This window comes from Aythya fuligula, chromosome 19, assembly GCF_009819795.1.
Source record: "Aythya fuligula isolate bAytFul2 chromosome 19, bAytFul2.pri, whole genome shotgun sequence".
Classification (NCBI taxonomy): Eukaryota; Metazoa; Chordata; class Aves; order Anseriformes; family Anatidae; genus Aythya; species Aythya fuligula.
Window position 1 is genome coordinate 1,494,545 of NC_045577.1, and position 72,089 is coordinate 1,566,633.

The 72,089-nt window shown below is 40.6% G+C and overlaps 2 protein-coding genes across 8 annotated transcripts in view; one reads left to right on the forward strand and one right to left on the reverse strand.

Moving 5' to 3' along the window:
- Window positions 1–3,912: 3,912 nt before the first annotated feature.
- LHX2 (LIM homeobox 2) lies at window positions 3,913–23,694 on the reverse strand. Of its 2 annotated transcripts, XM_032200181.1 has the most exons (7): window positions 23,679–23,694; window positions 21,463–21,584; window positions 18,496–18,698; window positions 17,699–18,077; window positions 14,048–14,052; window positions 11,033–11,231; window positions 3,913–4,200 (listed from the first exon to the last, which is right to left on the reverse strand). In XM_032200181.1, the coding sequence occupies exons 2-7, from the start codon at window positions 21,580–21,582 to the stop codon at window positions 3,913–3,915; spliced, it is 1,194 nt and encodes a 397-aa protein (XP_032056072.1). In that variant the 5' UTR covers window positions 21,583–21,584; window positions 23,679–23,694. The 2 variants fall into 2 exon arrangements, with proteins under 2 accessions (XP_032056072.1, XP_032056070.1); XM_032200179.1 differs by lacking the exons at window positions 14,048–14,052; window positions 23,679–23,694 and having other exon boundaries at window positions 11,033–11,238; window positions 17,695–18,077; window positions 21,463–21,693.
- A 25,544-nt stretch (window positions 23,695–49,238) lies between these two features.
- The window catches only part of DENND1A (DENN domain containing 1A), a 190,604-nt gene continuing 167,753 nt past the window's right edge, over window positions 49,239–72,089 (forward strand). For all 6 annotated transcript variants that reach the window (XM_032200166.1, XM_032200169.1, XM_032200167.1 and 3 more), the window contains exons 1-2: window positions 49,239–49,296; window positions 56,211–56,281. In XM_032200166.1, the coding sequence (XP_032056057.1) occupies window positions 49,280–49,296; window positions 56,211–56,281 (88 nt within the window). In that variant the 5' untranslated portion in view covers window positions 49,239–49,279. The remainder of the gene's footprint in view (window positions 49,297–56,210; window positions 56,282–72,089) is intronic.

Consider the following 72,089-nt stretch of genomic DNA (forward strand, 5'->3'; position numbering starts at 1 on the left):
AGGTGAATTGGACATGTTGCACATGCATTTCACTCTGTAGCCTTTTCAAATGCAGGTCAAAGTGGTCTGGAAAATGCATAGACTTTCATTTCACAGATCATTATTTTACTACAGATATTAGCACTCTCATAGTGCTAACTACACTTCCAAAGAACTATCTTTTATGTATTAGCTATGGATGAAATAATTGCTACCAGGAATGATTTAAATGGTTAGAGCCTCCCTAATAGGAGGGATAAATGGTAACTCAGCTACTTTCAATGCAAATCTCTCCTTCCAAGGACTATTAAGTCACTGTGAAGACCATAAGCATGTACACTTGGAGCTTCTTTTAGTTGGATGGCTTTGCTACCATCATGCCTAAATCTCAACTCCAGTTCATACTTTGTTTGGTGTTTTTTTTTTTTTTGTTCTTTTTCTTTTGATAAAAGGAGATTATTACTACAGGTGTCTAAATTTTGATCTTTACCTTCTAAAGAAAAAAAAAAAAAAAAAAAAGGCAGTTATAATAAAGTGCTCTAAATGTGTTCTTAACAGTTAGTAAGAAACGTAAGAAAAGATAATTTGGAAATCGGAATATCCTAGAGGCCCTTTCTCCATCCACAATGTTTTTTATAAATTCACTTTTGCTTCCAGAGCAAGCATTCAGCTTCTTTGTTAGTATAACGATCCTTGGTCTTCTCTCCCCAAACTTAGACAATATGAGCTAAGAAATATGTTTTATGAAATGTAAGTATTAACAGTATCAATGGATTTTAAGTTGTGATTACGTACCGCTTACAGTAACACTATCTCTCATAACAAAGTACATGTATGTCTATTCAGTATCCTGAAAATCAAATGTTCTCTCTTTGTTTGACAAGAACAATCCAGTTTGCTGCCAAGTGACTTGGAAGTTTTTCTAATGCATAATCCCCTTTTATATTCTTTATTGTTTATGAACTCAGAGACAAAATATCTGCATTATCTTAAATAAACTAGGTAAAATGTATTTCAAAAAGTTTCTTGAGTCAAAAAGTAGCAAATCATTGTATGTATTTTCCATATTTGTATAGGTTTCATTATATTCTCATTCTAAGTTACTCTTAAGTCTCTTTCATATTAAAAAATGAACTACACACCTATCATGCAAAATGTAAAGAAGTATGTTCAACTAGTTCAAATTAGATATACAGTAAAAATACACTTCCAAAGAAATATCATTTCCATTTTTGTTCATGTTTTTAACAGAATTTCAGACTAATACATCAAATGTGGAACTGTACAAGTATGTGAAGAAACATTAGGATTGCAGTAGTAAAAAAATGTACAGCATTCAAAACCAACAAGCTCTAAACAACCAAACAATACCACAGGATTGAAACAATCATGGGGACAACATAGGTCATTGGAGCCAGTGAGTGAATCCTAATGTACCTACATAAAGACCCTACATAGAATATTGTCTCTTATTTATATGCAAAATCCCTGATTTGATTAAACCAGACAATTATCTAATTGTCTCTTATAGGTTTCAGATAATATTAACACTAGAGTATTCCCCTTCATAAATTTCAGTTATTTGAAAAGGCAATATTAAGAGTTGTTTTGAAAGGTATTTCCATCCACGTGGATTCAGGTAGTTAAAATACAAGATCACAAATAAGAACCATCCGCTACATTTGCTGTAACACTTCAAGATTCTGATTTTTAAAACTGCTTACAGGTTAATACACAGGGTTTCTAATTATAGGCTGTATCCTTTTAACATTGGACCAACATTGCCTTTTAAATCAAGAAGAGATACAGCAAAGCATGTCAAAAAAATAAAATCTCCAAGGTAGCTGACAATGAGCAAAACATTACATACAGCAGAATCTGTGTCTGAATGTCTGTGAAAGGCAGATACATACTCTTACAGTCCACTAACCAGTACAATTGACTTATTAGACATTTATAATACGAGGAAAAAATGTCTTGGATGTATCTGTAAAGGCTATTAATTAAACCTGAACTAGTTTTTTCAAATGCTTCATCATCGTGAATAAACGTAAAGAACTATGCTAGTCTATTGGTTTTGGAGACCAGAGCGTAATCTCTTTCACAGATCTAAGCTAGTTATGATTTTTCATACTATCTTGCTTTTCAGATAACTCACCTGTATTTTTTTAAGCAGAAGTGTGGAAAAAAAGGTTAATAAATGACCTAATTATGTCAGCATTTCTATCCCACAGTCCTCATTCTCTGAGATCTCTCACTGAGCTCAAAAGAAATTTGGCTTGCATGAGAATGGCAAATTTTCAGTTGAGAAAGCTGAATAAATATAGCGCTTTTAAAACCAAAACATTGTTACCAAAAAGTCTGGCCTAATAAATTATCTTCAGTGCTCTGAAAAGGGCAAAGAACGCAAATCTTGGCACATATCTTGCTGTTTATTTGGAAAATCTTTAAGCAATTTTGATCCAATGGGAATGACAGATTAGCTTTAGAGAGCTAGCCACATACAACCTAGAGTTTGACTGAAAAAAAAATGATTGTAACAGGTTTGAAAAGGAACAACCATATGCATGTTATGTACCACTCAAATCTATAAAACTACTGGGCAAACAGCATAGTGTATACTCGTTCTTATACATATTTAAACTTTGCTGAGGTATTTCTTTAATTACAGGAAAAGCATCTTTAAAAACAATAGGAAAAAGAACTCAAAAGATGAATTATATTTTGCACTTTTTTTTTTTTTTTTTCTGGAGAAGGAATTCAGTTATATTGAAAGATCCATAATAGTTAAAGGAATATCCACTTTTTTAGTATTGATAATATTCTTTCTTGGTTTTCTATTCCCTCAAAGCATTACAAAAAATGTAAGGCTGTGACTCTGTAAGACATAATTTTGCCTCATTTTTGCCCACCAATATTGTAAAATAACCTGAAATACTTCTGTCTTCTTCCTAGGGAAAGTATTACCCAGTGTCCACCTCTGTAGTAAACCATTTCTGGCCACACGGCTGTCGGATACCTAGCTTGTCTCCTCCATGAAATAGGACAAGCTATCTCTTGCACAAAAGCAAGATTGTTTTCGTAAATGCTGGCTGAAGTCGTTTCTTTCACACAACACAATTAAGTATATTTTGCCTGTTTTAACTTTAACATTATCTGATAATTTCTATCTGCAACTAACAGTTTTTTTTTTTCTCTATACTGAATATACCTAGACGGTTGTACGGGGTGGACTTCTCACCCATACAGACTTCAGGAACAAGAGAAATTGTATACATCATATTTAGAGTTTATCCTAGGCAGATACCGTGTTTGAAGTGCAATTTTCTAATCCTTTTAAATACAATCAGCCTATCTTGATTGTGAAGCTCATGTTAAATGTAACTGCAGCCATTACCAAGTAGTTTCCATAAGTGGTTTTATTACTGGTTAGATTTTACAAATTCTGGTATTCGAACAGACTTTGACCTTAAAATTCTAAAACAACAAAGCAACCAATGAAAGGCTTAGGACTATTCAAAGTAACAAACTCTTGACATTTTTGCCCTGGTCATAAATATACAGAGAGAAAAAGAGAAGTGGACATGGAATCCAAAGTATGTAGATAAAACAGTATATAAGGCACATGGCAGTCTTTGAAAATACAGAAGCTTTAGCCAACTTAAATTAATTGCTGTTTCCCTTGCTCAGTCCACAAAACTGTACAGTTACACAAATGTTGTGTTGCAATAGATCTTCCAAGTTATTCTTCAGTCCACACTCCATAATACCAGAACACTACATTTCCTTCTTTTTTTTTTCTTTTTTTTTTTTTTTTTTTTTAGGAGAGATCCTAATTGTGGTTAGTCAGTTGCTCAAAGCCTCTATTAAAATACACTTGGAATTTCAACTAAGAATAATTTCTTTTTTAAAGAAATTATTAAGAAAGAGTCATCAGAAAAGGTTTGTAAGAGTTGTCTGTGAAGGACTTCGAGATTCATGAACCTCAAGACTTCCGGGCACTGACGTCAAGACAGATGTCACAGTAGGCATGGTAGGATTAGTCAAGTCCGTTAAAGTAGTGGGAGTGCTGGATGGACTCATGGAGGCATTGGATATTTCTGATGCAGGACCTGATGGGGTCCCTGCTTGGAGTGTTGAATCTGAAGTCTTATCCACCCCTGTGTTTTCTTGACGTAAGAGGTTCCGTCTGAATTTGGCTCGAGCATTTTGAAACCAAACCTGAAATAGTTTAATATAACAGGGTAGCATTTAAAGAGCTGCAGTGTTTAGAAAAGCAAAAGCAAACTCACAAATTCATCAAAGCTTGAACTGGTGAAGATGTTTTATGGTAACATGTTAAAAAAGTAGCCCCAGTCATGAAAAGTGTCCTCTGCATGCCTGTGAAGCATTCCTCTTTCCCTCTCCTGCAATTCTCTGTGTAAACAGTCTGCTTGGGACAGGAGGGGAGTCATTCAGTGCAGGCTGTGTATAAAGATGCCTACAAATTTGGCGGCCCCTGAGAATCCTCGACTGCCCTCACTCCCAGAAGTACTTGTCAGGACGAGATATAAATCAAGCATCTGATGAACATATACTAGCAAGTTTCAGCACCCTGGTATCTCAGGTCCATCTCCCACTGTGTGCAGAAGGCGACACAGCATAGCACCCTGCCTTCCTGCGGGCTCAGAGGGCTCCCTTGGGAACTTTCTCATGTCTTGTCTCAGCAGTGCTCTCACTTTTCAAAAAAGACTGTCCCTCTTTCTTACTCTTCTTTCTCAAATGATTCAGCTCCTATGCCAGTCTCATTTTACATTTTTTCAGTCCTGGAATGACGTTGGAAAAAGAGGCTCAAATGGTATTAAAAGCCCATACTGCATTAAAAAATGTAATTTCAGAAGAAATGATAGCTGCATACCGCAATAATGTTTCCATGATTTCTACTTCTTGCATTATTTATTATCTAACTAGTCAATAACTAATCATAGGACAAAAGCTATGACTACTGCTTTTTCAGTTAAATTTCAGTTTAGGTCCAAGCTAAAAATATTCTCTACTGTTTACAGGATTTGTTTAAAGATACAATATTTTTCTGACCTATTTGAAAATAGATATAATAAAATTTATTTGTGAAACTTGTATGAACTGTAGGTACAGAATATTACTCTGATTAAATTTGAAAATGCCATTAATACCCTGTGTTCAACCTGCTATATGGTGATGCCAGCTCATTTTGCTGATACAACTAGCTGAAATTTCACTGTGCTTTCTTATCAGAAGGCCTTCTGACATTGTTACGTTCTTTACAATTGACTCAGTCCTGATCCAACTGCTCTCACGTTGACCTGTTATAAGGGATAGGACCGAGTCTTTCCATTCCAGGTGCAATGAACTTCATCATCTCTGTATCTGTCAGAGAAAGGAGCTGAGTCAAAGTACCTGCCCAGCCTCAGTCCATCAGATTTCTCCTCTGTGGCCCATACAGGGAAAATGAGTGTGCAGAGCTCACGAGGCTGCTGTGTGGTCACAGCATCCTTTACAGAAATCCTGACCTCTAGCTCTGAACCTGCACAGCCCCTGCCGCAGGATCCACTTCAGGCCAGGCTGCCGGCGGCGGAGTGGCACGGAAATGCGATGCAGTCCTGTGAAGTCTCCTCTTTCCCCTCAACTTGCCAGCTGCAGTTAGAATTGGTGAAGATGTCTCAAACCATTTTTCCTCTGACTGGCTTTCTTCTCATCTATGGATGGTCCAGCCCCGAGTTCCCCCTATTGAGCACTCCTCCTTTTCCTCTGGAAAGCTTTCTCTCCCAGCCAAGGGTCTGTAAGCACACACACTCTCTCTTACACTCTCTCCTGGGAATGCCACAAGGAAATGATCCTCAGGCACAAATTCTAGCAGTGGCCATGGGAGCTGCATTCATTACTCACATCCCTACAGGTCCTTGTTTCAGTTTATGTTGGTGCTCCCCTATTAAAACATTTTGTTTAAAGGGTATATATTGGTTTCATATACACAAAGAAAACAGAAACCTTCTCCTAAACTAGCACTGCAAAAATATATTAATTATTTTATAACACAGTCCATTATAATGGTAAACCTGTGATGTGATCAAAACTGAAAAAAAAAAAAAAACTATTGTGGTATTTTTGCCTGAAACATTTAAAGCCAGTGTCTTCCCCTCGCATGACTGTTCATCCAGAGCCCTGCAAGAAGGGAGTGGTGGAAGTGTCTGTGCATGCTTCTGAGCAAGGTGAGGAGCCTCGTGTGCCAGGCGTGCTGGTGAAGCAAATTAGTTTGTTCTGGGCATTCGAGCTACAAAGTCTCAAGTGCCAATTAGTAGGAATGGTAGAAAACAGCAATTTTAACACTTTTGGGATTAGTTTACCTTTCAGTAAGAGATAATTATATTTGTCCCACAAAGGAAGAAATTTGGCTTCAATTTTTTAATATATACCTTCTAGAAATTGTAAAAAGAATCATATATATGAAGTTTAAGTTTAGAGACTGCCACTGTTGACATGTTCCATAGTTACAGCATAATTAAAACAGACAAAACCTCAAGTTCAGTTGAGATATTGTCAAGGTTAATCAGCTGATGGCTACAGAGCTCTCTAAAGTTGTCCACTAGTAAATATTTGTAATATTACTGAAAAGGCATCTAAATATTTGTTGACTGAAATTCAGAAAATGCCATGTTTTATGGTAGAAATGAATAACAAAATAATTATTGCAATAGTGATATTCTGGTATGCACTGAAGATATGACAGTATTTAGCAAAGACTTAATGTTGAAGAGTAATGAAAGAATTAAAACTATTGTTTTCTGAGTTGCAGGAATGCCAACTTGATTTGCTACTGCCCTGCGTCGTCGCGAATAGCTGTGCAAACGAGCGTGCAAGAGCCAGGGCAGCTGTCCCGTGCATAATGGCGGTAGTGCTCTATGTGCACACTGGCAATTCGGGCCCTGCACCTGTAACAGTATTACATTCAAGTAAAGAAATAATAACCCAAATATACATAACTGAAAGAATTGTTCCAGAAGGACTTATCTCACATCAATTACACAATTAGGAATCTGGTCTTCAGCACTGAGGAATAAAGAAATTCATTGGGAAGTACATAGTGTTTTTCTGTCCAACTGTATCATTATAGGGCTGAGCTGTTTCAAACCAAATGGGGAAAATATGGACCAAAACTCCCACTGAGAAATAAAAGCAGCCATGAGACCCACTGACACTACCACATTCAGGGGAGCCGAGCCGCCTGCCTGGAGCTGGGCAGCTCAGCAGCTAGGCAGGGTCATTCTGCAGTTAAAATATTATCCTATCTCTTCAGAGATCTGCACAGCTAATTCATCTCTCTCTGTCTCCATTTTCTGACTGTAAAATAGGAATAAAATAACATCTCCATAAGATAGGGAAGTATTGAAAGTAAATATTCTAAATGTTGTAAAGAATTGAGATACCATCATGAATGAGGCCTTGTTATCTAAGATAATTTTATTTTTTGTTTGTAACACCTCCATTGTTGCAACTGTTGTATACTGTCTTTGTGAATAGCTTACACTAGAAACAAATTTTTAAACACAATTTTGCTAATTCACACATCTACCTGGAGACATTACTTACTAACTTTACTTACTAACAACAGGAGAAACAAAAATGTAAAGGATGTTCCACCACACAGCAAACCGTGTTTACTCACTGCAGGCACATTCTGAGTATTCTGTTTTGATTATTAAACATACAGTTGAAAGAGAACTATAGGATATTTCATGAACGAAGGTTTGGTAAATAGTCTTCAGTATGCTATCCTAAAGCAAATCTTTGCCAAAGGGTAGTGCAGGATACTCACACGACTGAGAAAATTTTTGTGCTTGTTGACTGCTGGAAACCGAATTAGCAAAGTCTAAATGCACGCAGGAAAACCTTTGTAGGATTTTCATATCAACATTACTGGGGAGTGATTCAAGAAAGGATAAGCAGTGTACAAGACACCCACTGAAAAACAATAGCTCATGTTCCTAAACTGCTTTTGCCATGGATAATCATTTTCCACACTCTTGGTTAGAGAAGAGGTACATAGCAATAGCTAGCAAACCGTATATTCTTAGGGCTACCTCTACTTCCACCTTCACTTTCTAAACTCACAAAAAAGAAAGATCGATTCCCCAAAGCGTAACATTTACACCAATTAGTTAGCTCACAATTAGCTGGTCACTTTAATTATGAATGATAGCTTACAATAATGGACTTGTCCTCCCCAGCTGCAGTACAAGGTGTATATCAAATTGCACATATAAAGCTAAATGGAAATGGAAAAATATAAAGATAGGGAGTAAAAAAATAAATAGGCTTACTGTAACTCTGATGTCATTACTTAAGGAAAATATTCTGCATTACAAAGCCACTGAAGGAAATGTAATTTTTGAAGCAGTATGTTACATTTCCCTGTCATTCCACTTCTGGACATGGGTAGCTGATGACTAGTTGTATATAAAGCCAAAACAGAAGTCAGGTCTTCCAAGTCCAGTATCACAGATCATTATGAAGATGGCCAAACTCCCTGCTCATCTACAAGCCACTCTCATGACATGTTATATGGGACTGCCTTTATAGCAGTGGCACTATAGCCATTTCCTAAAACACTAGGAACTCCTCTGCATGTTTAGAAAGCCCACTGGTTTCAGAATAAAGGATTTTGTCTTTCTCCTCAACTGCTACCTTATATTTTCTATTCCACTATATTCTGTTCATGATAGATAAAGAATCATTATCTTTCGTCAGCTGAACTGAGACCTGAACACACAAAAATACAAGCGCTTACAGACATGCCTAGTAACAAGATAGGGAAAGCAGAAAATTTCTTACTGCTGGAATGTGTGCATATACATCTGGGAGTCCATACGCCTTCAGCATGTGAGACAGCCTAATACTAACGATGCTTGTTTAGATCAATAGTGTCAGTGAATTACTTCATGTTCAATAAATGACACAGATGGAATGCCAACCTTTCTGGCACAAAAGAATTAACAAGTGACACTATCTCAGTAACCAACATCATGAAGAGTTTTCCCCAGCAAGAAGCAACCTCGAAACTTGCATGGGTGAACTTCAGCGTTCGAAAAATTCCCTCTGCAGTTTCAGAAGCACACATTATTTTCTCTCACAGGTTAGAAATAAACCAACTGGGCACAAAGGTTCTACAATCCAAAAAGCAAGTTTGTTTCTTAAAGCCCAAATTAATTTTCAGTGGAGTAGACAATGCTCGTAACAGACAGAAAAACTCAAGCAATACTATGCAAAGTATCACTCTGAGTCATTTTCTTGAAGTGCCTCCAACAGCACCATCCTCTGTGTGCAATCCTCAACACCAACTATTACCTTGCGCCACTCTTCAGCTAAAGGAGCCCAGAGATAAAGAAGCATTTAACTGTGGAAGTAAAAGAAGTGAAACGCCAATTACCAAAACCATGAAAAAAGTTTTGTAGAATTGTAAAGGATTGCCACAAAAAAGAGAAAGCACTGTGCACCTTAAAACTAGAGGATGCAGTGTACTTAACGTGGAAACAGAAGTGATCAAGAAACTGAAAGAGAGGCTGAAGAGAGACATGGAATCCAGCTTTAGGGAGAAGAAATACATTATAAAAGGAAGGAACAGAGAAAAAGACTTGGAAAAAATTTGGAAGGACAAGCTCATTGGATGAAAAGAGAACAGATATGGAAGTCAAAGTTGGTGCAGGCTGAGAAAAAAAAAAAAAAAAACAGAAGGAAGACGAAGAGAGAGGTGTTTTCTACGCACCAATCTAATTTCTTCATGCACTATGTGAAATTTCTCAGATAATTCAGGTGTGAGTGCACTGGTAACAGAGTAGATATCACTAAAGTGTGTAAACTCTGATTAGAAAATGAGGAAGTGCTGAAATAATGATAGTTAAATGCAGAAAATCCTTTCTTCCACACTCATAGATAAAAGGGAGCTGCTATGAGAGGCACTGTGTCAAGTGCTAGGATGTGCACCAGTTATAGAGGAGGAATCTGTGCCACTGCAAATCAGCTTCACAAAAACAAAATCCAGCTATGATGGACGTGGCCAAGAGAAGGAATTACATACAGCTTTTCATTAGCAGTTTTACTAGGAAGCCTACAAACCTTTATTCCTTCTTCAGTTATGTGTAAACACTACAAGATCCACAATTCTCCAGTGAATTCATTTTTTTTCAATGTTTTTGTTTACTGCCCTCCACTTGCCTATGAGTTTATGAGAGCTGTCCACATTGCTTTCCCAGGTGCCTGAGCCCTAGCTTTCTCGACGAAGCCCACAAACCAGTTTTTTCTACTATTAAAGATCCATTTAAAGATCTCAGTAATAGATTTTGGAATGTCATGCCTCCTATATGCCCACATTTATCTCTAGTTATAGTTACTGAATAAGTGCCATTAAAATTCACTTCCTGAATCTGAACTATAAATTAGAATGGAGCTAAGCCGACTAATATTCTTACCTTTCCTTGCCATAATAATTCAAATGGAGTGTATACCCTTGAAGCAAGAAAAATCAAGCTTTCAGAGAAAAGGTACTTTCAAAATGCAGTCGCCTTTCATTCTAAGTTACTTTACTATGACTAAAAATATAAATTTAAATTTTCAAAGATTATGTCCACTTACATTGCGAAATAAAAGACATCCTCCCTGTCCGGATAAAATAATAAATTACTGCTGATTACTCACAAAGAAAACCATTCCTTGCAATTTCTAAATTAAGAGCTCTCTATTTACATTAACTAATTTTTTTTTTTTCTTGCAGCAGATCAGAAGCTAAAACATGCACCAGAATTGACTAACTTCAGGAAAACAAATAGCACCCCATGCCTTCACAACTGTCATTAAAAATTAAAACCCAAGTGATCTGCTTTTGGGAAGCTGAAATGAAATAACTTTTCTCATACTTTCTAGAATGTAACTGATGTCTCACAGAAGGTATGAATGATTATGAAAAGCTTGAAGATTAGTAAGATCCACAGCATTTCAAATACAAAATTGATGTTTTGGTACAAAAGACTGTTTTTCTTACCTGAAGAACTCTTTTGGTCAGGCCGGTTTTCTGAGCTAGCTGTTTCAAGTCCTTGGCATCAGGATTGTGGTTAATAGCAAAGTATGACTTCATTGTCCGCAACTGGTGGTGTTTGAATGATGTCCTCATGCGCTTTGTTTTCTGATTGCTGGGGTATTGCTGGTCTCTATCCAGGTGGTCACCATCGTTTTCATTGCAGCTTAAAGCTTAAGGCAACAAGAGGAAAAGGCGTGTAAACCTATTGCTCTGTGACCAACATTGTTTGCAGTTCATCTGAGAGCAGCAATTAAAATAACATACCATGGCACGTATTGTACTGGTACAAATCCTACTTGCCTTCCCCTCCATTTCTGCATCTTCTATTTTTCCCTTACAATAACCAGTCTGCAAGGACCCTCACCTGCCTCTTTATGGCTTTTAAAATGTCAGGTCTGTTTCCTTTTTTCTTTCCTCCATCTCCGCACAGCCTTTCCTCCACTTTCTGCTTGTAGGACAGTAGCTGTCCTCAACTCTGTAAAGTGTTTTAACGTACTTTGTATCACTATAAATTGTGTTGTAATGTACAAAGAAAGCTGTACAATAGAGCCCACTTAAATCTCGATGGAACAGACCAGTTAAAATTATAATTATTTCCTCCATCAAACTAAACCCTGTAGAGTACAAGAGAGACCATTAAATGAAACACTATAAAAGAAATAAAGTTTGTGGGTACCAGACAGCAAATTATGACTATAATTTGACTAGCTCAAGAAATAAAGCTGTTAATACAATATATCAGCAGCACACCAAATGAAAAAAAAAATACACTTATTTTTTATTATTTATATTTACATTTCATTTTTAAGCATTTGAAAATAGTACTTTGAATGACTGATTCTGTTATATTCTTTTGAAATCGCTGAATGAGACTGACTGACACATTTGCATAAATCAACTGCAAAGCCTGCAAAAGACGTCTGTGACCAAGGAAAATTGTAATAATTATCAAATTATATTAAATGTTGAATGCCAAACAAAATAGTCTCAAAGACCAAAAGTAGTTTTTAATTTACATGTGCATAAAGTAAACCATAGAAAACTCTTAAAATAACATTAAGGACCAAGCTTAAATTCACTAAAAATAATATCATGGATATAACTGAAATTAGCTCTAATAAGCTGCCGTTAATTTATTTTTTCTGCTCCAGTATCTGAAACTCCTTTTTAATTTCCTGTAAGATATTGATTAAAAGTAATGAAAAATCACTGCTATCTCTGTTCTACATTGCATGCAGAAACAAAACAAAACAAAACGACAAATGTATTTTAAAATGTGAGTTATTGGTGAATTTCATAAGCACATAAACAGATTTGTTTTCAGTTATCCATTACCACTGATTCATTTCAACTGAGTACATCTCATGGACATGTATCTCTTTGTAATCATACTTTAAATTCATACTGTCTAGGAGAGTTTTTCAGCCCTGTTGAATACATTCAATTTCTGAAAGGCATGCATTAAAACCACTACTTAAAAAATAAAATAAAACAAAATGCACGTACTCATGTGGAAATATGCATACAGATACACTAAAAAGCAGTTTTGCAGCATGTGCAGTGGCTGCTTTGCAAATTTCACCTTTTCAAAAACTTTAAAAGATGTGGCACAACATAGAGCAAGGCCTGCAAAACTTCAGCTGTGAGACCAAAAGCAGGCTTGTTTAATAGATCGGTAAAAAGTGTCTGAAGCCTCAAACATCTTGGTGAGTTTCTGTACCCCTACAATTCAAAAAACAGCCAGTATAAATGTGCTGGACATATAAATGTGTGCGCATGTATGTGCATGTGTATACATTTCTATAAATCCTTTGCAGACCTAACTTTCTTGTGCCAAATTCCAGTAATAAGAAGCATTTCTGCTTGTTGTCATGATGTTTGGAAAGACTGGAAGCACCTCAATTTAAAAGGTGTAAGACACACAAAAGGAGACAGTAAAAATGCAGCATTAATGGAGCTGGACAGAATGTAGCAAAGTCTTTTTCTGGTTTAAGAACTGAGATCTAGTTGCCAAACTGGGGTGACCCCACAAGCTCCAGTCTCCTCCAGAGCTACAGTTCTCCCTCTAAATAATACTGGGAAGAATAACTGAAACTGTATTTCTTATAGCAAAAGGTATTATGGAAATGTAAAACAACACAGTACTTGGTCTTAAAACATACAGAACTGTAGACATTAGAAATGGAAAAGACCTCTGTGTGTTGTCTTAAATGCTCTCAAACCCTCCCAGAAATAACAGGGCAAAGAGTTAGGAGGAAGTGCATCAAAATAGCCGTCAGAAGGGCTGAGACCTGTTCATGTTAACATGCAGCAAAACAAACCCTAGGGCAGCAAGTAGCTGGATTTTAACCTGTTCTACAGAGAATGAGATACAATCAGGATCCAAGGAAATAAAACTAATTCTAAATCCTCCCAGAAGGGAAGGAGGGGATCTGCTTTTCATCAACTGGACAATAAACAATTTGCTCTTTCAGTTTCTTATAATTTTACCCCCAATCTTCTAAATAAAAATAATATTGAGATGACAGTGAATGTGTACCATTCAAGACCAGCAAACCATTGTCCTTTTCTAGGAAGAAAGTTACAAAACAGACTTTGAAAGTGCATGAGGGTGTCTGCTCTTCCTTGTCTTGCCCAAGTGCTTTGAGCACCCGCAGCATCCCCCAGCCTGACCTAACCCTCCTTGCTAGCGCCACTTCCCCTCTCCTGTTTGTTTCTGGTACTTGGCACCATCTCCAGAATTTGGTTGTACCAATCTGGTATTACGTGCACCTCCTGCCCAGCCTGAGGTGTCCATGGGCACTGCAGGCACAGAGACAGAAGTGTGGAGACCTTCGGAGTGAAGGAGTTTCTGCAAGGGCCACCCTGGTGTAAGACTGGCACCGTACGTGCCCCTCGCTCGGTGCTGTGGTTTCCAGGCACTTCCCCCTGGTCCTTCGTGGTGTCCCTGCACATCTCCTAGAGGAATTGCTCAACCACCCAGACTTAGGATTTCCATGCAGTTGCAGCATCTAGGACTCCTGCTGGGAGTTCAGAAATACAACTGGTAACATTCCAGTCAGAGGAGCCTTAAATTAACTAACGCTTCATTCCTATGTTGTGATAAAGCAAATTCTGAAGTGGTGCCAAGTATCTTTCCTGACCCTAGGCCATCTCTGAGGCCCTGCTGCCTTTCCCCCGGTCCCCACACCCAGGCCATCGCCCTGCCGTCCATCCGCTGCTCTCCCCAGAGGTGACCCCTCGCAGCCCCCCCGGCACCACGACACAAGCGTCCCTTCGGCCTCGAGAGGAAGCCCACAGAGAGCATCGCCAGGAGCTGCCTCTCGCTCCCTCACATTCAAACATTGTGCTTCGGTGCCGGTGACCAAAATATCCTCTGCAGAATAACGTGTAAAACCGTCTCTAAAAACAGCAACGCGAGCACGAAGCGGGATGCGCCGTTATCCTTGTGCAAAGCCTGCAGGCAGGAGGGAGCCGGGGGCACTGCCCCGCGCCCGGCCCGCGGATCCCCCACGTCGGGGCCGCGGCACCGGAGGGGCTGGGGGCGAGGAGTTTCCTCCGGGGGGGGAACTTTTGTTCTTAGCGGCTCGCGTTTGACACGTTACATTACCCCAAAAGAAAGCAAACTAATCCCGGCCCGGGAAGCACGCTGAGACACGAGGCGCGTTCGGCGCTCTCCGCCCGCAGCGCCCCTGGGTGCGGGGTCGGCCCCGCTCCCACCCGCGGCCGCCTGCAGGGGGCCGGGGGGGGCCGGCCGGGAGCGCAGAGCGGAGCCCGGAGCCGCAGGGGGGGGGGCTCGGCACCGGGACCGAGCTGCGGCCGGGGGCAGGAGGGGGCGCGGCGGACACCCGGACCCCGCTCCCAACCGGGATTGGGGGGGGACCTTCCGGCCCGCCACCCCCGCTGCTGGGGACGGGGGCAGCCCGTCCATCCGTCCGTCCGTCCGTCCGTCTGTCCGCACAAAGGGGCCGCAGCGGGGCTCTGCGGGGTCCCCTCCTCGGAGCCGGCGCAGCCCTGCCCCGGCCGGGAGCTGGGGGCTGCGGCTCGGAGCAGGGCCGGGAGCGGTGCCCCCCCGGGAGCTTCCCGTCCCGGGGGGAGAGGGAGAAGGGAGCTCGCCGGAGCTTCCCCGGGTTTCTCAGGAGAAAACTCCTGGCAAAGCTGCTCGTGGGGCCAGCCCCCACCCGGCCCCGCTGCCGGACCCGGGGCGGCGGGGCCGGGACCGGGAGCAGGAGCGGGACCGGAGCAGCGCCCCGCAGCGGCCCGGCCCCAGAGAGCCGCAGCCCGGCCGGGCCCCGCCGCCCGTGCGGGAGGGAGCGCCCTATAACGCCCCTATAGCGCCCCTATAACGCCTCCGCCGCCTGCCCGGCCCCGGGCGTGGGGAGCTCCCGCTGCCCCGAGCCTGCTCTGCACTTCTAGCGTTTGCAAGGAGATTTTCCTGTCTTCTTATCAAAGGCAGACTGGATAGATAGGAATAAAGTACAGCGGGCTGTGGGAGGTTTGGGGTCTAATCCGCAAAGGGAGTATTCAGAATTCTTTACAGGTGCTTCTGTGTTCAGCAAGCTTTCAGCCATTGATTTACTGACCTAAAAAAAAAACAACATCAAAATCCAGTCCAACAAGTGAAAGAAGAAATTACGATCACAGGAACACACTTTAAGAAAAAACAAAGAGAGAGAGGGAAAAAAATCTTTTTGAAGTTTCGGCATCCTTCTAAGCTATTTTCCACTTGTCAGGCTCTATCCACATCCAAAACCCATCATCCCTGTGCAAACGGAGTCTCGTTTAGGCAGAAAAAAGAGCCAGTCCAATTCATGTCGCAGATGAGTGTTTGCTGCTATTTACAAAATAATTCCTGTCCCTGCTCTGGCCGCATCTCCGGGTCCCCCTTTTCCCACCACCTCTGGTGAAGATTTATTTACACGAAGCTTGCTACACAAAGTGCCAGCCCCGAGTACCCTCAGAGGACAACATCGTGCATTTCTCGGGAAGAAACGAAAAGTTCCATTAAAAATAGAGAGAAACTATCACACTTCTAAACGGCTTCCTTTTAGAAGACAGAAATTAGAAAGCTTTGCAAGAATTTGCTCGTTTGTGAGATTTAAAATCAACAGACAACCCGGTCTGATTTCCAGGATCAATTACACTTATTACCATATAAATTAATCGATTATCGGTTTAGCAAATATTAAGCAGACAAATAGTTTAAGCGAAGAAGCCAAAAGCTCCTCGCGGAAGATCTCTGCAGCATCATTTACAGGGTCTAGCCCCAAATTCCAAGAGCAAACTCGGAGGGCAATTATTTTGGAAACGAATTCTTCAAAAAGCGGCTAAGGACGGCGTGGTTAGGAAGTCGGGGAGCACCAAGACTTTCTGGGGCTGTGCTCCCACCCGGGGCAGATGCCGCTGCCTCGCTTTACAGGTCCTTTGAATGGGAACATCTGCCCCGCACGGGGAGGCGGCGGAAGGCCGCCTGGATCGCAGCCCCCCGGAGAGGAAGCGTTTTTAAGCGGGGGAGCCGCTGCCGCCTGCGTGTGCGGGAGCTCGCAGGGACAACGCCAGGCGCACCTTTCAGCAGCCTTCACCCCTGGGACGGCCCCGGGTTTTTGCGCCGTTCCCATATCGCTGCTGAAGGCAGCGGTGGGTGGCAGCCCCGTCCCGAGGTGCGCTTGCCTTCTCCTGGCTGTTTTCAGCGCCACCCGCTCGCTTCGGGCGCCGCCGTCCCTGCCCCAGGCGGCAGCAGCCTCACCCTGCGGCCTCCCCGCGCCCCCCTGAGCCCCCCGGAGTCCCCCGAGCCCCCCGGCCCAGGCCGGGAGCTGCCCCGGCTCCCACCCCGACAGCGCCGCGGCCGGCCCCGGGCAGCCCGAGGGGGCAGCCCGACGGCGGGGGCACGGCCCCGGGGCCCCCCCCCGGGCGGCGCTCCCCAGGGACAGCGGGCCCCGCACGGGGCGGCCTTCGGGGCCCCGGGAAGGCAGGAGACCGCCCCGGTTCCTTTCCCTGCAAAGTTCCGGAGCCGCCGTGGGGAGGCCGGACGAGGAAACTCCTCGGGGAGCGGGCAGCTGAGGGCAGAGCCCGGGGCACGGCTCCCCCCCGGCAGGGCCGGTGCCGGCGATGGGCAGCGAGCGGCGGCGCTCAGCCCAGCCGGCCCCGTCCCAGCAGCGCAGCCCCAGCCCCAGCCCCAGCCGCAGCCACCTGCCCCCCGCTGCCCCCCGGGGACGGCCGCTTTTCGGCCCCCTGCCCCCCGAGCCGGAGGTGCGGGAGCTGGAGAGAAGGGCAGAACGCTTCGCCCATCAGCAGCCTCGGAGGGTGTAGCTACTAAAGAAAATTCACAGCTCTCTGAAGTGCTAACTTCCAATCTCTGGTTTCCAGATTTTATTTCAGGCTCCACTCCCCCCTCTCCCCCTCCTTAACCAGATGACCTCGCTTCAAAACATTTTATTTCCAGCTGAAGTGAAAAATGCTAACATATTAGCTTCTGTAATTGCAGTTTGACAGCACTTGATCTCAATAATTATGCTGCAGCTAAACTATTATTAACGGTTTAAGCTAAAATAAACGGAAATCCCCCTTTGGAAGTGAACAAAAACAAACCGTCGGAATTGTTCTTGGGGGAAGATGGGGTCTCTTACCTGCGTTGTACGCTGCCAGGTCTGCCCCAGGCCCCGGGCTCTTCCTTTTCCTGGGTCTCCCCTTCTGGACAGTCCCCACGCCGTTGTAATAAGGCAGTCCCAAAGTACTGGCAGAGCCCGCTCCCAGTGCTGGGCCCTTCCCAGCGGCTACATCCGAGTGATTGAAATGCACCTGGTACTCCCCCTGGATGAGAGTCTCGAAATGGAGGCGGCAGTACACCAGATTGTCCTTCATGCCAAAGTGGTCGCCGGTGGTCAGCATCTTGTTGCAGGTGGTGCAAGTGAAGCAGTTTAAGTGATATACCAAATCCCTGGCCCTCATGACCATTTCGGAGGCAGAAATCCCCAGGTGACACCTCGCGCATCTCTGCACCGAAAACCTCCTGCAAAACACAAGGGCCCGAGGAGACGGTGAGGGGCGCTGGGCGGCCCGCGGAGGGGGGCTGCGGGCCGGAACACGACGCCGGGCCGCTGCCGGGAGGGCGGCAGGACCTGGGGGACTCGGCCCCGCTCCCCCCGCGGCCGCCGGACCCCGGGCTGCGGCAGGGAGCCGCAGGGAGCCCCAGGGAGCCGCGCAGACCCCCGACCCCCGCCCCGTCCGCAGCCCCCCGGCGGGACCCGCGTGGGGCCGGGCGGCCGCTCCCGGGGCCGGGCTGCTCCGCTCCGCTCCGGGCCGTCCGCTGAGGGGCCTCGGGCTCCCACAGCAGCCCGGGGGATGCGCCCGGCCCCGGCCGGGAGGCTCCGCGATCCCGCGGTCCCCCCTCATCCCCCCCCGGCTCTCCGGGCGGCTTTGGGCTGTACCTGTAGTAATCCTCCTTGCAGTAAATGCTGCCGTCCTTGCTGAAGCAGGTGAGCTCGGACTCCAGGTTGAGCTTGCACTCGCAGCACTTGAGGCAGCGCATGTGCCACTGCTTGTCCACGGCCAGCAGGTAGTAGCGGTCCGAGATCTTCCCCCCGCAGCCGGCGCACAGGGCAGCGCGGTCACTGCTGATGGACGGCATGCTCTGCTGGGAGAACAACCGCGGGCCGTTAGCGAGAGCCAGCGGCTGCTGCACGGCTCAGCCCCCCCGGCCAGCCCGGCTCCAGCCCGGCTCCTGCCCTGCCCGGCCCCGCTCCGCGGCCGGGGGGCTCCGAGGCGGCCGGCCCCGGGGAGGGTGGGGGACGGGCCGAAAGCGGCCGGGGCTGGGGGGGTGGGGGGGCCGGCTGAGAGCCAGGCTTTCTCGCTCCGTTTTTTTCCTTTTGTGAATTTGCCGGTCCCAGATCAAGAAAAGATGCTCCTCGCTAAACAGGCGCAATCGTCAGAGCGGGGAAAATCGCAGACAGTTAATTCTAAAATTTCCCGTTACGGATACACGGAGAGCGCCTGCATAGTTAATGCCCCGTGAGTGCGGGTCTGGGTGTGTATTTTCCTAGCTATAAAATTCCGAGTGAATTACGATCAAACCCCCCAGCAGCCGCACGGGCGCAGCTCTCTGCGAGCCGCTCCCCAACAAACCGCGTCCCAGCCTGCCCCGACCCAGGGCACCGCAGGGATCGGGAAACAACTGCCGAGAAGACGAGCACCACTGGGGCTGAGGCGCAGAAGGCTTTGTCAGAAAAACGAAATAGCGGGGAAAAAAAGAGAGGAAAAACAACAGAGTGCTTTAGATTATGCTGGGATAAACTTGGAAGCAATAAAACTAAATGTAACCCCTATATAATTTAATAGTTTAGTGTCAAATCACAATCCAATCGAAACCCCCTGCAAAAAAACAAATACATACATTTTCTGTCAACTCCTACCAAAAAAAAAAAAAAAAAGAAAGAAAGAAAGAAAGAAAGAAAATAAAAAGAAAATAAAGAGAAAAAGACTATCGGAAACCGTTTAAGCGCGCTCGTGTATTTTACCCAACACCCTCAACCTAAATCCAAGCCCAAAGTCAGGACAAGAGGCTCGGAGTGGAGCAGTGTTTGTGGCAGACCTGGCACTGCGCTGCTGTCCACTTCGTCCCAAACTTGTCAGCATGGCACTGCTCGAGGCCAGCCCTCACGTTGGTGCTGGGGCCAGAGCTGCCGTCCTGCAGACGTGCCGGAGCCGCAGAGCTCCCACTCGGGGCGGGGGGAAGCCGCGTGTTTACTTTTACCTCCTCTAGAGCCTTAAGTCCTTGCGCAAAGCAAGGAGAGGGAAGACAGCTAACGGGAAGAACTGAAAGAAAATGAAGCTGTGTTTCCAGCACATGCTGACGGATTACTTTCATCCAGCACTTGCAGAGATCACCAACCCCCAGCACTACGAGCACTACTGTTTGCACGACAGCATTTCCACTACCAGCAGTACGTACAAATAAAATTATGGCACTAGAGCGGTATGGGAGCCACACAAGTCCACTGGTAGCTTAGGTCTTTAAGGCATTAACTGAACTCTGATTAGGGATCGTTTTATAACCAAAGTAGTTCTTTATAAATCCACTTTAAACAAAACACGATTTTTTCTGCTTTACCAGTAACAAAAATATTCTGATATCCAGAAATGGCATTTAAGGATCTAGTATCCTATCCCACTGCTCATTCTATACACGTGTGCATGCAAATAATTTCTATGTAGATATATAAAGGTATCATGACACAGAATTACTCCAGGAAAGATAACTTGATGTTGTTTAATTTTACACAGAAATATTAACTTTTCCAAAGAAAACCCAAACTGCTTTGATTAGAAATCACATTCAGCCCTTCTAGCTGAAAGGCTTATTTTCAGCCAGTATTTCAGGATTAAATAATCTCACTGTCACTTTTAAGTAAATTTCTCCATAGCATTTAGAGAAGTAACACCTATTGTTGAAGTTTTAAAAACCAAGCACAGATATCTTTCTTGCACATGCCCATATCAGCTTAAAAGACAGCATTACCAAAATATGGGATCATTTCTGCCCAGAATTATCGTTTCTTAACCAAAAAAAAACAAACCAAACCAAACCAAAAATAGTACACAGAAAATGTTGATTCAGTTAATACACTTCAGAAATCTCTTCCACTTCGCTGGCTTAACTCTGCTTTGAAAGATTCAACTTTTTATTATCTAAATGTATTAAAATACAAGTACTGCGCGTTAGCAGACATAAGATAAAAGTGGTAAAGTTACAAAAATTTGCATCCGTCTGTCTCCCTGAAACACATCCTCTAAATCCGTTTGCCTTGTTTGCAAATCCAGTGTTCACGTATCTTTCTATTACGAAAAAAATCATAATTTAAAGATGCTCGAGTTTTAGTTTTCCTTTTATTATTATTATTTTTTTTTTTTTTTACTTAGTGCTATAACAACTACCTCAGCGTGGACATCCCACCTGAAAAACAACACCGAATCGGATTCTTTGTTGTTTGTGTTTCCATTCCGCAGAGAAAAATCTCGCTGTGCCAGAGCGTTATCTGTATAAAAGCATACTTTGCCTCTCCCTAAAAACTTTAGAAGGCCGGCCGGGCTGGGGGAAGGGAAGGCGTTCTTGGACGCTACCAAAAGGCTGGTCTAGCTTTCTGTTTTCTCGCAAGAGCAGCACCGCTCCTTTCACCCAAGCGTTACTATTACTATGCATATTATTAATAATTAACAGTTTCATGCCTTTCCCCGTGGTTTTACTCGACCTTTTGCGGGTGTCTTTATTCTTATTTTTCTTCCGATTTAGTATTTTGCATACGTTTCCCCCCGACCTGCTATTTTAAAGGAAAAGCTGTATTTTTGAGGGGTTCGTTACGTTTAGGGGGTTGAATGACTCCCACTCCTTCGCCTCCTACCGTTTCGGTCTCTCCCCTGTCTATAGCCGAGCTGATGGCCGGTGCTTCGCTTTTGGTTCTGCGATCCATCTCGTCGATGACCCCGTGCATCTCCGAGCCGGACAGGCTGTGGAAAAGCATCGCTGAGGAAGCGGAGGAGGAGGCCCCGAGTTGCTGCTGCTGCTGCTGACAGTTGTCGGGGTCCCTGCAGGAGCCCAGAACTTGCATTAAGCGGAGCCCTCCCCCATGCATCTAGCACGGCCGCCCCGTCTCTCCTCGGGCTCGGGGCTCTCCCCCCGGCGGAGCTCTCCGGAGCGCGGCGCAGGCTCGGGTCCGGGGTCCCGCGGGGTCGGGGAGCAGCAGAGGCGGGCGGAGGGGACGAGGGAGCGGGGACCGGCGGCGCTGGGAGCTCCGGGCTGGGCTCTAGGCTGCTGCGCGGCCCCGGCGCATCCCTCTGGGAGGCTTCTTCAGTGCGGGGCTCATCGCCCCAGGTGCGGTCCCAGGCTTTACGCTCCGGCCCAGCCGGCGGAAGGCTGGGCAGGCTTACGGTGGGGAGGGATTAATAAATAATAGGAATGCATTTAAAAAAAAAAAATAAAATTAAACCATCTTCGGCGAGAAACGATAAAAAAAAAAAATAAGAAGGACGAGCCCCTACATCGCAGTGTGCGGGGTGTGCAGGAGGCGGGCGGGGAGGGGAGGCTGCAGCGGGCGGAGGGCAGGCTGGCGCTGCGGGGCCGGGCCGGGTGCCCCCCGCACGCACTCACGGTCCGGAGGGCTGGCAGCGGCGAAGGCTGAGGGGCAAAGTTTGCTCCGTCCCCCGCTCCTCCCCCAGCCCGCCGGAGCTCATTGGGAAAGGAGAAAGCCGGGGGGAAGGAGGGAGAGACTTGGACGGGCACCAGGTGGGACGGGCACTCGGCGGCCCCCCTCGCTCCTTAAGGCGGCGCGGCCCCGGGGCGGCTGCCGGCGGGTGTGGGGGGGGGTTGCAGTGGGGTAGGGGGGGGGTGGAGCGGGGGTGGGAGCCGGGCGCGGGGCTGCGCGGAGCGGTGCGGGACGGCGCGGGGCGGTGCGGGGCTGCGCGGTGGCGGCGAGCCCGCGTCTGCAGCCCGGGCGCCGCGCGAGGCTCCGCGCCTTTTCTAGAGGCGCGCTGACATCACGTCCTGCCCCGCCGCCATTGGCTGCCGCCGCGCCCCGCGGCCGCCGGCATGTGCTCGGCCGCGGCCCCGCCGCCGCCGCCGCCGCCGCCCCCCGGCCCCGCACGGCCCCGGCACGCGGGGACGGCCCCGGGCCGAGCCGCCCGCCCAGCAGCACCGCAGCTGGCCCGGGAGTCACGCCTGGACCCTCACGCTGCGGGTCAGCGACCTCGAGCCGCGTGTTGCTGGAGCTGTGCGGTGCCCACCCCCCGAAGTGCAGCCTTCCCCCAACGTGCAGCCTTCCCCAAATCTCGGCACGCTTTGAGAGCCGCCCGCGGAGCGCTGCTCGCTTCGCACCCTGGGCTCCGCCATGGCCGGCTGTGGAGCAGCACCGCGTGGCCCCTGCTCGGGCAGTTCGCTGCACGCAGCCTCCTCTGGGGCTGGCGGCCCCCGATCTGTTGGTGCCAGGCCCGTGCTGGGTCACGCAGTTGGTTACAGACGCTTTGGAAGGGAGAAAGGTCGCGGATTCTTAGGCTCCGTCTGACATCGCGGACTATCTAAAGGATGCCGTGGTGTTTTATGGAATTAAAAAGCGATATTTAATAGGGCTGCGTTGCCCAAGTGGCCGGAACCAATAATACCAATAGCCTGCTAAAAAGGCATGGCACGACCTCGGGTTCACAGGCTATCTCTGATTATCTACTTAATGGATATACAAACACGAGAAGACATCCAACCCTGGCTACCAAAACACAAGGAGAGTAACAGAATGTAAACACAAAGCTGCTAATGTACACACTGACACATGAATGACATTTACATTGTTCAGAATAAAATCCAGGGTATCCTTGAATAATGAGCAACAGAAAAAATGCTACAGCAAAGTAATCTTCACAATCAATGGCGGACTCATTTGAAACGAGTTTTTTCATTAAAAAAAAATGGTGCAGCTAATAATAAAGTCTTTTAACCTGTATTTTGTTATAGGTGACAGGTGAACAAATCACAGGTCTTGAGTTTCTCTACCCTGCCTCTCTTGGTAACGTCATCTCCAGTACCATCTGCTACCTACCAGACAAACAGACCAACCACATAATGAGGTACCAGCTTCCACCCAGCTACCGTGACTAAATCAGAACAAAAGCTTCAACGCCTCCTTCAACAAAGGAACACAAGTCTAAGCTGTCTTTGCTAATTGCTGGGTTTCAGGTTGTCTGTTACAGATTTTAAGTGAGCTACAAACTTCCATCAGATACTTAGAGCTGTTGGATAAAGGTACTAAGAATAAAAGATAAATGGAAGCAAAAGGTAAGAAAGAAGAGAAGAAAGCTTAGAAAATAAGTAACTACTTATGGTAATTTAAAGGCTGTGGAATAATATAAACATGAAAGACCAGGGGGCAGAGTGATTGATATCTCATATGTTTTTGATGCCCCTACGGTTATTAGACTGCAATATATGGGAACATACAATAAACTATGAATTAAAATGTAATTGTAGCTTCAGGCATCTTCTTCATTGTCTGCTGTGGTGTTATGTCTTCATGCACCGTGATTGACAAGGTGTAATTAATCATCTTACTCAGTTGTAAATATGGGCACCCTTCACAGTAGGCATCAGGAAGTGTGTACCAGCAAAGGAAGCAATAGTTGACGCTGATATACCATTAAATCAAAATCAGAACGCTTATATGTTCAGAAATGTGTGTTTGGTGTGATGCTGTTATCATTTATTTCTAAAATACTGTACCAACAGATTTACTTGATTTGCAAGTTAACTACAACATTAACTGGTTTTATTTATTTTGTCTCTTCTTCATTTTTATAGGCAATGATGTTGTTCTCCTAAAATGTGAGACAGTTTGCTTCTTGTCAGCAAGTGGAGCTCAGCTCAGCTCTTCATCTCCCTGAGCTGCTGGAGACAGACTAGCATGCTTCAGATTTACTCGCTCGATAGACTGACTTGAAATGATTCTGGGAAATGATTGCTCCATTCATATATCACTTTTTGCGCTTCTTATATACCAAGTGAGACACTTTGGGTGATTTTAAAGTGAAAGAAAATAATAAAACAAGCTTATTAAGAAACACCATTCAGTTTAAAAATAGGACATTTCTTGTCACAGATGCTGTCCCCAAACTGGAAATGAGCATATTTATAAATATGTTTTTAGTATTCCAGGGTAAGAAATGTTTAATATCTGTTTCTTTTTCTAAATAATTGCTATCCTTACCCAGTAAGTGCAAAAATGGTGCGTGAGTCACAGGAAATTTAAGTGGTTTGTCTTGGGAAAATTTGGTGGTATGCATTTTTTTGACGCACATAGAGCTGTTGAATGAATAATTGGCAACCTATTTAATGTCCTTTGCTTTAAAGCTGTCGAGTACATTTGCTGTTTAAAAAATGTCTTTCAAAGCTGTTAAATATGTAACAAAAAGGGGTTGCTATCACCATTCTGACATGAACAAAGCCATACAGTGAGCTGCCTGAGGTACCTCCAGCATGGTATTAATTACAAACGCAATAAAAAAAGAAAATTCGCAAAGTTCTCAAATTCCGTTTCTTTGCAGTATCAGCTGATGAATGTTTTATAAAAACATACAGTAAAAATCTCAGTCCAGGAATTAGCCGTTAATTATTACCTAAGCCAAGCACTTGGGGGAGAGCAGGGAATCTGTTGGATCTGTAATTTCACCAGTTAGCCCTGGCGAGTAAGATCTCTAGCTGTCTCAGAAGCAAACCGAGCTTAAAACAGTAACACACTTTCAAGAAGATGATCGGCTAAGAATGTGCTTTATTTTGATTTGAAAAACTGTCAATCATAGCTAAAAAAGAGCAAATAATGCTTTTATACAGTACGAGCTAATTGTATTTGTCTGATAAACCAAGAATATGCAGGAAAAATAAATAATAAAGTGTAAAATGAAAATATTCAGAATGTTTTGCCCAGATGTTGTGTAGAGATTGTTTGTCACTGGTACAAGCAGTAGATTTCAGAAAAATATGCAAGCATGTATCTATACGTGTGAGAGAGAAATAAGATACCCATAATCTTACATATTTCAGTTTATATAGCCACAGCTATTTAAACAATTCCAAAACTGCCTCTACGGGTGTTAGAGAGGGAGGGAAATCTTCAGCCACATGATCTTCTCTCCAGAGTCCTGTTAAATCCACTGAACTTAAAACAGAACAAGAAGTGTGAAATATGGGTTTGAACATGTTATGTCAGAAATGTAAAGGTTGGAAGCCTTTTTAGTAACTGATATTAATATTGTATTAAATGTTATGAAAAGGTAGGTGTTGGAGAGAAGGGCTGGGCTCATGTGCAATTTTGTCAAGGTTTTTATCTGTGATTATGATTCCAGATGTATCTATTCCCTGAGGAGAAAAATGAAGTAAAGTTGGCATGTGACATGTGTTTTAAGGTGTTTGGCACAGTTTCCCAAAGTGATGACAAAATGTTCATTTTTATTACTGTGAATTGGTAAAGAAAATATGATTCTGAAGGTCAGTGGCTGTGTATTCAAGATAGCTGTGGAGAGTTATTTTGGGGAATACGGATTTTTGGTGGTGTGTTTAGATTTAATTGCCTGACTCGAGCTTCTCCCATAGTAAATAATAATTTAAATAGAATACTTTTTACAAAATATGATTTTTTGATTACTGCTAATCCAATAAAATTCATGCACAGAATATGGTAAAGATGGCAAAAGTGTCTCTTTGAATCTGGTAGTGTAGCTACTTCTTAATGGTTTATTTTTAATCTAATTTATACTGACTAACCTGGTTGCTGTACAGTTAAGAGCTGAAATAACTGCAATAAGGCTCTTTGTCGCAGAACAGTTGTTAGAGTAAATCAATGGATTTTTATTTTTTTTTTTTAAAACAAAGTGGTGAAGGTAGCTCTGTTGGTGAAAACTATTTTGTCTAAATGCACGTTAAGACTTTAGAGGAGAAAGTTCCTATGACTACCCAGCTCCCCTTCTCTTCCCTGCAAAGCCCTTCTGCGTGTAACAGAATCAGTAATTCCATGCTGACAGCAGGGCACCCAGGGCTACATTACCAGGCAAACACTCACTCATAAACATTTTACAAGTTCAATACCAACCAATCCTGGCGGTTTGGGAGGCTGCCCTGATTGGGTATAGCATGGATTTAGTAAACACGGCTACATAACAAAAATAAGGTTTGCAGAGAAAGAGTCCAACTGTATTGCCTCTGCGGAATAATCAGAGACGAAGAATATGATTAATTCCATATTTTATAAGTAAACTTCCACAGCTCTGTGTCCATCTGCAAATATTCAGAGTGATGTGCTCGATACATTCCTTTCTGTTCTACAACCACATTTCTTTGTGAATTTAACCACATCAGAAAGCACTTCGGATTTCTAACACAAATATTAGATGCATTTAATGTAAGGAAGCTTCCTTTATTGGAGGTGATTGGGAACATTTTGTATTTTATAGGTATATTTAAGAGGTTAGCAGTAGGGGGGAATCGTCTGTGGAAAATCTGTCTACAGCTGAAATTTTTAGATGCAGAAGTGTTGCTGAAATGACTAAATACATTCACATTCTTTTATTAAGTAGCTCACAAGAGTACCCTGTCAGATACCAGATACTTTTTTATTATTTTTTTTTAAGTTGAATAGTGTTATTTTCAGTAGGATATACTTGTTTTCATTCTTCTGTGTACAATTAGAAGATTTGCATTCTCAAGGGCTTTACTGTTTATCTACAATCTTATTTTCTTTTGTATAATCTTCTGCAACTTTATTTATCTTCAGTGCATGCATGAGAAGCATAAAGCTACTCATTTCCTAGTAAATTATTGATATGATTTACAAGTTTTCACAGATTAATTTTCCATGGGGTAATTTTTCTGGACTATAAAATAGCCATAATTAAAGAATGCCAAAGGTTTAAGTATTTTATAGTACAATTTAGAAGTCCATTTTTGAAGTCCTTGTTTTTATATTTTAGATTTAGAATCCTATTTATATTTCAGTATAAGAAAAATAATATGGAGTGCTTGAAAATCAGAACTCTGGCATTTTTCAGATATTGAAATGTGCCTGCCTAATGAGAGCAGAATACTTGCTCACTGGATTTATTTAAAAGCAGTACTCTTACATATTCATAAATTAAAATGGCAGTTTTCAATGAGATACTTATTACTATTTTACTTGTTATTTGCAAGATACCTGACCATTTAATATTTGTCCTTTATTTCTCTGAGCTGATCTAATTGCACCTCTCTATTTTGCATTTATTTCTCTTTGCAAACACTACATTATTCACTCTCTCCTGTGCTTATTAAACAGTGCCACCTGCACCAAATGAAACAAAGCTTCTCCATCAATCTATCCCAGCTAAAGCACCCTGACTATATATTATAATTAATTGAAGCTCAATTGAACACTTGAGTCTGAACTAGATACAGTAACCTGAAAAAAAAAAAAAAAACGTTAAAAAATTAGGATGTACTTTAAAGAAATCTTTTAAATGAAAATGTTCACTCAAAACTGAGAACCTAACCTTGTACCAAGCACTCTTCATCATCTCTGCACAGTACCTCAAGTAGCAATTAGCAGGTCCTTTAATTAATTAACTATTCCCTGTACATCACAGGGATTTTTGTGGCACTAACGTCATGCTTCATAAGTGAATACCAAATCCAGTCAATATTTTGTCACTATAAATCCTTATCTGGACTACCCGAATGCCCACCGCATGTCTCTGCAAAAATGATCTGAAAACACAGCAAGCAGGTATGGAAAGCAGATGCAAACTTTACAGGACTAGCCTAGGCAATTAGAACAGATACAGCTGAAAGAGGGGAGCTAAATGCAGAGTACCTCACGTGTAAATGCTCGCACTCAGAAGAAATCAGATAAGACACAAAGTGAAATAGAAATGATGAATTCTTATGAATATAGTTAAGTAAAATTATTTTACAAAAAAACTGAATGTATATATTCAAAGGGCTGTGGGCTCTGCTCACTGTGCTGCTTATCTTTAACACTGTCTGCTCTCAGACAAGAACAGATTAATTAAGTGGCAGGTCAGACACAAGAAGGTGAAAGGGCATTTCCAACCAATCGCTGACATTTCACCAATTTTATACTTTGCAAACTTTTTATGTAAGTATAGATGTAGCTGGTTGTTTTCAATGCAGTTCTCCTCTGGAGAAATCCTAAGTGGCTTTAAGGGAATTAACATCTGAAAATGAGATACAAGGTATTGCTGGTTTTACAATTTACAAAAGATGCGGTATGTAAATTTGTTTATATAAATATGTATAAGATACATGACTATGAGGCTATGTGTGTGTGTGTGAATGAACATATGTGTGTATATCCATCTCTCTATTTGTAGCTTCAGACACAGACATATGTTATCATTTCTTAGAGGCAAATATCTGCAGAAATAATTCTTTGTGTTCAGTAGTTTTCTTTAATGTGTAGTAAGTTTGTCTTAACCGATCTCTGTGTTCGGGGAAGATCTTGTGAATTTATGCAATGTACAGCATAATGAAATCAAATAAAGTATGCCTTATGATTTTGCAAGAATTACACATCAGCATTTTCTTTCAATGCATGTAATTTTTGAATTAGGGAACAAACTTGATAGTTAATTTAAAAATATATATTTATATATGGTGGACTTGAAGAAATAGAGACTATGGAAATATCAAGTAAAAAAAAGGAATAATTATTCAGATAAGTTGGGATTTTTGCCAAATGACAATATAATAAGAAAACACTTAATTGGAAGTACTCATGAGAAGTAATATTTATTCCACTACCAAAAGACAGTAGCTGCACCCCCATAGGATTTGCTGTTTTGTAAGAGTAGCAGAAATTTCCATTTTTACCTCATGGATTCTCTTAAATCACTGTTACTGCAACTTCAATTAAAAAAATTCTGGCATGCTCAAAACGTTAGGTAAAATGCAAAGGTCAATGGATAAGCTATGATTGTATCTCTGCTTTTGCTGTATAAATCTGCTCTTATCAATAATTCACTATTCATGTTCTACAAAGACTACGTGTTTACATTTCTGAATTAGCATTTAAATTTTAACAAAGGTAATTAAAAAGGGGAAATACTAATCTCTGCACTTGGAGTCCTTATGTCATCATTTACCACACATTTTTTCCAATAGATTTGGCAAATGAATACTCTGTTTTGATACATCAATCTCAAACAAAGGTGGACTCTGATGCAATTTTTCACTGTTCATTCCCCTGAATCTTTTGGGATATAAAGAATCGTGAACAAATACTTAACAGTCTGATCAATAATCATTGACCGTTTTGAGCCCCTCGTACCCTAACAAGCACAGCTTGATCATGTATATTTGATCATTGTAAAATTTCAAAGCACCTTGATACAGCAGAGCAAGTCTTTCCAGGGTATCTTTTTGTTGTTCCATAAAGTGCATATTTCCCATGATTTAGCTTTACCATTAATGGAAACTTACTACACATATCTGATGAAGCTCAAGATCATTAATTTCAGTGTTATATATCCCCAGCTTTTCTATCAATGTCAAATAGAAAATACAATCCTAACATTTAGGAGAGGGAACTCTGGATGTGCCTATGGATTCAATGGACCCCAGAGTGCAAATCTAAAAAGCCCCATCGTTATAAATCTTGCATTCCTGTTAAGTGTTGGCATGCACATTACACTGAGGTGTGTTAAGTTTATTTTAGGGGAAATATTGTAGTAAAAACCTTTCCCTTGATATCCTTTGAAATATATGTTCATGTATTTATAAATTTAAAAAATAAATATGCAAGCTCACAGCTGTGCTAGTCCTTATTAATAACATGTAAAGAGATAAAGATCTAAGTAAAATTACTTATAGTAAAAAATGTCTTTGCAGAACTTTATTATTGTTTGCAATTGCACTTCCAGTGTTTTTCATACAGAAATTTCAAATTATCATTAAAATATAACATTGATGCTACATTTGTATAGCTGCCTTTTCTGCTTATAATCATAATGTTTATTCTAACTTTCTGTGCTTATTATTTTAGACAGATATCAGTTTAATTAGCTTAAGCTGTCATACTCTAATAAATACAGACGGGTTGCCTGGTTCAGGAGGAGGAAGGTGGCTGCAGATTTCAGAAGCAGAGACAGTTAATGCTTTGTACATTATCATGTAAACAGCAAAAGGACAAAAATAATTACCTGATAAACTTTCCATTTCTGACACTCCCCTATATTCTTTCCGACCAATTTTTCTATAGAAAATCCATTCAGATTAGGCAAGTCCTCTAAATATCTGCAGCATCTGCTGGTTCAGACACCTTCCTTTATGCAGAGTACCATTTTCATATGATAATACATGTAATATGATATAGAATGACAGAATGCATGACAGTTGCCCATAATACATAGAAAGTCACTCAAAGGACAGAAGCGACATTTGGATAATTAGCATCCATTGGGCAGTCAATCATGCGAATAGAAAAAACTGAACAAAACCCACAATGGAGTTAGAAAACAAAAGGGACCCTAGCCAGTCTCAGGATTAACTGCTCTAAAGCGATCTAAATGCTTTTGTATCTAAAGAACTGAGGCTCCCAGGGCTGCCCTGTTCCCCTCTAGATACCCAGGGAACTAATTGTGGCGATCAAAGTTAAAGCATTCTCTCTTCTTTATAGACTGTTAAATACACAGAAAAATTATTTCTCCATTCGTGTTCATTAAACTATTTTAAAGTTAAAAAACTGATGCCATGTTCTTTTGCCAAGTGAAATGAGCTAGAGTATTGAGATTGTCCTGCTTTTATGGGAACACAACAGCCCATTTAATTTAAAGTCTGCCTTTGTTTGATTAATATTATTTTGCTGTTGTCCCGTCTGCTATCTCTTTCTTTTTGGATAACGAAGGCAATTGTCATTAAAAAGTCTTGTGTGAGAAAAACCTGAAAACAGTTAGGAATGACAATAATAATAACAAAGCCCATTAACAAAATTAAGCAGGAAAGGTCTCATCATTTCTTAGTAACTGCCCTTTTATAAAATAAAATACGTTTTCATTCAATATATGCAGCTCAGATTATTTCCTTCCCCCAGATTAGTTGGAAGATGAGGGCAGCCTCCTTTAAAGCTCCATCTAACAGAAGAGAGAGAGAAAGACATACAGAGAGAGCCCCAGGATGTGGAAAGTCATGAAAATACCTACCCTGGAGACAGTATTCCCATAGGATCCTTTTCATACAAATTCCAACTTGCCTAATGCCCTTAATGAATGAAATAAAGAGAGAATTCAGAAAGGCCCATGCTGATGGCTCCTGCTGGAAAGTGTGTGGTTTGAGGCATAGCTGCAGCAGTTCTGGGAGGGAATCGGCTCCGGTCCCCATCAGCCAAGCAGACAGGAATCACTGGGGCGAAATCTTCCCCTCTCACACATTTGCAATTGACTTGAAATAACATCACGACACCTTTGGATAATTGACGCCTTCTTACCTTTCGTTGTCCTTTGTAATTAATATTTGTAGATCTAGAGGTTTCTCCCAGCCACAGATAACAGGAAGGTGGAAGGGGTGGGGAGAGAGAGTGTGTGTGCGTGCGTGTGTGTGCGTGAGTGTGAGAGAGAGAGAGGGGGAGAGAGAGGGAACGGGAAGGAGAGAGGCTTTGGTTGTGCGTCTGTGGGGGAATGGCGCGCTCCCGTATTGCTCTGAGTGTGTATTTGGGGCTTTGAAAACCTCTAGAGCTCTAAAGGCGAGATGGAAAGTGAAACGTGTGACGAGCTGGATCTCCCCTGTCGGTCGTTATAGGGCTTCAGCAGCGGTGACCCTCAACCCTTTTGCTCTGTGTCAGCCACAACTTGAGTCCCCTTGCCCTGCTGCTGTGCCAGCGTCAAAATGTAGGGAAGGAAAAAGGGACAGCAGAGGTAAGGAGGCAGAGAGAGATTGAGATCAGGGCTTTTCGCCCAGTCAAATGGGCCTCTGGTGACAAATCAATCACGGCCTGTTCAAACCAATGATGCTGCCAGTCTCCAGCTCGCCAACCCCTCCACAACCTCCCCCAGCTCTTCCTGGTTCCCGTACATGACACTCAGCTGATGGCTGGGGCTCCAGTCAGAGCAGGGCTGCTTTTTACAGGTTGATTTGGTCATTAACATCGTTCCTGCTCATCTCCCTCTTGCTCGGTCCTTACCTACCATCCATTTATTTATCAAATTTTGAAAAGTAGTATCAGAAGGGGGGTTACGGCACACATAACACTTGTAAATACGTTCATATATTGCCTCGTTAAAAGTACCTAGATTTATTTGTTCATTTCATTTTATACACTTAGGAGTAGCTACCTGTTTTAATGGAATTAGCAGATCTGATCAGTGTGATCAGGAACAAAGACAGTAGGCCCTAGCAGCTCCTCAGTGCACCTCCTCCCTCCCTTGATTTGTTTTACACCAGTACAACTGGCTTCAGTATTTTTTCTATACACACATAGGACACAAATTATTTTTCTTTTTTTTTTTTTTTTTTTTTTTTTGGTATTTGCTAAAATGCAATTTTTAAGACCCTTTTAAATTCATGAGGCATATCCTCAGCTGGAAGAAATCTGTATTGCCACTGAAATTTCATAATTCAAGGAGTGTACGGTGATCAAACGCTAAATATGGTACAGCAACAAACAAAAATACTACTAAATCATAATAAATAGTTCTTTCAATGATGGCTTTCATCTGAATATCATAACATCTCTTAAAATGGTTAAAAAAAGAAACAATAATATAAGAAGAGCACTTAAAAAGTTTAGGAAGAACAAAGTACTCCTTTGCTGGCTTTGTGATCTTAGGGATTGCACTCTCTGTTCCTTCCTCTTCTCTCCTGCCGCCCCCCCAGTCCCTAATACCATGGGGAAAAAAGTCAAAATAGGATCTTAACAGAGTGTATATAGCTCTTAGTTCTCTCTAACCTTAATCCCTGGAATAAAATCCTCCTACGGACAAATAATACTACTAATAATTGAACATTAAGAATAAGGCAAAGCCCCTCTCTTGTCTTTAGTGGCAACCTCTTGGTTTAGAGATCTCTCATATGTGTAAGTCAGGGGTGTCAGCCTATGTTTTTATTAACCAATTTACACGCTGGCCAGCGAGAGCAACCGGCCAGCCTGACATCCTGCAGTGGGAAGGAATGGTGATGGAGATGTGTAGAATGGAGCCGAGCTCGGGCAGGCTCTGCAAAGAAAGCTTGGGCAAGAAACAGCAGCATGAAAAATACAGCACAATATACTAAAAAATGTCTCCCTATCTCCTTTCTAATATGACTGAACTCTGAGAAACTGAAGTGAAGTGCATTGCAGATAGCAGTGTGGGGTGCTGAACAGCCTGTAGCTGGAGAGTGCTTCGGTCTTTATCTTCAAAGCTGTCCTGTCAAATACAAGGTCTTTTAAACATCAGAGGGATAAAGTTTCTGATTCTGAAGGGTTCGTTTTCCTCTTGGTTTTCCTCAATCAGAAGTTAAGCCCATACGACCCCCACAGTAAGCTGGCTCCAGGATTGCTGCCCTGCTACTTGCCCCATGATTTGGGGACGCTTGTGTAGAGCAATCTTGCTTTGCTCACTGTTTGTTGGGTTCAGTTTTCTTCATGTTAGTTCTTTCTTCCATGTTACATGTCTTGAGGCTTTTGCTGTGTGGCAGTGAATTGAATCTTATGAACTTAAAGGAAAATTGTGGCTGGGACTTGGAGAATATTCATCTGTTGCAGAAAATGCTGAAGTCTAAACATGTGAGAATTGAACTAATGAGTTTTTTTTTCTCGTTTCAGTCCCTCAGTCACTTTTTCAGCTACACCTTAATTGCAGTGTTTCCCAAAAATATAATGCTAGAAATTTTAAAATATATGCCTTCATTTCATTGCTTGTACTTCCTTCTACCAACATAATACAAGAAATTAAGATGATTTACAAAATAATGTGTCTTTCTGTCATCTTACTGTCAATAAATAAATAGTGCACCTAAATCTAGTTGATATCTAAAATGAAAATTCATTACATTTCTGGAAACTCAAACTATCAGCTCCATGCATTTTAATTAGATTGTCTGTTTTTGCATTTATTACTAATACAGTCCTCTTAACTATGATTTATTTGTTAAACAAAGTGCCATAATCCGTCACTTATTCATCTTAATTTCAGCAAAATTAAAGTAGTCGCTGTTATATTACACCTAATTGCACTTGCAATGAAAAGAACGGAGATGTTAATCAAAATAAATTGAAGATAAACAATAAAATCATTAAATCTTTGCTGCAGTAAGTGTAACTAATCAGTTTTGACTTGAAGCGACCGAACACAAATAATGAATCTGTCAGTGAAGACGCGCTCATTAAATACAGCCTAGTCCGCTAGGGTCCTGCAGGCAGCCTGTAACACACAGCCCCCTGCAACCCTCTAGTGCCTCTCTGCTATTAGGGGAAAGCAAGGCAGAAAGAGGAATTTGTACACCATTTTCAGGACTGAATGGATCTATATATTGCAGTTTGATTAAGCGAAAATGCAAATGCCACAGGTATACCGTAACCCCTGTAAATGCTGTGTCAGCAACAGCAAAAGACTATTTTATTCAGAAACCAGCAGGTCAGAGATAGAAGAAAGGAGGAAAGGAAAAAAAAAAAAACAGAAATTCAGAGATAGGAAGGATTCTGTTTTGAAAGTTATGGAAGTATTAGTTTTGTAGCAGATAGTCACTGAAGCTGGTATTGCATTAAATAGATCCGTTTTGCACTAGCACAAGGATTGCAGCCCTCTGCTATATCCGCAGAGCAGGGACAATGCTTGGATTAGTGACAGAAGCTGTTCTTATACTAATTGTCTTTCCACCATTTACCACTTCTGACCTTACTAGCCTGTTACAAGCGGTGAAATGGGAACTCCAGTTATTTCCAAATATGTTGGTACGCTGGCAAGGAGTCCTGTATCTCCGCAGCCTGGTGAGATGAGCTAGAGCAATCAACACTTTCTACTTCAGCTTCTAAATTGTTTACTTAATTATTTCAGCTTCCCCAATGGAGTATTTGTTAGGAATCATTGGTTAGCATGAATTCACATGGCAAGAAGCAATTTTTCTTAAAATAGTTTTCATGGTACCTCTTCCTCTGATATGAGACAGCAGCTAAGTGCAGACATAAGATCCAAGGAGTGGGCCCGATTCTGTGCTCCTGAGTTAGGTTTACTTGGACTGAGCTACATAATTATTTTTATTATTTATTTATTTATTTATTTATTTATTTTGAGCAGCATCACCAGTTTCTAAACTGCAGGTAATTGTTGTTTTTCTGTGTGGGGGGTTGTTTTCTTTTTGTTGTTGTTTGTTTGTTTGTTTGTTAATTTTTCTCCCTGTGTTGTATCAGTCATTTTGCTCATTTACAAATCTTACTGGTCTTTGTCTTAATCATGTACTAAACAATATAATTCAGCTTAAAATGTTGACCAGCACAAAGGATGTCTGCCTTGTTTTGGAATCATAACATAACCAATCAACATTTTATAATTCTAATTCTTTTTGCTGCATTTTAAACAGCATCCACTCCAAATGTTACAGCGAGAGTCTAACAGTTAACGTGCTGTAGCTGAAGCATATCAGAGAATTACACATTTTTTTACTTTACTTTTGATTATCTACAGATAAGAAACACGCAAGATAACCCATTGCCCTCTGAGCAGGAGGCTAATTTCAGCTCAGTTTCTTCTTTCCTTCTCTCTCTGTATTTATAGTTAATATTTGGGTCATACTAAGGGAGAATGACCATGGGCTAACACAGTTCCACAGCCTGAACTCAGGGCTGAAGACTAAGCAAGTTTTTTACCTCTGTTTTTCTCATGCCAATGTGATTTGCTTTCAGTGACTAGTTAACCTTGTTTGTTTGTTGTTTGGAAAACTTCTACATGGTGGCCCTTACAGTTGGTTTCTGTTCTGCATCTTTCCAGCATTTATAATGCTTAACTTGGGACTGAACATTTCTCAAGGCACTCATCTAGAATGATTTATATGGGCTTTGCTAATTCAGTGGCAGGTGGGTAATTCTAGAAATTAAATATTGCCTGGTTTTCAGTGATATAACTATAAGCACTTAACAGAAGAAGTAAATATTACTATCACTAATTTACAGAAAAGGTAATAAAAATACAGACTGCAAAGATGATGGCAAGAATAGGGACCAGGTAATGATAAACAACAAAATGATGGACCTGATCCTGCATTGCTTAGTTTCTGACTCCTACTGACTTCAGTCAAAATCTACCTTGAATGAAAATGATACAGGGCTCAGGTCCTGTATAGGGCCTGTGTAAAGTTAATCTGAGAATTTTATTCTAGTTGCTTTCAGCAGGTTTCTAAAAAAAATTCACCAATACAAGTGGCACTAATTGGACCCCATGTTGGGAGACTTTGCAGAGGAGCTTAGGATTGAATGGGCTTTGGAAACTGAACTCCCTCTCCTATCTAGATATGGCTCCTTGAGGTCACAGTTAAAGCACACCAGGGGGTAATGCAGAAGAGGGCTGCTTTTTCTTTACTTGTGCTTTACCTTTCCTGTAGCTAGAATACTCCAATATTCAGGTATCCTGATATATCATTTTCTGCTTGCTCTATATTTTAACTACATTGTGTTTTTATTTTTTTTTTCCTTCTTCCCCCAGTTGTAAAGGATTTTAGACTTTGTTCAAGCAGAATGTATTTTCAAAACATAGGCATTGATCATACACGCTTATGGACCTGAACATGCAGGATGTGCATAGTAATTAAGAATGAGGGCAACCAGCAGAAATGGAAATATTCATGTTCTCTTTAGCCCCATTCTGAACAGCAGCTGATGGCTAGGTATCTCTGAAGAGGTTGCAAGAAGACAAAGTGAGATTTTAGTCTGGATAGGACGAGACAGGTTTGGAATAAATAAGTAAATCTGACCGTTGGCAATATAGGGATGATAGCTGAATCTGCTTGATAAGGAGATTACACCAAAATAACAGTTAGTTAGAAGAGGAAGAAGGCAGCAAAAATATCGGTTTGCTACATACAATCTGAAAGCTGGAGAAGTGAAGGAGAAGTGAAGAAGTGATTAGAGATGCAACAGAAGAACCCAAGATTGGGTCATGGAAATCAAAGACAAGATGTCAAAAATGAGAACTCAGCTAGCCATTCTGAACGATGAAATGTAAAGGAGGATGAAATTGGAATAGCAATTCTCTGCTTTACCAAAGAAGTCTATATTGTATATAGGTAAGACTAACTCTTAGGTGCTCAGCTACTTCAGTGATTGTGTTTAAGTACGTAAAGCAATTAATCATTATAGATCTAGTAAAACAAAACAAAACAGGTGGACACACTTCCTTGTTTTCATGCATATATGCATGCACAATTTGATGGCTAACCAGTCATTTAATCCAGCAGCACAGTAACCATTATTTAAGCTCTGCCAGAAGGTAGCAAAGGAAGTAAAATAGGAGATGTTCTGTAGAACTAGAAGCTTGTTGAACTGTATCAGAATAACTTTGCAGCACACCAATGTAAGAGATTATAATGTTGGCAAATTAATAACATTAATTTGAATTCCAGGACCCCTCACAGTTATGAAAACTTAATTAGGCAAACTTGAGCAATATTTGCTCTTCCCTTTGACCAAATGTTTTTCAGAGTTTGGTATGAATTATTTCAATAAACTACTGGATTTCCTATTGGCTTTTCCATTTTTCCATTTTTAACAGGATTCATGACTTATTCAAATTTCAATTAGTGGAGGCAATTTGGCAATCCCATTGTGTCACTTTCCACAAAGACATAAAACTTAAACTAGCAATGTTAAAAAGTTTAAACGCAGCAAAACAGTAAGTGCTCCCCTCAGATCAAGCCCAAGGATCCTGAAGTGCTTTAGGAGCTTTATGGACTGATGATGAAGTAATTTGGAACAACTGGTGGGAAAATTCTGTCTTTACTGCTTTACTCATGCCATCCTTGGGTGTCTTTTCAACAGCTTTTGTCTATCTTCTGGATCACTTGAGTCCACGCAAAACCATCAGTATATTACCGGCTCACTTTAAAAACCCCATAATTTTCCCAGTTACTTTGCAAATTCCATAAAATATTTCAGATGGATAACATTTGACTGTCCAAACTGGAATCTTCTTAATTGTGAAAAACAGCATCTTCTAGGGCAACAGAAGGAAACAGAAAATGCCACACTGTATCAGCAGTCCCTCTGATCCAGTGGCCCATCCCCATGATGATGAGCTGAGTCCATAGAACTCTTCCCAGGGGAAATGCTTCTTAACCCCAGGTAGTTGGGGTACGGCTCACTTCTGCTTGCATGTCTAGTAGTTAGCATCCTAAAACCAAGCCCTCTCAGTTCTCTGCCTACAGGGAGAAAGAGAGAGACTAATCCCATGCATCCAAGATCGCAGGCCATGTAGGGTCATCTGTTTCTTTCCACTAATAACAAAGTCTCAGACAATGAGCCTAGATCTGGCTCTTTACTAGGGCACACCTAAATTTAGGTGAGATTAATCCGATACACGGCTGTAGTGTACACATCCCTTAAATTGTTCACACCAAGTGATACAATCAGATATGTTCTAATTATGAATATAAATATCTGGTTGTTTTTACGTTTTTTAAAAGTGTTTGAATTTCATGGCATTGCAGCACGGAACTCACGGGCTGTTTATAAGTTGTACTAACAATGAGCTGAGAACAATTCTCTGTTACTTGCTTCCAGTTGGACTGGGCATCCCATTGCTCTTGCCTGGGATGAGAAGCAACTCATTTGTACTGTCTGTTTCTGTATTAGGTGACGTGTTTACTGGCATAGGTTTTCTCTGTGAATTAATCTAAACATTTTACATTCTCACTCAACTGGAACTACACGTTTAATAGTTCTATTAATCCATTTATATCCATGGCACCTTTTTTAGACCGGGAAGGTGAGAACTGAGTCAATACTAGAGATGAAACTTTGCATTAAAAAAATAATCATAGTTAATGTAATGTTTGTGGCTATTTTTAAATTTAATCCATTTTGCCTGAACAGTGCAAATCCAAGGGAAGTGCTCTTCTGCGGCACATTTGCTCAGATCTTTTGCCTGAGTTGCTACACTGAATTTCTTGTGATAGCTCCTTTTTCTGTCAGACGTTATTAACAGTTATTTAGTTTGACAAACTTGCATAATTTTGGATCATCTGCATTTGTATAACATCAGTGTTTATTCCCACTTTTTTGATCATTAACAAATACATTAATGTCAATTAAGAGAGTACATTTGAAGTAACCCCCTAAAAATTTTTGCTCTGTTGAAAATGTATTTTTTTATTCTCCTATTTGCTTACCAGGAGACATTTTTTAGTTGGAAACAGTCAATACTAAAACATTAAAATTCAAATTCTGACCATATCATCCTAATCAGTTTTAACTGTTTCTTATTACTGACATGGATGGATCTCTGCGTTGACATTCGCAGAACCACTTGTCTTATCTTCTAGAGGGTAATTGCTCTCTAGTCCTTTAGTACACATACTGATTTTAATCAGGTCACATATTCCTGTCAGTAGTTCAGTAACTTTTTTAAAAATCCCCCCAGCATTTATTCTGCAGTCTTAGGAGGCAGTTGTTATTTAATTTGTGAATTTGTTCCAGCACATGTCAATTCCTGGGGTTGACAAAACCTCCTCTATATTGCCCAACAGGAGGAAATCTGGTGTATCTGTTTTGCCCAAATTCTATGCAGAAATGCTAATGCAAACCAGTCATTTACCTTCATTTCAGTGTCTCCACATTCTCATTAGCTTTCTCACTCTCCTACCAAATAGCCCACTGGACTTACAAAATCTCTTGCAGGCTTGCTGCTTCTTAGTACTTGAAAAAATCTTGTTTTCATGTCAGGCTATCTGCTCCTCAAATCCTCTGTCATCCTTCTAATCTTCCCTGTGTATCTTAGCTACTATATTTTATCCCTATTGACTTTACAAGTTAAAATTCTACCTTGAGAAAAATATGTTTGCCTATACTAACTTCTTGAACCTTCCCGTATCCATATCGCTCATTTTCGCTTGTCAGCTTCCCTTTTTGTTTAGGATTATGCATGCCTTCTGTTACACTGTTATGGTTGCTCAAGCAGCCTCCATGCTGAGTCTAAGGATTTTAATTTCCTCACTTTTGACTTTAGGGTCTTTTTAACTGGCTTCCTCATTTTTTGTACAATCTCTCCCCTGAGGATGTTGAAGTTAATTATACTGTGGTCACTATTACTTAGTGGTTCAACTTTAGTTACTTTATAAACTAACTCCTGTGTATTACTTAAGGGAAGCTTTTCTTGACTTAGGTCTTTATAGCTCTAAGATACATATTTGAAAACATTTAAAAAAAAAAAACAAAAACATTCCAGCAAAACTAACTGGGAAGTCTGGAAAAGGGGATGTACTTAGAGGATAATTAATAACAAAGACCAAGGACATTACACAAACACTTGCGAAATGCCACCTAGTCTTCTGTAAGACCAGAATAAATTAAATCAATTAACAATGGCTCCATTTAGTGGCAGAAGTACAGGAGCATGCAGATATCTCCCCTATATGATTTTAAATAAATCTGCAACATAGTCAGAACCAAGTACAAAAGAGCATTTCCAGCAGGGCGTTATCCCCATTTTAGAGAAAGGGAAGATATCTGATGTCGTGCACATAGTGTCTGCTGCAGTTTCCTATTTAAAGTTCCTCCATTAAATACGGAAGGGGATGGCATTTCAGAGCTCATGGCATTACCTCATTACATCCTGATGTGGTACAGTTGCACTAATTGCGTAAATAAAATTGACTTTTTATGAGTGATGAATCTGGGAGAAGTGCGTTTCAGGGCACTTGGGATTTTTTTGCCAGTATGGAATGGAACCGTAAGTCTCAGAGAACTAATCAAACTAACATTGAGAAATAAACCAACACTCTTATTTTTCCTAAATAACACCTGCAGTTTAGGAAGAAACCTCTCCTCTATTGTGAAAGCGGTCAAGGTATTTTCGAATGCCGTGCTTCAGCAATCATATGGAATTACCGTAACACAAAATTGGTATAAACTAAGTAGGACTCAGGCCCGCACTATTTGATCACTGTTATGCTGTTGAAGATTATAGTCATTTGAATATTTGATCTTTTTTCCACACACAAGTATGAACTTAATCTTGATGTTAACATTATACTTTTTTTTTTCTTAAGTACGTACTTTCCCATTGACAAAACAAGTGGATAGCATCATAGAAGTGCTATTTGATTTTTTTGTCATAACAATTTAAAAATAATGGCTTCTGACAACATGTTGTCTGATGACATCTTAATAAGTATTGGGCCATCAATAGTTATCCCATTACCATCCAGTATGGCAAAAAGGATAAAGAGACTCCCTGTTAGCAGGGCAGTGAAGCTGCCACTGCGAGTAGCCTTTTGGTTTACGGTGAATGTAGTGATAATATTTGAAGCCTGGCTTCAAAAATACAGTTATGTTAAAAAGTTGAAGTAATTACTACTGAAAACACAAAATGGACAAATGTGAAACAAATTAGAATCCCATCAGCTGTGAGATGGGAAAAGCTGAGGAAAATCATATTGCTTACACCGACACTTCATACCAAAATTTTGTTATTTTTATTTCTAGAACGAGTGCACCAAAACATAACATCTCGTTTTAAATAATACACATTGCCAAGTTACAAACACTGTCTTTTATAGATTCCTTCCTTCCTTCTTTCTCTCTTTCTTTTTCCTTCCCTTTCTTTCATGCTGAGTTCACCAGCTTAAGCTGGTGCTAAGCAGTCTGCTGTTCACGAGTTTAGTATCATACGAAGTAAGTACTTCCCTCTGCTCCAACAACTTACGTCTTGCTGTTCTGGATGTCTCCTAAGTATCCTTGTTCTTCCAGGCTCATTAATAACTTAGAGGGACTTGAATGTAGCAGTCTGATTTACATCAGTGATCTTATTCCTTTCAGCACAGGAGGGTTATCTTTTCTGCGACAAAGGCTATCACAGATATGAATAACTATTTTCATACTGGGCTTTTTTTTTTTTTTTGTCTAGCTGGAACCATACCATCATAGATTTTGCCTCATAAATCTGACTTTGCTTTATAGAGCAATAATGGTATAGTCAGCACTCTGCCATCACAGCAAGGTGAATAGAGAAGAGTAACTTAGGTCAGTTGCTTCTTTATTATTGGCAGATGAAATAGTGTCTTCAACAGCTTCAGAGCAAGAACCAGCTAGGCAGTGTGTTTTGACTATGAAGGCAGAGCCATTCTGAGAAGCCATAGCCAGAGTTTTTTTTTGCTAGATGCAAGGAGGGACATATAACCCACAGAGCAAAGCAAGAAGTAGGTAACCTACTGCTATTTTAAAGCTGCTTGGGTGAAAACTTGGAGATTGAAATATGTATGAGATTTTCAGGTAAAAAAAAAAAAAAGACAGAACTTCTGCCAACTGCGGTAGACTGCAGGGAGAAGATGACAAACACCGCCAAGCTCATTTCCTCTTGATGGAACTTGTTGAAACGGTGAGGACCAATGCTGCAGCATCTCAAGGGGCCTGTAGGAAAGGGCAGCGTTTGGTGCCTCGCAGAAGATGGGGCTGTTTCTGCTGCTCAGCCCAGCAGGAGGTGCGACCTCTGCACTCGTGCCTGTGTGGCAGTGCCTTGCTGCTGGGGCTTGGCAGAAGAGCAGCATTTTTGACACCTGAAAATCCCATAAGAATTACAGAAAAAGCAAGGTACCAAACTATGCATCCTTTAAAACTAGTTGCAGATCGTTTCCAAGGACATATAGAAGCAGTAATTAGTTGTTACCAAGATTTATATTTATGTTTGGGGGTATTGATGGTAGTCTCTCCCTCATAAAAACCTGTTTGTGCTTTTTTCAGCAGTGTAATTGATAATTGGAGATATGTAGACTACAGAAGCAAAAATGTGCATCTCTAAAAATAAGAATGCAGTTCTGCTAAAATGGAGTGTTAGAAACATTTCAGCTGTAGCATAATGATTGTCTGCAAGGAAAGAACCTGACAACCAATCGCAAGCTCAAAAAGTTGAGTGCAAACTTTGAAAATGTCAGATAAAGTGTCATACAGAAAATGCCTTCTATTTAGAAATACAGTCATAAGAGAGCATTGCCACACACAGTTCTAATTCATTTCACTTTGGCAGGTAATTGTCTCTCTACAAAGAAAATATGAATTTGCCACGCTGAAATTGATACAGAAACACCAGCCTTTAAGACAAAATCTGCTGTGCGGGGCTGCCAAGTGCACTGAGGTAAAGGTAAAGGTAAAAGCTTAAGAAATTTATAACTGAATTTCCCAAATGACAAGGGCCGTGTTGCACGATACAGGCACAAAGACGGAACAAGTAATAACAGAAGTGAACATGGGAAAGATGCTGCCAGGAGACAGCACAACACGGCGTCCAGCGCACCACGTGGGGAACAGGCAACAAAGGCAGCGACTCTCACCGTCACACCTTTCTAAGCACCAGCCTCTCACTGCTCACCTGCCTGCTTTTCTCTCACTCAAATACTTTGATAGACCCATCACATAAGATTTAAGTCTCTAAGCTTTTAGAAACACACCTAACAATAAAAGTTTGGCTTTTTAGGATAAGAACATAGTCACAGAAAAGCAAACAAAAGATAGGAGGCTTTTTCATGGGGTTCTGACAGTGTAAGATCCACAACCATATTCAGCATTCAGACGGTGAATATCACAGCTGTTAAAATCCAGCTCCTACGAAAGAAGTTAGCTACCACTCCACAGGTGAACTCTGATTGACAAATTGGGGAGCCTGAAGTGAACTTTTAATTCAATCGGAGTTGGATATTGTGGGTAACGGGATGATGAACTGGCAAGAGCCTTTACGGAGAAGCATCTGTGTGCTTTGGACATCTGACTTAATACCCAGATTTCAGGAACTGAGACCGACAAACCTAGAGATCAGCGCACGGATGCCGGTGTGCAGTCACCAAGGTGAGACACCTTGCTCTGATCATTCACAGATCCGTCGTCATTTTGCAATGCTAAGAATCCCTGAGAATTCCACAGCTACGAATTGAAGCACCATACGATCTCCCACAAAGCCAAAGTTCTTCAGAAAGCTCAGCGCTTCATGCTTTCTGCAGCTCCGCAGCTTGGCTTCAGGTTGAACCATGTTTTTTATCTATATTCTGCTTTCAAAAGAGAGATCCAGGCCAACTAGATCAATAATTCTTTGACCTGAGCTTTATCACTAGCTATAGGTATTGAGTGATGTGAGAGGGAGTACAGGCTTTTTCAGCACTCCAAAATGAAATCTAAAGAGAAAAGGAACATTTTTTAATAATCGTCCTTTGACATCGGTTTGAATGCTTGGATTAGTTTTCTCTCAAAAAAGAGGAAAGAAGGTAAATTAAATGAGCAAAAATGTATAGGATTTGTATGTTTCTTTTAAAATAATAACTAATTTTAATAATTTTATCACTTTTTTTATGGCAGCAGACTTGTGATTCTTTAATTCTTTAGGTCAACAGTATAAAAGCCTGCTTAAAACCCCGAAAGAGAAAATATGATCAATATTGTAAGTGATGCAAGCAATGGAAATTTATAAAGAGAATAAAATAGATTTTCTGACAGGAAAATCACTGCATGGTTCAAGTCAGAGAACAGACAGCTCTGGTAGACATTTTGCTAGTTTCCCCACAAAATTAAATAACCTTTTTTTTTTTTCCTCATAAGAGATTCGTACAGGAGAAAATGTAGTCTGTTAAGAGACAGTAGCACAAGGAAATGTTTGCCATATTTAGATCTCCTTTCACTAAAAAATGAAGAGGTCATTTCAGGTCAATCATCCTGGGCTCTTTTCTTTAGGGGAATGAGTCTCCAGCATAGCTCTTTATATTAAAGGATTTCATGGGCCTGAGTTATAGCTATTGGTATAATCACAGGTTTCAGAAATAAGAATAGTTATTTCGTATTTCTTTGTGAATGGAGAATGAAAAGGTCATTCAGTGTATGGTACTTCAAACACTTAAAAGGAAAGGTATTTTACTGCTTACTTACCTTTTTATGTACTGTATAGAAAGTAGGCATAATGTTGCCACTCTGCTATGCAGACGTGGAAGGAAAGAACCTTTTTTGTTTTATGAGAAAACTTGAGATACCTCCGCATTTCTTATTTTGACAATAAAATCATATGGAGATGAAGAAGGTAAATAAGAAACAGTCCTTTCCCGACACTTCTAATGTAAGATTTAGGGGCGATCAAATGAAATCAATGTGGCAGGTTCAACACAAACAAACGGAGGTGTTTTTTTTACCTGGCGTGCCATTAAGCTATGGAAACTCCATGCCGTAAAAGGTAGCAAATTTTAAATTGTACATACGTTTAAAAGCAATAAATTAATTGAAGAAAAAATCACCAAAGCAATTATATAAAAATAGCACCTCTAGCTAAGAAAATAGATTAATTTATTGGAGGCTGGGAGAAGATCCTATAAAATTCCCTGTTCCCACACTCATCCTCAAACATCTGCCAGTGTCCAGCTTTAGAGACAGAATTCTGAGCTAGACAGACCTTTTATTTAACTTATCAGCTATGTTCTTATGACTTTCTTTTCCTGTTTTTTTTTTTTTTTGTCTTTTTTTTTTTTCCTTTTGTATTTCCCTAAGATAAATTACACTTCGCAATTACAGATCCCTGTTTCTTAACCCACAATGGAAAACAAGTACACGTAACCCATTTCCATCCATATGAGGAAGGACATATGCTGAACCAATAACTTTCTTGTTTCGGGGCATAAATTAATGTCTCTGAAGGCTAACCAGCAATCCCAACAATGCCTTGTGAATCACAGTTTGGGAGCACTAGGAACAGATTGCTTTTTCTAAAGCAACATACATGAACACTTCTGGAGGCTGTTTGCACACGCAATGGGCCAATGACTTGATCCATAACTCATGAGGTGTATTAGATAACAACAAGCATTACAAGCTTGAGGTTAATTAAATAACTTGTGCTTCGCATCTAAACAGAATATCTTTAATAAGCTTTCTATCAGGTTATAAACACTGATAGGGATTTTCCTAATCTTCCTCCACTGAGAAATGTGAAAAATGACACGTGCATTATAACCAATCTTATTCTGGTGCCAGTGTATTCTGTTTCAAGACACAACCTTTCAGATGAAGCTACAGATCTATGAAGCCAGCATTTTGTTTCTTGCCACTCCCATTGCCTGAGATGTAGCAGAGAATTTCCCAAGTAAATTCAGATTACAGCACACTTCAGAAGGGTTGTCAACATGAAAACATTGCTACTGTTCCTCCTCAGTTAGTATTTTTGGTGCTGTGGGTGACTAAGGTATTAAAATATAAGCTCAGCCTAGAGCGTACAGTATAAGATCTGTTTCTGTGGTATTGAACTAAGCCTTTCTGGTCAATCTGGAAAGCATCCTAAGGCTTTCACCAGTCTTTTAATTCCTGGATTATTTTCTTCTGCCTGAAGTTTCCCTTCTGTTTCCCTTTTGTTTGCTATTAATGCTTCATCTCTTCTGGGACAGTGATTCACAGTTAATCAGCTCATTTATTCTGAGACATTCAAAAACATTGCTCCATGGACAGGCCAGCCGGCTACTGCTGTAACCCTTACGCGGTTAAACCCCCTCTTTCCACAGGGGCTTCACAGTCTCTACTGGCTTGTAACCATTACACAATTACCAGCAAACCATTGGGCAAGCTGCAGACATCAGTGCCATCAACAAAACTAGAGAAAATGTAGTTTGGGTTACCTAATAAGCAGTAAACAAAACAGAGCAAAACTAAAGAGTACCTAGCTCTACCTCTTAAGTCTAACGTCAGTCCATTTTCCAAACAGGGTGATGAAAGTTAAGAAACTGTGTTAACTGCTCTTATATTTATGTTTTTCCTTATTGTTATTCTGTACTGCAGCAGCATTGCATTTATCAGCTTCCTTATTTTTTCTGTTATTATTGATTGCGTTTTTTTTTTTTTCTTTCATAGTCAATTTTAACAGTATCCCTATAATCATACATATATCTGTCAAATGAGGGTAAAACTTTCACTGTACTGGTAAACTTTACTGCAATGGTTTAGTTAAAGGGGAAGAATATCCTCAGTCTGCACACACTCATTTTGTCTGAAAAGCTACCTTACATTGATGTGGGCATGTCTGTAGGAGCCAGGGCACCCTGCTGTGGATGGCTCACCTTTATGTAAGGTGTAAAGGAGGGCAAGTCAGGAGCTGTGGGCAATCGTGGCACAGGCTGGGCCTCAGTGACCCGGTGCGGTCCCACAGACATGAGGCTGACAGCAACAGACCCCAGAGGACTAAACCAGGGTACCGAGTGGGGCCAGGCCCCCAGGCAGCACAAACCCTGAGGCTACGTGGCAGAGGGTGTGAGGGAAGTGTGGGGTGCAGGCACCTGGTCCCAGGGGGGAATGAGGAGCACCCCTTTCTTCTCACCTCCCCTGAGGTTTTGAATTGTAACTGAGAAAGTTTTCTAGGGTTTTCTCCATAAATGTCTACCGTATTTTGTATTTATTGCTTGAATGAGGACGGTACGGTTTCTCCTACCCAGCTCTGTGGGGAGCAAAAGGGATATGTAGTATATCGTATGGCCTCTCTCCCATCTTTCTGGCTGACCAGAAGCAGGTGGCTTCAGCACTGAGCTGCATTTTTGGAAGTCTTTGTAAAGAAAGTCTTCCATTACGTTTTTCCCCTTCTCCACTGCAAATCATCTCCACCTCTTAGTCTTATATTGGCAAACTATGCTAGAAATTGCCCAAAACTTCCTCAAAACTTATTGTAAAACATGTTCATCAAAATGTTGGGGTGCCTGTTTGATCCTGTTTGCCAGCTCCAACAAGGCATGTTCCAACATCTGTCTCATCACTATTTCTGAGTCAACGTTAGCTCTGTTTTCAGCAGACCGCATCTCATCTCATCTCATCTCATCTCATCTCTCCTTCACTTCTGCCTGGGAAGCCTCCAGTCCCCTTTAGGGCCCTATTGGGCTTGTTGTTCTTTTACTGGTGCTTGTTGCTGTTTCACTTGGGCTTGTTGCACTTTCTAGGCATCCTACGCTTCTGCCACAGCCCTGCAGGGCACAGCTCCCCATCTCTGTCTGAGGGCTCGCCCTTGTTTCCTCAGCCAGCTCCTTCTCTCTGCCCGAGGGCTCGGGCGCTTCTTGCCACCCACCGGCCCTCTGGGGACAGCTGGGACCCTTCCAGGTCTCCCCAGGTCTCCCCAGGTGCCATCTGCTCGGGGGTCTCCCCTCAGGGCATCGCTGCGGGCTCTGGACCTGCCCGGGGGGTGCCTGAGGAGCCGGCGCCCGCTGCCAGGAGGCGCGGGGCGGGGGGCGCTTCCCCCCCCTTCCCTCAGCCCCCTTCCCGCCACTTTTGCCCTGAGGCGGCCCAAGGAGGGGACGGTGCGGGGAGGGAGTGGGGGGGCTCCGAGCCGCCCCCCCCTTGTCCCCGCCGCACTACAGCTCCCGGCAGCCCCCGTTCCGTGACGCGCCCCGGGCGACGGCGACGCGGGCCGGGCCGGAGCAGGGCCCGATGCGGCGCACAGAGCGCGGCCCGCCCAGCGCCGGCCCCCGCCCCCGCCCCGCCTCGCTCCGGCTCGGGCCCGGGCCTATGCGGCCCCCCGCGGACCATGGGATCCCGGATCCGGTGAGCGCCCCGGGGCTCCGCGGGGGAAGGGGCCGCGGCCGGGACCTGCACCGGGACCGGCACCGGGACCGAGCGGAGGCCGCGGGTGGGCCACGGCCGAGCCCCGGGGGCGGGCGGCGGGCGAGGGGGGGGCCCCGCGCTGCACGGCCACGGCCCGGCCCCGCCGCTGGCCGAGGGGGGCACGGCGAGGCCCGGGGGCGCCTCCCGGCCCCGGCGGCTCCGTGAGCCGCATCCCCACGGAACCCCCGCGGGGCCGGGCCGGGGGTTGGGGCCCGGCTGGGGCTGTGCGGGCCCCGAGGGTTGGGGCTGAGGGCACTGCCCTGGGGGGTGGGGGTCGGGCTGAGGGGAGGGGGGGGGTGGGCTGCAGGGGGCACCCCAAAGGGCACCGGCTCGGGGCTCGGGGGGAGGCGAGGGGCGCTGCAGTCAGGCCTGCAGCTCCCTGCCCGCAGTGGGTCTCAGCATTTTCATAACTCAGGGGTTGATTTATTGGTAGGAGCTCTTGATAAGTCACGGATCCTGATAGAGATCTCAGTTCATTGCGCTGTGCCAGGGTAATTCCTTCCTCTGAGGTGGGTAGGGGTGCAGTAAAGCTGTGGCTGTGCAGTGAGCGCTGGCATCTCTGTGTGTGCAAGCTGTGCTGGGGACGTCCAGTTAGCCCGTATCTCATTGAGCAATGTCAGTAGGTGCCGTTGAGCAACAGCTTTTCTTTCTTTAACACGTTGCTTGTCAGGATTACACAGGGCTTCAACTTTTCACCTCTGTTGTCTAATTTGAGTATAAGACTGGAGTAGCAGCAGTAGTTTGCATCGTCCTTGGTGTGATGACACGTCTCTGTATTCCCAAGCCTCTAGGCTGGGTACACGTACCTGTACTGGTGTAGGAAAATGTAAATGGGTAGCGAGTGCCCGCAGTCATAGTGCTGAGGTGACTGGTTGCTTCCAGAAAGCAACCTTTCTTCTCTGGGAAAGGACGCTTTTTGCCCTTCTGTGGAGTATGGGTTCTCCACTGTTGCTACAAAAAATCAAAGAAAAATAAGTTAAACTCTTAGCTTCTGTTCAAAGTACAAGTTCAGTCTAAAACCGTTGCCGTTTTCTGTAACTTAGAGTGTTGGATCTGGCAGCAGTCATCCTTGCATGGATCACTTCAAAAATTGTGGTCTGAAATCACTTTTTATGATGCCTTTTTCTTAAACCACTTGAAGTGGGTGATGCTCTCTTGCGTCTGCTTTGCTGAGTGCGGATGCAGGCACTTGGATGGGGAGCTTCAACTGGAGCCCTCGCTGAGGCGGGAGATGTGGCAATTAGAAGTGTTTATAAGCACCAACGGACTTACGGGCTTTATCTGTACAAAGTCTGTTTCGGTGTGAGTGTCTCTTTCAGATAACTGGCAAATCCTGCGTCTTTCTATGTTGCCAGGAAAACAGAGGTGGTGACCCTGTATAAGCATTATGCTTCATTCCTCCAGGACTTCATGAGAAAGCATTTTGTCTGCTGAGTGATCAATTAATTTTGCATTGAGGGACAATTAATACATTTCATTTTCCTTCCTCTGATACAAACTACAACAGCACCGCGCTTTTGCCCTTATTCTACTTGAGCACCGTTCACAACAATCGTGAATTACGCAAAGAATGAGAGAGCCTATCTCAGAGACGTGTCAGGTCTGCTCTTTTGAGCCAGATGTCTAACCACACTGAGATTTTTGTTAAACATCTTTGGGCAGGATCTTTCACCTTCTGTGTTGCCAAGGGAAATGATAACTATTAAAAGGGAAGAGTGGATTTTGTTGCTAATATTACAGCACATTTTACATGTGCGGTATCATATCCAGGTTTAAAATGAAGGAATTGGAATGAAAAGTGTTAAATATTTGTCATGTGGCATAATGCTTGTAGCTTTTTTTCCCAAAATTACAGATAAATCTAAGGTTTCACCTAAAGTGATTCAAGTGGGGTTTAAGACTTAACAGTTAATCTAATTAATTAAATTAATTAACATACCGTACAACTTATGCCATAATTCAGAAATACAGAACTTAAAAAAGAGTCTGCCTAGAATACATGTACGCTCCATTTTAAGGTAATTTGAGGCTTTTCTTTTGACCTCTTCCTTTTTCCAAAGGGTGTTTTTTCTAAGTTTCGTTCCTTCGTGTAAGATTCTTAGAAGCAGCCCAGACTCTGGAGGCATTTGCTGACTTGAGGGTGGTGTTCACCTCTCACCTAATATGTCGGTGGTGTGCAGCACAATGCTTTTGCAAAGAACCCTAAGGCAGGGAATAGAGTCTAAAGATATTGGTGAAGTTGCTCTGTGAAGTAATCTTCCTCGCTGTCAACAGGTGGGCTTCCCAAGCCGTGACATTAATGAATCTGAAGTTAATGCTGTGCTTCCCCTCTTGTGGGAAGTAAGGAACAAAGTTCTTGTTACAAACTTGAAAACAAAATTGGGCTTCTGCTCGGATTTATTTTCAAATTTGAAATTTTGCTATTGCTATCAGGACTTTCATGTTCTATCCTTCTTAATTAGATTTCTGGCTTTATTTTTATTTTTATATAGGCTTTATTTTAATTATCCTTCTGGGATCTAGTAGTAAAGAAATAAACTAAAATCTGGAAAACACATTCTGGCCCGAAACAGACCAGCATTTTGAATTTCTGTAAAATACTGTACATTTGAATTTCTGTGATTTTTAAATGATTCTTTGAATCATCTGAAGTACTTTTCAGGGTGATAAGTAGCTTCCTGGTTGGGGCAGGGGCTGGGAGCACGAAAATAATTTTATGATGGGGTATACTGAGGCAAGCCCTCTTTACTCATAGTGCCAGTGAGTTTTGGAACCCTAGCAAAAATCCAGTAGTCAGGTTTCTTGCTTCTTGCTATGGATTGATAATTAGGAGGGATATTAAACTCTGGCACACGATCACTTGCACACTCTGCGATATGCTCCGCATGAAACCCAGACATATGTCAGTTATAGTTTTGATGGATGTATAGTAATGAGTCATTAGAGTGAACAATTGCTTAGAGGAAATTATCAGTAGCTGCATCAGAAGGAAATCACGAAGTTGCCAGCGGTACTGTAAGCTTTTGGCGTGCGGGTAGCTGCAGGCACAGAACAAGGTCCCACCGGGGCGTTGCTCCTCGCCTTGGCGCGTGCCCTATGGCGTGTGCGAGGCACCCTGAGCTGGGCAGGCTCTTGGAAAAGGAGTCTAGTTGGCCTGGTTGTTCTCGCGTCGTGGTACCCTTCAGTGCTTAGTACCTATTTACCTATTTTGAACAATGTGTCAGGACCAGTTTCTTGCATGGAATTGCTTTACAGAGTAAAAAAGTTGCCCTGGTCCATCCCAGCAGTGATTGGGCTTCACTGAAGAAAGAAGAGATCCCTGGTGCTGGTCTGTTTGCTGTAGAGCTTGCTATGTACTGAGATGTGGTATTACCTACTTAGGCAATACCAGGCAGAAAAAGTTAAAGACATGGAAGTTAGTAAGGGCTGGAGGTGCGATATCGGCAATGGATTAGCAATCCTGAACTTCTATAACTTTTTCTGTAAGAGATCAGTAACTAAGTCTTGCGACAAGAGAGCTAACGATCAAACACTGTCAGGCTCCTCTCTTATGCATCGTTTTTGTAAGTAGAATGATTTTTTCTGTCATAAGTGCTACTGCATTGTCCTATGTGTAGGGAGAACACTGCTGACAGAATCCAGATTGTGGCCGTAGGTGTATGAGATGTGCACTTCCATATAGACAGCTTCGGAGAAGAACTTTAATTTTACTCTTCATAAATCTTGTGTAAGGCTTATTTTAAAATATTATTTCAATATAAAATTTCTTACATATTGTTTTGATATTAAAGCAATTTCTACATCGAAGAGGTTTGCAGTAATTCCTACAAAGAGCACTTATCACAGAAGTGTTCTTTTCTCATAAAAACTCATCCTAAATTTCTACTTACAAAAATTATTGCACTCCTTTTTCAGATTATCGAGTTATCAAATAAATGCGGTACTTTTTACATATGTGTCCTGTGCATTGCTTTTTTTATCATATGTATGTTCACTTGGTAATTCAGCATGTGTCTGAGTGCTACCTGGAGGCTGTGAGGGGAGATCTTTGCACAAGGGGGTTTGGGTTCCCAGCGCTGGGGACAGGTCCAGTGAGCTGAGGTTTCGGTACAAGGCACATGCAGCATTACATGGCTGTGGGGCAGGTTAGTAATCATAAAAAGAGACTGCAAAATATACATATTATGATGCATGTTTATGCAGTGTTTGCAAACTGTATGAAGCCTCTTAGTGACTTGTTTCCTTAATTCCACCGAAAAGTTATAAAATGCTCAGAATTCAACAATGGCTTCATTCTCACGTTGACTTCATTCTCATACCGAGGTGTTGGCTTCTTGAATGCAGTCTTTAATACAGAGTTTCTGACTTGGCAAAACTACTTCAATTTCACTGTTCCTAGGAATAAGTGAACGTTTGTCATGGAATATTAAAATAGAAAAATTTAATGTCTTTTTGTCTGAAAGTTTTGGTATATAGCATGTGCTCTTGCCAGCTGTGTTAAGCAGTGTTTTCACTGCAGAATTTAAACACAGACCCTAACATAATACTAAAAAGGTGTTTGTTATTTTAACCATTAGCTGGAAAAATATTAGAAAATGTATAAACTTTTAATTAAGGAAACAGGGTGCTAAAAATAGAGATATAAACAAGGAGGGTAAGATAAGGCTGCACAGCAATAAATTTTAACGGAAAAATAATTTTTCTGTGTTAAGTGGTTATCGTATCATACTCATCCTGTGCCAGGACTGTAGCAACATAGCTAAGAATCTGAATTTTTGAAGCAGATCATGTGCAGCACAAAGAAAATTAGGCAAGTTTATTTCATGCTGCAAAGTAATAGTTGCTTTGCTGATCTTAGGTTCTCATAACTTACCAATGCACTGCTCAGAAAAATGGCTACTAAATGCAAATCAGTTGGGAACTGGTGGCAAATTAAATTAAAATTAATTGAATTGTGGACAATATTGTTGCTCCTGAGAGGTGCTCTGTAAAATTGTAGAGTGTGATCCTATGCTACTGAAACCAATGGTAGCTTTTCTGTTAATTTAAATAGGTGTGGGATTTGGCTTAGAGCCATTTGACTTGCACTGAGTGGGTCTGTGGCATGAGTAGAAATGTTTTTTTTAATCACTTTTGGTGTTAAAGTAGGATAAAAATAATATACATTCTCTGAAGAGCAGGCTTAACTCCTTCACATGTTTATATTTTTGGTTTGAGATGCTGAGGAAGATGATTTTTTTGTTGCTGTTTTTTATTATTCAGACGGGAATTCTGGCATAAATATAATTTTTTTTTCTTGCCATTGTTTTCATTTGTAGCTGTAAGGGAACTAACAGAATTTACAAGTTACTTATACCTCAACAGATTTCTAATTTTAGATAGTTTACGTTAACACATAGGAGACAATATTATCACTAGAAAAACAGCTATAAATTTAGAACAGTTTTGATACTTAGTTTTAACTGGAAAATCTAAGAATAAAGTGTCACATGTTCCGACTTACAAAATCCCTATTTCAGTAACCAAAAAATTATGAAGTCTAATGTGTGGTTCTCTTTAATCTCATCAAAAATTCTGGAGTTGCTAAAATTGTTAGGCAGAAACTGAACTCAAAATATGCTTTCTTATACAATCACTTGCGGCATTTATATGCTCCTTATGAAGTGTATTTCCAGAGCTTCATTTATGGAGTTGGCTTTAGAATTATGTTAGTAAGAGCTGAAAATGTAGGCTAAGTGTTTTTTTCAGTCATATAACATTAACTTTCTACTTTTAGTACTGGTATACTAATAACTCTGGATCAGAATAGGCTCTTTCTGTAAGCTTCATTTGCCTTTTGTAGCTGAATTTGGTATCTCCTTTAACCATATCACCTATTTCCTTTTTTCATCTGCATCTGGCAACTTTCCACATTTAAGACTGCAGTGTCTTGAGGCTAAACCTTGTGCATTTGAAATATTCTCCAGCAGGGCCCTTCTGACAAAGAGATGCAACAGTTATTAAGAGGTATTAAAGAAGGGAACTGTCTTCATCCTAAATACAGCCTCTTTTTTTTTTTTTTTTTTTTTTCCCCAGCAATGTATGCCTAAAGTGGCTTTGCATCCTCTTGACTGCTGCTGCTTTTTTTTTTCCTTTTTTTTTTTTTTTTTTCTGAATAAATAGGTGTCATGAAGTTGAACTTGAGGGTCACAGTAATGAAAATGTGAATCTGTTTTATTTGTTTCATGTTGGGCAATTTGACTCTGCTTTCAAATTGGTGAAGAGAAAAGGGTAATTAGGTTTTATTTTATTTTTTCTGAAAAAATATCCAAGATGGTATTTAGCATATACAGCGATTTACTTTCTCATTTGAAAGTAAATGTGAAATAAAAAATAACTTGCTTTTGCAAGTTGTATATGTAATCACAGTTGATATTATGCCCAAGAACTGAAATAAGCATTGCTTTGCAGAATGTTACCCAGGGGAACAAAAAGCATAGTTCTCTTTTTCTGGCAAAGTTTCTGAATAACAGGCCTGTGACATTTTCATATGTAGAAATGCAGACAGGTCACGGTGATTGAAATGACATAAAGGATCTGTGTGCTTGATTTCAATTGTTTTTTATTTAAATTTTTCTTGGTGGAATTCATTTGGACACTGTTCATACTGACTGATCTGAGCCTCAGTGCCTACCTGTTACATTCCTGCAAGGCAGAAAGATCTGAGGTTCTCAGGCCATAAAACAAGGAATCTATTTTATGAAGTTGTCACTGTAATGTATGCATTCTTAGAACCCTTTTTGTCTGAGTAATTGAAAGCATGCTTGGAAAAAAAAATCTGTGTGTTAAATACTTTTCTTTTTTTCCCCTTTCAGACAAAATCCGGAAACTACCTTTGAAGTGTATGCAGAAGTAACTTATTCAGGCATCAGTTGCATTGGGAAAGGTACTGTTTTGTGCTGTAATTCTACCTATTTCTTGGCTAAAACTATTCTTAACCATGTAGTGCAAGGTAATGAGGTATATTCATTATTATGTTCTTCTACCTTTTAAAGAAAGCTGGAATCTTTTGCAGTTGGGACTAATAATATGAAAATCCTGCCTCTGTCCCTATTTGTGGACAGTTTCTTGGGTTCTTTGACCGTTTTGTCCTTTGTCTTTTGGAATAGAAATAACTCTTACTTCACTGAGTTGAAAAAGTAAAAGCATTTTCAGATTTATATTTCTGCTCGTATGAGGAATGATTAGGTTTAAATTAAAAAATAGTCCAAATGTTTTTCTATGGAATTTATTTTTACTTACTATTTCTTAGATGTATACAAAAGCATTGTCTTCCCAAAATTCTTCCTTTGATCAAATGATTTTATCTAGAAATAAGGTATGGAAGTAGCTTATGATTTGGCTAACTAATGATTTTCACCAAATACTGTTATTGAGTTATAGCTATACAGGTATATTTCCATAATATTATTTCTGAGAAATATTCCTATGTTTATGCTAGAGAAGTCCTGTAACAGCTGAAACCAACATGGAAGTGTATTTGTGAATGTTTGATTATCCTTGTTTCTATAACTGGTGAAGTTGATTAAAAAAATAAACAGGAAAAGCAAAAGTTGAAATTCCTAATCTCAGAATTGATTTCAAGATTCTGTTTTGTGAGGTCAGTCTCTAGAAAGTTATGGAAAGGAAGGATGTCAAAATGAAATCATTACAATTAGTCAACACGTATTGAAGTAATATACCATTGATCTTTGGCAAAGCAATCCTATGTTTATTGTATATATGGTACAATGAGCCGTAACTTTATTGGCTGGGGAGCCGCTTATCTCCTTCTATATCTGTATTTGTTTGTTACAATCAGTGAGAGCCAAATAACTGCAACTCTTTCCTTTAGTGCCAAAGCCTCCATAGGAGTTGTAACTGGAATACAGTTTTGGCTTGTCCTACTGCTGTACACCGTCACAACTATTTGATGTAACTGCAGGAGCCCTTTTAATAACTGGTCTTTGTTTCTGCACATCTGACCTGGATTCTAGTGCCAGAAAATCTGAACAAATTTGACCGTAAACATTACATTGTACAGTACTAGTGTCTGGGTATAATCTTCTCTTTGAAGTTTGTTTGCATCCCCCTGGAGGGATTAATTCCCTGCTGTGGGAAGGTGGGTTAAAAAGCACTGAAACTACTTTACAGGTTTTTAATTGGAGAATTTAGTATACATCTTGTTCTATAAACCAACTGATTCTGTGGGAGTTTCACTTTAGTTGTGTTTTTAAGTTTGTTGTATGCACTTGTAGGTGCAAAATATTAGAAATGGTTGTTCTTAGTGTGTAAAAAAATATAAAAAAGAACTACAGTTTGTATGTTCTGAAGTTATTAATTCTGTCTGAATAATCTTCTAAATTTTTTTCCCCACCTAATACTTTGTATTTAAGAGTTGTCTTGTATTCTCAGAAGTTTTAGATGAGTGTATCTCCAAATATTCTGTCCTCATGTTCTAAGCAAAGCTAGTTGGTTGTTTGCTTCTCTGCAGTATCACCTGTATTTAATAGCTGTACTGTATTTTCAGGCAAAACGCCATTCTAGAAATATAGTCCTAGAGACCTCCATGTAGTCATCTCTTTCTCCTTCCTTGGCTATCTAGTCTTTGCTGGAAGACTTAGGATATATATCAGTGTGTTTTACTGGAGTCACAGGAATGTATATTAAACGGCAAGGAGCAGTTACTATTAAGAAAAGCAAAACATAAAAAAAAATGTAAGGAGCAAATTATCAGACATGTTTAAAAAAAATCTTCCCAAAGAATGGATTCTGAAATGAACTGAGACAACTATCTCTGAAGTTTATGTCTAGTCTGGTAGTGCTATCGACCGCTTATAATGCACTTAATTCTTGCATCAATTTTCTAATACAGTCTTGAGGAGAGTGAATTGTTCCAAAGCTATAAAAATCCTAGTGTGGGAGATTGTCTGGCTTGTGGGATGGTAAAACATGCCTCTGTTTTGTTAATAATCCAAAAGTTTGTATAGCAAGGGATATTTTCCATGTAACTGTTAAGTATCAACTGCAATTAAAAGCTTTAATATATTTCATGGCTCATTTGCTTCTTGCTGAAATGGGAAATACTGACTCCTGTTATTAACTACTGACAGACAATTGTATATTCAAGTAGCTTTATTGCTTGTATAATTGTTAACAATCGTACATTAAATGTTTAGTAACTTTCCAAATGGATGAGAGCAGCATTTTACATCATCTATAGAAGGCTCCCTCTTAGTTACCAAGACAGTTGACTGCAGAAGAAAAAAAAATCTATTCTGGGCTCCAGGAAAGATCTCGATAAACTAGAAGGAGTTCTTGGAGGGCCACCAAGTTGGCAAGGGAGCTGGAGCACTTGTGCTGTGAGGGGAGGTTGAGGGTGCTGGGCTTGTTCAGCGTGGAGAAGAGGAGGCTTCAGGGGACCTGTACAGCAGCCTTCCTTACCTGTAAGGAGTTCATCAAGGTGACCGGCTCCCAGTGCATGGCAGGAGAACAAAAGGTGATGACACAGATTGAAGCGAGGTGTTTTAGCTGGACGTCAGGAAATGTGTGTTCACCGTGAGCATGGTCAAGTGTTGGAAAAGGTCACCAAGAGAGGCTGTGCAGTCTCCATCCTGGGAGGTTTGAAAGACCTGACCGGGTGACAGCCTGAGCAGCCTGGTCTGGCCTCACACCTGACCCTTCTCCGAGCAGGAGGTTGGACCTAAGGACCGGAGATCACTTCCAGCCCGAATTATCCTATGATCCTATGGTTTGATTCCTAGAAATGCAAGCTCCAGGATCACTCAGGAGATGTTTTGTATTCCAAGTAAGACATGAAGAGAAAAATTTGTCAAAATAAAGAAAGTTGAAAAATCAAACATTTTGTTCCAGTCCAGGCACAACTGTGCCGAACAGCAGTGCGGTGTGTGAACTGAGGAGGGAAACGGTCACGGGATCAGCTCAGCTGTGGGCTCTTCAGCCTTTCTTGTCTGGATTGCTGAGAAATAATGAGTATCTGTTCTCAGCATTGGTAATTGTGTATTTCTGCCACATGAAGTCTTCGGTATGTTGTGGAATTCCTAATTCAGTTGGATCTAAAAGCTATATTTGTACTTTTCTTTGCATATTCATAGATCTTATTTGGGTACTTACAGATTTTTCTTACTGGGTCACTTTATGTAAATGTGATATCTGTATTTTGAGAACCATGAAGATATTTCAAGAGAAGACATTTAGCGATCCAGTCTTCTGTCTCAGCCTAATGAATGCAATTTCCTTGGAAGCTGGGAATTCCCAGTTTCCCTTTGAGTAACTGAATCTATTAGAGTGGAGTTGGTTTTTGTTTGGTGTTGTTGTGTTTTTTGTTGTTAAGAACATCTGACTTCCTGAAATTGAACAAAAATACAAAACTGCTTTTATTTTAACTTCATGCTCACCCTTAATTTTTTCCTGGATAGTTCTGACAGTAGGAGTATTTCTAACTTCAGTTATCATTTGGATTTAAGGAGCTACTTGCCTTACTAAATCCAGGTTATTACTTCTTTTTTTTTTTTTTTTTTTTTTTTTTAAAAAAAAAAGTAAGAAAAAGCAAGCAAAGAATTTTTAGTTTTGTTACAATTATTTTAGAGATTTCACTGATAGGAGCTAACCTTTCTTCAGGAATTAAATAAAATAAAACCTTGAAAATTGAAGGTGGAGGGAAATAAAAATGCAGTGCATTGCCTAGCAGATACCAGTAATATATTCAAGACATAATCGAATTGTATCAGTTTTGCCTTTCTTTTGCAATACTGAAATATGACATAGTTTCAACTGAAACATACATCTATTCACTTCTCTGTAAAATAAGTGTTGTAGCACTTGTGAACACTTCATGCAAAGTTTAAGGTCTACCATTGCTTTTGTTAGGATGCTTTTCAATTTCAATAACAGTCTTTGTAGCTGAAGATGTTTGTGCTGTTTGTTTCATTGCTGATGTATCTGGTGCTTTACAAATAAAGAAAGATAAAAGTTACTTGTTTAAATATACCCTGGAAATGCTAAATTCTCTGGTCTTAGGGGAGAGCTACAAAGAGCTTGAATTGTTTCTGTTACAAATTGTAACTGCTGAACTTCTAGAAATTCAGTAGTGTTTTATACTCTTGACATATTTAATGTTTACAAGTATGGTATAACACACGGGAAAAGCACTTGCTGTTTTTGAACTTCAGCTAAAATGTTTTCTCCTTTTACCAAAACTTTTCAGATGCAATAGAAAGAATTTACTAACAGTTTTCATTCAAATACCTACATAAAGCAAAATCATGCTAACTACTTAAGAAAGCTTTCTTTCAATTTTTCAAAGCACTTTATGATCTGACAACTGGTGCAGTTCATTCCTCAGAAATCTGTGACAAATGTAAGGATCTTGCTGGACCTGAGCCAAAGATCCCCCCTTGTTAGAGGGGGCTGTGAGGAGAACTGGAGCATAACTGTCAGACCATTGGTGTAGAAAAAGAATTTGTTAGTCTAAAGTAACCGATCAAAATCGTCTCTAAGATATGAACATCTGAAAGTAAATGCTCGTGAGAGTGAGGCACTCCCCCTGCACCCCTGTCTGGGAGGACATAGCATGCTTTTGTATGGGGTTTTTGTGTTCTCGCCAAAGCAGACATTATAAAAGTACGTCAAATCTGTAGCTTTACCATGTAGTGTGCCAAAGGCCTTTCTCTCCAAGGACCTCATCTTTCATCTTTTTGTGAGTGTAGCATAAATTCTTGCTGTGTGTTCAAGGAAAAAGCTGAAATGGTTTAGTACAGTTAAAGGATTTTTCTTTCTTTCATTCTTTTTATTTTTTTTTTTCATTTAAAATCATGGTAAGTTGGAAGCCTAAACGTGATAGCATGGACATAGTGTAAGTGTGCTAGAGTTTAACAAATGTTCACTGGATTAGTAAAGGAAATGTAGTTTATACTACTTCTTTTATGACAGAATTTAAAAGGTCTTGCTGGAAGACTCGCCATGTGCTTCTTTCTTTTCTCGAAAACATACCACCAAGTTGAAAAGGGAGATGAATCTTAGAAGGAAACTATTAACTCTGAGGGAGTTTATCATTGTTTGAGAGAAAGGATGGAATTTGCATTTGAATTGGCTCTGAGAGTAGCATGTACTACTAATCTTGTTCCTACTAGAAGCTTGTGAGTAGTTTAAGTACTTCCTTCTTTACTTTTCATGTTCTAGCCCTGTGTTGTAACAGCTCTTCCCCCACCCGCCAGTAGATCACGAATGTTATAACTGAAACTAATCGAAGCCCTTAACTCTGCAGGGAGATGTCATGATGTACTCGGGCCCTAAAAGTATTCCACGATTGTCGCTGTGGTTTCTGTGACAAGACTTCCGAGGCAGAGGGAACCAGCAGGCTTCTGCCTGTGCCAAATGCACGTGCTGCTGCTCCTTGCCATTCTCTATCCTATGTTTTAACTTTCACTGCCACATCAGTACCTGCCAAAACAGATCAAGTATTGGCTTGAACGTCAACACTGGTACTTGGGTAGAGTTAAGAGTTGGTAGTTCAAAAGTCTGTAAACCCTACCTGTGCATCTGTCAGAGCAACCTTTATTTTGTGAAGTGGAAGCATTTTGTTGCTTGAGGTTTGCTTGTTATGTATCGAGAAGTAGGTAACATACTAAATATTTAGGACTAACAAAGGAAGTGTAAAATTCACATTATGTTCCAGTAAAAAAGGGCTTTGCGTTGAATGTGTTCCTTAATTGGGGTATTACAAGTTTTCCTGTCCTATCTGTGTGACACTATTCCTACACCCAACTTCCCACTGCAGGACTGGAAAAATAACCAAATGTAAGGAGATGGCTAGCATCTAGGAATGCTAATTCTTCTAAGCTGTTTCTTTGTTTTCCTGTTTCCATTTGATTGCTTTTCTTCTGAATACCTACAAGGTGGAAAACTTTCACAAAGAACTTACTAGGACTGAAGTGTCTGGATCAAGTAAGTAGCACTGTCTGAACTGTTCTGTTCAAAGACAGTTCTCAGTTGGGATTTTACAGTATAAATTAAATATGGAACTCAATTTGAGGAGAAAATCACTTTATGAAACATTAGAATTTGTCATACTGCAAGTCATCATATGTTTTAGTTAAAACTTTTCTTAGGTCTGTTCTTATCCGATGATACTAGATTTAATAAAGACCGAAAATGTTAGTTATGAATGTTCTTCCATTTCTCTAATTTACTTTGTGGAAAGAGATCTGTTGTTCGTCCTTTTTGCTTCATCCTTTAACTACTTCTGTCTGCAATCTTTTCTATTGCACAAGTATTTACCAGTCTGTGCTATATTGCTGCTGCTGGCACTGTTTAACTAGAGAGGAAAATTCAGCACAGAAAGTCTTACTCACAAGACTTTAAACTCTTTTGTTGATTTATATTTTTTTAAAGGAGCTTGACATCTTCATCAAGTTCACAGTGGGCCTGCTTTGTTTGCTTTCTCTTGAATGCTTGATAAGATTTTTCTTCTATTGTTTTGTGCAGCGAGGACAGAACTTGCCATGGCTGAGGTGGTTTTTTTGTAAATCCACAATATGGTCATTGTCTGCTGCTGAATAATTGTGACTGCTTTTTGTACAACCAGAACTAAGGCTTTGGCTGTGAACAGATTCCTTCTTAGCGTGAAAAGAGACTAATCCATGTAAATACAGCCCCAAAATAAAGCTTTACAGAAAAAGGGAAAGGCTGCTAAGCAGGAGGGCAGAGGTCAGCAATTTAACCTTTAACCTAACAAATAAGAAGCATGAAAGTTCCTGAATTGGTTTACAAAGGCAAGCTCCTGTGATCTGTCAGTTTTTCTTTTCATGATAGAGTTGGGTGAGAAAACTGACTGACAGCTAGTGCCTTTTTAACTGCAGGTTGAAATTAACTGCTAAACTGAAACTTTTTAAGGGAGGTTTTTAGTGGTTTTAACAAATTATTTTCATTCACTAGCTGTATTTGTAGTTTTCCTTGAATTTATAGAGGTTTGAGTGGTTCTTCTTTTTAAAGAGTTCTTGAGAGAGTCAATTTAGATACCAAATGCTACTGAAGCATTTGATATTTCAGTATTTGAAGCGTTTAAGAATTTGATGAAGCACTTGTTGCAATTAACTCTCTATTAATGTGTTCCTTTAAGAGTAGGGCTGTTACTCCAATAACTGCAAGCAGATTGTACTTTGAATAGAGTCAAAAAAGTTGTTGTTATGGTGGTGGTGACTTAATCTAAGAGAGTAATTTTAACTTTAGTTTATGCTCAGTCACAAAAATTTCCAAGGTGGTTTGGTTTTGTTTGTCCTTATTTAATTGCAACAGGTAATCTCATTAATGCTGTTAACTTCTGCTTAAATCTTAGTGCATCTAAAATCAGTCGTTAATCTCAACATAGACACTTCTGTGACTTGTAAAGAGCTTTAATTAGAGTGTCATTCAGATGAAGAAATAATGACTTTAAAGAAGACTCCCTGTAGATTAAGACTAGGGATTTTTATTTTATTTATTTATTTATTTATTTTGCTCACTGCTGGTAGCAGTGTCCTGGTAATGACTGTCCATCCAGAGTTGTGTTACTCTTCTTATGCGTGTCTTCGATAGAAATACTGGATTTTAGGAGTCATGACTGTGTTCAGTCTGTCGGCACATGGGTCAGTAACTCTACCTAGCGAATAAGTTTAACAAGCAAGCAAAGTAAAATTGGTGAAACAAAAGAGGAACCAGGTCTATTTTCATTGCTGGTTCTTTTTGTTTTACGTAGTTCCTTGAAAGAAGAGAATGTAAACTCTAATTCAAAAAGAGGCCTAGCAGAGTGCCCTGGGCAGTTTTGGTCTGCTTCTCTGGGGTGTGATATTTTTTGTCACGAACAAAAAGAGACTTTTTTTCTTTTGTGGTGTGTGTTGCTTTTGTCTCTCTTTTTTGGGGGTGGTTTTTAAGATTTAAAAAAGAGTTAGCAAGGTGTTTTGAAATGAAATTATTACTGAAAGATATGCATGAAATGAATCCAAGATTCAGCCATGGCTGTATATTAAAAAAAGAAAAACGCCTCAACCTTACGCGCTACTAGAGAAAAAATTGAACCTGCAGACTTCTTTCTGAAATACTGCTGTGCGCTGATGCCCAGTTACAGGTTAGTGTGTGGTTTACTTCCCTGTAGTAGTGGTTGTGAATTACAGTGGTGGTAGGACACATTTTAATCACTGTATTATATTCTGTTTATATCCGAACATACTCATTATCTTTGAGCAAGGTGTCTCACCGGCTCGCCAGTGGATTTCTTCAAGTGAGAAGTGAGAAGAAACGCCAAGGCAATGCTGCTGACTCCTGACTGATGAGCAGAGGGATTTGGCCCTGCTGTGGCCCAGCAGATCTGACACATCTATTGGCTCTTGGGAAGATGATTGCTATGTCTTTTTTGGTTGGAAACAGTTTTGCATATGCTTTCCAATAAAGCCTGTTTCACAGAAAAGTGGGATAGAAACCAGGAAGTTTGACCTACAGATTAAGGATGATAATCTCGGATGGAAGGGGTGGGAGCTGGTAGTGATAATCTAGGATTCAGAATGGGTTTTAATCTCAGCAGGTTTTGTTTGTATTTGCAGAGGGGCTAATGCGTCTGTGTCCCATCCCATCTCATCTCCCTCTTCCCAATAAAGAATTAAGTTGCTTGTTTTCTTCTGAAGTTTTCTGTTATTGGCCGTGTGGAAAGTAGTATTTTCTAATTTGATAGACAAATTAATAAAAATAAAGTATTCATACTGTAGATGATTTAAATAATGCAAGTCTGTGTAGAAGGATCATGTAGAAAGTCATAATCTGGGTGTAAAGCACTGCTGTTAAATGATGAGTAGGAGAGTGAATGAAGAACTGTTGCCAAAGGAATATTTGCTGTGCTAAAATACGAGGTTTGTCTCAACCTTCATCAGCTATTACAGTACACATGCTGAGGGAATGGATGGGGGAAAAAATTGGGGGGGTAGAAGACTTGCTGTGACTATTTTTTTTTTTTAAAGCAGTATCTTTTACATACTGAATTTGTGCAAGGATTTTGTATGGTGCTGAAGGGAATTACAGTTGCAACTCCCATTACATTCTACTGGGATTATCTGAATCCCATCTTTACTTCCTTTGAAGGTTCCTTTACATTGAAACTACATAGTTAGGAATATAAACATCAGCAACATTACCTCTTTTGAGTTGGTTCTTACATGCTTTTATCTCTGAAGGGAACAATTAAGTCTTCAGGTGTGTCTATGTGACCTGTAAGATACATTAGTGGTCATTGAGGTTTTCTGTTCTATTCCAAAGATACTGGAAAGAGATGGTGTGTGGAACACCTGTAAGCATGAATGTGACTCAGAATCAGATTTTGAAGCATGAAGACCAAATGTCTGGTTGGGTATCACAGCATAGGCATACAGTGGAATCAGGCTTCCTCACTTTATGTATTTGCAAGCTTCTTATTTCACTTAATAGTAAAATTACATGCTTTGTATTTTTGTGAATAGGACAGTAAAGGATGGTGCAGGCAAGGCAGGAAAAATACCAGGACATAAGAAACAGCTCAGGCAGAATGGACAGTGATTTAGGAAATCTCTTCAGCAGGCAGTTGAGCAGAACTGGCCTGTGGGAAAGGCCAACCCAATGACAGCCCCTCCTCCCCCCAAAAACAAGCAAACAAACAAAAAAACCCCTCCCAGCAATGACATGAAAAACAACCAAATAAGCAAAACACGCTTTCCTTTGCAATAAGTATGAGACTGTCTTCTGAAGCTGCTCTTCACTTGCACCTAAAGTAATACCTGAGTTTGTTTTATCTGATACTTGTCTGGTGCTCCTTCACACGGCTCAATTTGAATAGTCTATCAAGCAAGTTAAAATAGATTCATATAGAGCAGGTCATTATCTATAGAATTCTAGCCTATATGTATTATAATGCATTAAAATTCATACCTCTAATTATTATAGACTAATACATTGATCTCATCCTGACTTATCTAGAGATGATATTTGTACATGGAAAAATTATATAGATATCTGTTTATTTTGTTCTCCTGTAATTAATGTCCTTATTCATTGAAGATAACGTTTCTCGTTTCTCTTGTGTATTTGTTTCTTTTATGTAATGGATTAAGCACCTTACCTTTGTTTCTAATAAATCATCTTGTTTTGTTTTTAATAGTATTGTTGTTTCCATTATGGTTTCAGAAAAGCTGCTCATAAACTATTCACTAAAAGTACATACCACTTCCTGCACTGTAGATTCTGTTGGAACTAAGCAATCGAATAGCTTTTAGAGGTAATTTCTGCTGGAAAGAATTAGCATATTAAAATAGGAGCGTATAGCTTTGTGTACACCTTAGCAGTATTCATAAACAAAAATAGATTAAGTGAATAAATAGAATTATTTAGCTGTTCAGTATTTTATTTAATGACATGTAGAGGTAGAAAGTAGCAGAATTTCACAATTTGCCAACTCTCTGTCACGGAGATTGCAAAATACATGCCTTGTTGCACTTAAAATACCAAATGCAGTACCAAGTAATACAGCAATTGTAGCGCTTTTCATTTTGATGTATTTATTCTTGATAGTTTGCTTTACCCTGGGTACAGGATTAGGTCCTTCACTAAACCTTCCTGAATCAATCCTGTACCTAGGCTGAATTCTTGGAATACAGTGGACATCACATGGGCAACTGAAATTGGGTATTGACAAGGTTTTTAAAATAGTAATACATCTCAATTTTGTTTATCTCGGAGTTTTAAAAACCTATTGACCTCATTGCAGCTTGACTATAATTACCATGTTTAAACTTCTATGCATTTTTTAGTTTAAACAGCCTTTGTGTTTTTTTTAAACCAAAAGAAAATTAATGAGAAGAGACAAAGAGACATCAAAGAGGTTTTCCCTCTGATTGCAGTGTTAGAAGTTTTGCCTGAAAATAGGTTACATTTCTTCTGTTTTCAGCTGAATCCTCATTAACTTTACATTTTAATGATGTCCAGAGCAAATTATGCCATTATGGTAGATGCCTTAAAGGAAAGCTTAAAGGACACCTTTTTAATGTTTGTTTCTTTATTGGTGGCAGTATTTGTACCAGTATTATAAACAGTGTTAGAATGCTAAAAGTAATCCAAAGACATACCAGAAATATCTTCCACTTTTATATATACGTTATTATTATTATTATATATATAAAGATATACACACACACACACATACATTCATATATATACTGTAAGTATCTTTGGTTAGCATTGAATACAAGTTGAGTATGTTAGGGGGATACCTTCATTGTTGTAGAAGGAAAATGTAAATTGTCTTTTGGAAGAGTTTATAAATTACTTCATCTTATAATCAGTTTAATTTATAATAAAATGGAGACAGATGATGTAACAGAACCTCTGAATTATTTTGTTTTCTTGAACCTTCAATGAAGTAGATGATTGAAATGTTAATGAAGTGATGGTTTGTGTTTTTACAATGAGATAAAGCATTATTGGAGGATCTCTGTGGAATTTCAGATTCATTCAAATTGGGGAACAGTATTAGCTGTGGTTCTGTGGCCTCCCGCAACGCTTCTACTAAAAATTAACATTGTTTAATTAACTTTTTAGATGAGAGAATCTTGTTACATCAAATGCAGTAACAACAACTAGTATTTGGTGCACCTACATAAACAAGATTAACTGAAATTGGCGGCAGCTTGAATGGAAGTTGAACAGTTGAGAATCCAGGTAGTTTAAGAAAATCTTATAAAACAGCAACAACTTTATTTCTGTAGCTCAGTGAGGAGACAGAGCAAAAGGTCTCATGGACAGTGAGGTTGTTTTTTTCCTTGTCTTTACACCTGGTGTCTGCATATTGTGAGCAGAACCTTTTGACTTCCTTGGGCTGCACTCTAATCAATAAACTGAATTTTTGGAATGTGAGGTTGTGGTGAGGGGAGGAGGATGAAATAGGAACGTTCCAAAGTTCAGTTAATAGAAGATGAAATCCAATGGACTCAATCAAAAGTTATTTAAGATCTGAAAGCTTGGTATTTCATGACTGTATTGCCATAATGGAAGTTCCTTTTTAACCTGATTATTACTCTAGGTATTGCTCTGATTTTACTAAGCTGGTGTTCTGTATGTATATATTCAGTGTTTCAGATCAATATTTCTCAAAAAAAAAAAAAAAAATAAAAATCTTTCCAATGGAAACAATTGGCTCATCTCTAGTGGTTGTTTTTAATAAATGCAACCTCTTCATATGTTCCAGACTTTAATTCCCGAGTGACTGGCTGTCCACTGTAGCATTACCAACTGTTTGGTGTTGCTGTTCATCTGCAGGTATAGCAAAGCTGTCTTCTGTAGTTGAGTGGAACTGAACTTGCATATGGTTAGCTGATAGGAGATGCCCCTGAGAGCTCAAATTGGTAGCCGTGGCTCAGAATAATCCTTTTGGTCCTGAGAACTTCACTTTAAGGGTGCTACAGTTTTATGATCAGCTTTTCAACTGGTGTTTGTATAGGTACTTCAAAACTTTTATTTTCTTGGCAAATGCATACATAGCTCTTATGTAAATGATTTTTTCCCTTTTATTTTGAACTCAAATAAGAAAATTGCTTTTTGCTTGGTTGTATTCTTTCTTCATCCTTTATTTAGACTGGTGTGCATGTCTGGATGGAGGCATTTGATATTTCCATTGTTAATAACTAATCAAATAGACAAAAAAAATAAAACCGAACTTAACCTCTCCATTTTGGTATGATTCTTATTTATTCTTTTATTTCTTAATAAATTTTATGTAGAAACTGTTCAGAAGTTAAGTGCCATAGTTGTGTAGGGGATATGGCAGATCTGAAGTGTGTACCCAGGTTGATGCATGGTCTTAGGTGGTCTTTTATTAGAAAGTGGGTTTAGGTCTTTCAAATGTTCAACTCTCTGTGAGTTAGTTACTTGAAAACAGCTTTCAAAAGTGGTGGCTTAATTTCCTAGTTTAGTTTAAATCTTTTAGCTTAGATTCCTTCTAATGTAACTTTAGTTCGAAGATCGTATCATTAAGGAAATGCTCTTTGCAGTCTCTTTTTCTCACCTTTATTTTGTAATTATCAGAGAATTCACAGTAACTTAATCCTTAGTTGAAGTGCATAATAAAAATAATGATTAATAAGCTCTAGCTGACAGGAAGATGTGCATGTTATTGTTATTTCCTTGGCATGCAGGATTTTTGTATAGAACCACATTAGCAGTAGAAACCTGACATGTTCTTCCTGGTAACTTCTCCTGCAAGTATTTGCAGCGTGGCTATTTCCAACCAGTTATGTGGTAATGATAGCGCAAGGCTGAAACATTCCAATCATTCATGCTCCTGTCCTCCCTCTCTCATACGTGTTTCTTTGCTCAGCATTTTTGCCGTATTTCTTTGCTTTGTTGTGGTCAATTCAGTCTGTATAATAGGAAAGACGTTGGCTTTTTTCTTTAATAAAGAGTTATGTTAGAAATATACTATAACAGAGATAAGAGCTATTTATGTCCTAAGCTATTGATTTTTAATTAATGTTGCCTGGGCTCATACATGTTGGCAGAATTGCTAACAGCTTGTGGCATTTTTTAATTCACATCTTCTTTTTTGGTATTTTGACAGTGTCATTCATATCTCATGAAAAAGTACCTTGTCAGGTTAAATGTGTTAAAACACCGAGCAAAAAAAGGAGAGAATGGAACATAGGGCTGCCTAGAAACCTTGATCCATTGCCAAAGTATTTAAACAATTTAGTGTTTTGGTTTTCTAGCTCCAAGCTGCTTCTCAAATCCCTTGCTAATTAATCCAGTTAATTCTTTGTAGACTAACTGTATGCAGGGCTTTTTCTTCTGCTTGTATTGCTGAGAACCCTGTTTTGTTTGAAGCAAACCTAAGCTTGGTTATAAAGGTTGTAGTAATAAAGTGAGTACTAGTAGATGTAAATACAGTGTTTTGAGTCTTTTTAAAAGGAGTTGTGTTTGTGTGTGTAGCTTCTAATTTAATCTTTCGTGTTTAAAAATCAAACATATATGCTTGTGTTAAAAAGATGGAGAGAACTTTGCTGTTAGTTTGATCACTTTAGAAATGGGAGTAGAGCTGCTATGGAACGATGGTGGTGTGAAATACTCGTGGTGTGGCCTTGCAATCAGTGATATATATGTTTACTTTTTGTCAAGGAAAAGTGCTGTAAATATTGTTCTCTTCTGTACTCTGAAATGGATGATAGGATATAGGGGAAATAACAGAGTTTAACGGGAAGGAGAGTTTGCAGAAGTGACCTGTCGATTCTCTTCAGCCAAGAGCCTGGACTCCCCTGCTGGCGGCACAAAGGTGGGCAAACTCAGGTCTCAAAGCAGCAGCTAGGGAGCAAGGAGCTTGGAAGCCCAATTAGGTGTGGTATGAGCTAATGAGAAAAGAGACTGTACGCTCCTCTTTAAGGTGTGTTTGTCTGTGATAAAAGCAGCTGGATCTGTTGGACATACTGCACTGCTCTGGAGCTTACTTTAATTTTTGAGATTTGTTTAAAAACTGTTCCCCTTCATCTTCCTGCTTATCGGTGCAGGCGGCTGTTGTGCGATAACACAAGCTTACCCCTAGCTACCAGCCAGGTTTCTGCCAGGCACTATGGGAAAAGTCTCTGTGAACATTCTTACCTCCTTCTCCATCAGCTTTCTCAGTTACTTTGAGAAGTTTCATCTGAGGACCTTTTGTCTGTAGGATACATCTTTCCCTCCTGTTCTGTGCAATACTCGATGTTGCAAGTCAGTGTTGATGTGCTGAGAGTATGTTTGTGCTGCCACCTCACCCTAACAAGTTACACTCCTCGTTTCTGTAGTCATCCTCAGGAGATTTGCATGTCAGCACAATGAGAGTCAATGACCATCTGCACTTCACCACCTTGTAGATAGATCTGTGGAGAAAAAATAGGGAAGTGGATTCAAGTTGCATTTTTAGATTTCCTTTGCAATTCACAGTGAAGGAAAAAATTGTTTTCAGCAAAGCTGCTGCTAAGGGTGGGCAGATTGGAAAGAGTTGGCAGAGTTCTTGAAAAAGTCTGAATATGTAGCTGTGATTTTGCTGTGTAATAGAGCTGGGCAAGGAAAAGAGAAGAGAAATGAATGAAATTGTTAGATTTATATACACCTGATTTTCAGGGCTGGCTGCTAAGTGAATATAGTGCGACTTATGAAATGTTTGAGCTCAAAACTAAACTAGTTCACTACTTCAGAAGTATATGGGTACCTGGTGATGTGCTATCATACATCTTGGAAGAATCAAATGTCTTAAAATGTTTTCAGTGCATTTCCATCTTGCAGTTAAAAATCTTTTTGATAGCCTTGTGTTTTCTACATTAACAAAAATATTTGAAACGTTTTTAGTGAGATGATAGATTTCCAGTCTGGTTGCACTGAACATCATCAAGCTCCTCTTTATGTAAAACGAATAACTCTTCAGACTGATGGTATTGCTTTAAATGTGCTAAACTTCTTTTCTTAGAGGGTGTCTTTTATTATAGCATCACACATGGCATAGAGTGAGCTTTGTTAATAGTAGCTGAAAGCATTGCACATACAAAATAGGTCAATACTGCAAGTGTAAATATACCCGCAGTTCTCCTCCAGTTTTTGATGCTGTCTTGTTAATGAACTTTTATGCCAAAAGAGAGAAGTCATTTTGGGTAGCTGAACACTCAATGATTTTCTTTCACTTT

Coding starts and splice junctions, on each gene's coding strand:
- LHX2 (XM_032200179.1), bottom strand. CDS start 21,693: ATGCATGGGGGAGGGCTCCGCTTAATGCAAGTTCTGGGCTCCTGCAGG. Junction 18,078..18,495: donor TGCAAGGAGGATTACTACAG/GTACAGCCCAAA, acceptor TGTGTTTTGCAG/GAGGTTTTCGGTGCAGAGAT. Junction 4,201..11,032: donor TGACCAAAAGAGTTCTTCAG/GTAAGAAAAACA, acceptor AAACTATTTCAG/GTTTGGTTTCAAAATGCTCG.